General features: G+C 39.6%; 3 protein-coding genes and 1 non-coding gene across 8 annotated transcripts; 1 reads left to right on the forward strand and 3 right to left on the reverse strand.

The window, feature by feature from the left end:
* Positions 1-2,163: 2,163 nt before the first annotated feature.
* Positions 2,164-15,107, reverse strand: chn1 (chimerin 1). Its single transcript, XM_005921479.3, has 8 exons — positions 15,082-15,107; positions 10,152-10,404; positions 8,830-8,914; positions 5,967-6,140; positions 5,167-5,244; positions 4,338-4,475; positions 3,434-3,539; positions 2,164-3,097 (listed from the first exon to the last, which is right to left on the reverse strand). Exons 1-8 carry the CDS (start codon positions 15,090-15,092, stop codon positions 2,926-2,928), a joined length of 1,017 nt encoding a protein of 338 aa, XP_005921541.1. The 5' UTR covers positions 15,093-15,107; the 3' UTR covers positions 2,164-2,925.
* A 2,243-nt stretch (positions 15,108-17,350) lies between these two features.
* On the forward strand, positions 17,351-17,432 carry trnas-cga. Its single transcript has one exon. It is a non-coding gene; the product is annotated as a tRNA-Ser (tRNA).
* An 18,164-nt stretch (positions 17,433-35,596) lies between these two features.
* On the reverse strand, positions 35,597-54,958 carry atf2 (activating transcription factor 2). Of its 4 annotated transcripts, XR_315733.2 has the most exons (13): positions 54,676-54,958; positions 53,906-53,978; positions 52,460-52,556; positions 52,256-52,374; positions 52,039-52,164; positions 51,484-51,662; positions 49,459-49,573; positions 47,575-47,667; positions 44,535-44,765; positions 43,720-43,926; positions 41,420-41,525; positions 39,276-39,498; positions 37,470-37,581 (listed from the first exon to the last, which is right to left on the reverse strand). XR_315733.2 is itself a non-coding variant. In XM_005921473.2 (12 exons), the coding sequence occupies exons 2-12, from the start codon at positions 53,951-53,953 to the stop codon at positions 37,358-37,360; spliced, it is 1,545 nt and encodes a 514-aa protein (XP_005921535.1). In that variant the 5' UTR covers positions 53,954-53,978; positions 54,676-54,958; the 3' UTR covers positions 35,597-37,357. The 4 variants fall into 4 exon arrangements, 3 of the variants coding, with proteins under 3 accessions (XP_005921535.1, XP_042076331.1, XP_005921537.1); XM_005921473.2 differs by lacking the exon at positions 39,276-39,498 and having other exon boundaries at positions 35,597-37,581; XM_042220397.1 differs by lacking the exons at positions 39,276-39,498; positions 54,676-54,958 and adding an exon at positions 54,084-54,669 and having other exon boundaries at positions 35,597-37,581.
* An 813-nt stretch (positions 54,959-55,771) lies between these two features.
* atp5mc3a (ATP synthase membrane subunit c locus 3a) lies at positions 55,772-58,353 on the reverse strand. Of its 2 annotated transcripts, none has more exons than XM_005921476.2 (5): positions 58,248-58,353; positions 57,951-58,047; positions 57,120-57,194; positions 56,449-56,639; positions 55,772-56,345 (listed from the first exon to the last, which is right to left on the reverse strand). In XM_005921476.2, the coding sequence occupies exons 2-5, from the start codon at positions 57,987-57,989 to the stop codon at positions 56,231-56,233; spliced, it is 420 nt and encodes a 139-aa protein (XP_005921538.1). In that variant the 5' UTR covers positions 57,990-58,047; positions 58,248-58,353; the 3' UTR covers positions 55,772-56,230. The 2 variants fall into 2 exon arrangements, with proteins under 2 accessions (XP_005921538.1, XP_005921539.1); XM_005921477.2 differs by having other exon boundaries at positions 58,160-58,254.
* Between the last annotated feature and the right edge of the window lie 13,736 nt (positions 58,354-72,089).

Consider the following 72,089-nt stretch of genomic DNA (forward strand, 5'->3'; position numbering starts at 1 on the left):
AATGGCTGATAATGGTGGGGGGGCACTAAACGGTTGGATGAAAATCCAATTTTGCCACACAATCACCGGAGACAAGTCTGAATTTAGCTTACATTAACTCAATGTGATGTGGCCACAACACCGGAGTGATTAAATGTCAAGCAGTGATTGCTTCTCAAATGCTTAGTGGTGAAATTTGAGGCACAAAGACCTAAATGGAGGGAAAGGCTGGAAATGAAGCTGCAGACAACATAGAAAACAATACTACAGTCTGAACGTTCACGTGTCCAAGGCTAGAGGGAAAACACTATTTAAAATCACGTGGAATAAACACGCTATCCAAACAACTTAAATTTATTCTCTGGGCCTCAGTAGTATGAAACCCTGGTCATGTAATGAGCCACTGGTGACGTGCATGACTGGTTCTTGGAAATTGCATGGAAGGACATAACCTGTGGGTAATTAAACTCAAAATCCACAAATTTCATGTGACATTGTTTGCACATATTTCCAGTAATTAACAACCTCCCCAGAGTGCAGTGGTGCTGCCGCAGGTAATGTGGGTTTGGTTTTAATTCCTCAGTGAATCTGTGTGACTGATGGGATGTTACAGGGATTTCTGTAAAGTCATGTGACACGTGACATGTGCGCTTTTAGGCACAACCCGTCATCATGAATATGCAGAATGAAAGAGTGTCAGGGTCATCACTGCAGCCCCTCCATGTCTAGTATATATTTCCTCTTCTTTATTAAATGCACAAGACTAGCTATTGTATGTTTTCTTACTATGAACAACAAATCTCTTAATAAAAAAACAGCAACGTGTCTGTACTTAATAGTTTTCTTTCCATATCTATAGCACAGCCCCAGTCAAAGATGTAAAAAATGTAAAAAAAAAAATAATATAGGATGAATAAATAATGCATTTTTGTGGGAATTTTCATGCTCTAGTGAGTTTTTACAACAAAGTAACAAAATATAATGTAATGATGAAACATGTCAAATGATGTGTTTTTAAAAATACATATTTTTAAAAAAAAAATGAACAAGAATTCAAGTCTATGGGGAGTTTGTTTTTCTACAAGTACAAAACTTACTAGTAAAATAAAGTTGTGCTTTGTCTTGACAGTGCAGCAACTATAGAAGTAACGTTCCCAGATTGAGGTAGATACTTGGGCCAAATATAACCCACATCTACAGTTGTTCTAAAGGCCATATTAAGCCTTGGCTTACAGTGTTGACTAAGGATGAATGTTGCTGCCCCAACCTGAGCAACAAGTTCACTTTATATGAGCCAGATGTCAGGTGTGCTGTCACATATGTTCCCCATCTGGTCCACATAGCACTTCCTGTATCCCATATCAAAGCTGAGCCACTTCAAGGCACTTCATTTGCTGATGTTGTGCCACAACTACACAAAAATAGATCAAAATATGTAAGCTATGGAGACTGTACAAAAATTAAATTGTTCAGCGATGGACTATGGGGAGAGTCATAAGGAAGTATGGTTGAACAAAGTGATTTCACAGGGAGTACAGGCATTACACCAACATCACTTAAGAAATCAATAGTGTAAGTCACGGTGAAAAATGAAAGTAAATTCATGCTTTTTTTAAAAATCGTCAGTGAAATAAAGGAACTTCTAATGCGAAAAAGTGACAAATGGCTAAAAGAATGCCCAACCCCTGCTGCGGATCTCCTTTGTTCTGCAGGGTGAGAACTCAGACTTCTAGCCCTTTTTCACTAGTACCCACTCGGCTCAGCTCGGCTTGACTCAGTTTTTAGGCTTTTAACTGCTCAGTTAGGGTTCCAAGAGGCTTTAATGACTAGTTGGGACATTTCCCCTGAAAGACAGTATAAAGGCAAAGGTGAGCAGATATGTATGTATGTGGTTTGTAAAATGTTACCCATACGTTTGCCCAGACAGTGGCGGTCCTAGCCTGTTTGGCGCCCTGTGCGAACACTCCCTCTGAGAGAGTATGCATAGTATGCAAATGGCTACCATGATGTCGGGGCAGCATGAGTACAAGTAATTTGTTGGGGTTTTTTGCCAATGCCCGTGATGCCGCCCCCCACCACGATGCCGCCCCGGACAACCGCCCGTGTCGCCCGTATCAAAAAACGCTACTGTGCCCAGATTCTTGTTTTTACAGAGATTTTGTAAGTTAAAAGAATGAAAATCACTTAATTGCATTTTTAACCAGATATTTATTGATTTTGATTTTTTATTATCTCAATTCAGATGACTTATTAAGCACTTAATTTATCAGAGTAAGGTTTAATAAATTAAAGTGACCATGCACAAGTTTTGTACAAAAAACATTACAGTAAAAAAAAGAAGAAAAAAAAAGAATCAAATTCACAAATAATGCTGCTTCTAACACAACAAAAATGTTAAGGTCAGGAAAATCCAGCAGTGTGTACACATTAAGAAGAAAGACTTATTCAAAGAACTGCAGGTGACGTAGAAACATTCGAGGAGATAAAAAAATACAGCATCATAAAAATTACCCCAGTAAAATTAGTAGCTTATTTTTTTTTTTTTTTTTACATCCAACTATATAAAGTTTCACAGAAATAGCTGCACAGCAAGCAGCTGGGAATGTGGACAAAATCTACTGTGTTACAGACAAAAGCAGAAATCACAGCGCTACACATCTTAACACATGCTGGGTTACGACTACAAAGCAAACAAAGACCTTGCACCATGCATGCTGGTCTGTCAGCTTTTCAAAAAAACCCCGACAAAAATGGGGAGACAAAAGGTACGTACAAGTGTAAGGTTCATCATCCACACCCAGTACAGGGGAGGACAGATGTTAGGTTAGCACTAGTCCATACACAAGGCATTAAAAAAAAGCATCAATCAGTGTAATAAAAAAAGTCATTCAAGTCTTTACACAAAAAATGATTAGAGGGCTGTTCTATAAAAGTCCTACTTTTTGTTTAGAAGAGTACATCCTCTTTTTTAATGAGCACCTCCACCACCTGTCTCTGATAGCGGATGTCATTCAGCGCTGTTATGGCGTCCGTGTTGGGTGCACGCATGAGGGTGGGCCCGAAAATGATGGCAAGGTTTTCTGCGTTCATCAAGTTGAATTTCTCATTTTGTGTCACCCTGCAACGTTTATCAAAGTTAGAAGAATACTACATGCACCCTCGCAAAGGAACAGTTTCAGCAACCGCATGCAAAGATAACATGTAAGATACACACAGTCTAATATAAAATCATATTTATACATAACACATTTAACTCTTTACATGTTAAATTTTTTTTCTACTTTCTGATAAGAAATAAAGGCAAAGGAGAGGCTGATGTTTGAAAAATGCCAATAACGTTTTAGACATTTAGTCTACCCCTCCCGCAGCAGAAGCATTACACCCTTCACTAACCCCTCTTAATTATTTTTTTTACGGTTCTTTGGCTCTTGCAGAATTACCTTGGATTACTCACCTTTTTAAGTGAGCCATGAGGTACTTTAGAGTTTCAGCGTGTGGTGGTGGTAGGAGAGCAAGAGCCTCGCGGAAAGCTTCCAGCTTCTTCTCTGCGTCTGTGAGCTCTGCAAAAGACAAAGGAGCACGCCATTAGTGTAGCTAGAGCAGGCAGTCACAAATTACCGGAGGTACTTCCGGTGAAGTAAAAGTAAAACCCATTAGTTTCCATTAGGAAATCTGGTGGGGGGGGGCAAATGAACACTTAGTGCTCTTGACTGTATGCTTGTTGAAAGCAGCTGTACATTTTCATAGTGCTCATCGCTGTGCTGCAATGAAATAACATTGCAGCTCATACTACATTTGAATATATATTAAAAAATAGGGGGAAGAAAACATCAGCTGCAGCTACAGAACTCATATTGTACAATTATTCCAGATCAGGGATGTCAAGCTCATTTTACACTATGGGCGACATACATAAAACTAATACTAAATTTATTCGCTTTGGTGCAGTATCCATGGCCATGGGAGAGGTCTTTATTGGTAGGAGAAGCTGCAAAACTTGCATAAATACAGTTAAAATGTCCAAAATGTATACACTCCTTTGCATTTTCCAAAGCCAACCCAAATTGGAGTCTCCAGCAGGCTGATTCTGGGCCCCTGAGCCTTATGTTTGACACCCCTGTTGTACTTTTCACTACATTGAGTCCAGTACTCTTCAGCTCACATCTGGTACATTATATCCAGTAAAACATTTTCTGCAAAGTAAAAGATGAATAAATGCAGGTAATGTCTTCTGATGTGACTCATTTCGTGATCAAATGAAGGAAACAGCATAGAGCTTAACGACAACTGTTTGCCAGCAAAAATCAAACTGAGTGAAACAGGTGTGTTTCTGACTAATTTGTCTGGTTGTGACGTACTTGCAGCCTCGATGAACCTGGGGTAAGCGTCGAATGAGATGACAGGAACAGGCAAATCCCTGAGGTACAGTTTCAATGCACCCGTGATGATATTGATGTCTTCATAGGCATTCACTGAGATGTCTGTCTTCTCGCCATCTGTGAAGACGAGTGATGGAAAGGGGGAGACAAGGAGAAGAAAGTGAGAGTTTTCTCACTAAATATGGCTCACATCAACAATCTCACATCACAGAGTAAATTCGGGAATAAAGACAGCCATGGAGAAAAAGAAAAAAAAAGCAGTCTTGCTCAGTATTTTTGCAAAGTAGCTGCTATCATCTGCCTGGCCTGTTTTATTCTGACTTTCTCTGGGTTGCGCATGCTTTTCAGAGCAGGCCATGGCCTACTTGTGCTGGCAGACTGAACATCACAGTGCTGTGAGCTGGAATGACACTCTGTCATGGATGATCTCCCACATGCGGATCTGGCTAAGAGTTTAGCCCACTGCTGCAGGGTTTTTCTTGCAGTTAAAATTCACACTGCACCGGGCCAAGACATTTTTATTCTTACTAAGTCCACTACTGAATCCCAACACAGCAAGGATCTTTTTTTTTTTTCATGGCTGTCTTTAAGGCAGGGAGAGTGCCTGGTCTGTAGCCTCCTGAGGCTGTCCTTCTCTGTCCACACACAGTGAAATATCAGGATTGGATCTTAACTACCAAAGCAGCACTAACCTTTCACAAATATGTCATTTTATAATAAAAAGTGTTGTGCATGAGTCTCATAAACATAGGCAGGCACAAAGTGTAATTTGTGAGTTGAAAGTTGTACAAAAACATGTAAAACACACCTTTGTCAAACCTGGACTTGACCTCTTCCACTGATTCGCTGAATCCAGATATTCTGTAGAGGCCTTCTGACTTCAGTCCTTGAGGAGCAAACAGAAAATAAACAACCTTTCAGTCACTGTAAGGGTTGTCACGAGTAATGGAGAAAAATTCAGCCACATAGAATTCCATGGCTAATTTAGGAAATGCCATTAAACGGTCTTAAATATGCATAAGAAATTGAGGATAAAATGTCCACAGTGTCACACAGTGGAACAACATGGGCAGATGCAAATACTTTTCTGCATCACTGAGCAAAATAATAAAGACATAAATCAAACTTAGCTACAGACATATATTAGAGGGCAGACAATGAGGGAACCAACGAGTTTCCTACATAGTTGAATGATTTAACTGAAATGCAATCAACTAAGGCAGCAGGAAACAGAGTAATGTATTCCTCATTAAACATCTGCAATTACCAGCAGTCCCATCACTCCTCTCAAGCCCCTTCCCATTATCCACCCCGACAAAAAACAAAACAAAAACCATTAACTCAGTCAGTAATTGAATCAGATTTTTAACACTTCAACCTAAGTACTATATATTGCAGATCGCTTACTGTAAATTTAAAGGGAAGCTGTTTTACAGCGAGAAACAGAATCCTTGAACCTGAGAGCTGTCAGTTAATCAGTGTGTAGGATTACAGCTGTGGACTAACAAAAACAGCATTTATTGAGCCTGTCTTGTTATTTTCAGCTCTACTGCGTATATTTGAATCAGACAGAACACACTGAAGTTCACGAGCTCACGTTAGACTAACCTCTGGACTCGATCTCTCTTATGCACATGTCCACCACCATGGGTCGGGCTGTATTGCAAGCTTTAACTAGCGTGCTGAGGTCACAGCTGTAAACTTTCCGGATGTGTCTCAGGTCGGGTTTGCAGTTGTTTGGTACCAGAGATGAGCACTGCTTGTGGGTGTTCAAACCACAATCTACAGACACAGAAAGAGGCACGCAAATGGTTAAGTTCAGGCATATCTGTAGCATTAAAGTCACCATGAAAAAGGCAATATAGCGTAATGAATGACTGCTTCTAGTTTGTTTTTATACCCAAAGCCTTTACACAGCGCTCAGCCCTGAGTTCATTTTGATTTGGCTCGCTGGTTTCATGTGTTTTTTGGCTTGCAAAGCAGTGTTAATCCCCTTGATCAATATCTGCCCCTGAAATGTCACAGGACCACTGGAGAGCTTTGGAGAGCTCTTTCTCTGCTACGCATGGCATTGGGCTCACCTTCGCTAAAGTCACCGCTCGAGGGGAGCTTGTTTAGTAGAAATGTATTAGCAATAAAAAAGGACAAACAGGACATTGACCATCCACAGAAATTTCATGTTAAAATACTCCTTTTAAAAATAGTTAGAAGAAATTGATACACCAATTTGAGGAAATATCTTTTTTTAGCCAAATTTTTCCTACTTCAGACATCGACTGGCCCTCAGTGGGTGTTTAAATAGCCAGCCCAGCAGCACATTAGTCAAGATGATAGCATACTCAACACGATGTTTTGCCATCAGTCACAAGACCCGAGGCACAGCTGTTTCAGGGCAGGATTCACCTTGTAGGGAACAGAGGTGCCCGTGGAGAGCAGATGCAGACACTGCAGCGCTGCTTTGTAACAGAGACGCATGTTGGGAATTAGACGAACACTGAAAAAGCTGTGGCCCGGAGGAGGGACAGTCAGCACTGCTGTGTGCTCTATTCTTTTCCAAATCCAAGCTCACACACAATGGCTGTGGAAGCAGCAATTGAGGCGCTGCGGGCTATAGAAGACCTAGTTTCCCAGACTAAAATGGGGCAGCTCTTCGAGCTCTTAGATCTTCAGAGCCGTCTTCAAGTTCTATTAAAGGTTTTTTGACAATTGCCATGTGTTTTTTTTTCTTTATTTCACAAATGTGACATCTTTTGAATCTCTCAAAAGAACTGCTATGTTTTAATTTTAAATTTAAAAAAAAGCTTCTTCTGAAAGCTACATGTCTGGAAGACCTCAGATGATATTTTGATTAATATGGGCCCCTTGAGAAATTCACACTGCCTGAATTTATATGCATTGATGCTGAAATGTAATTACCTTAAGAGATGATTCTCTTAAGGACATGAGACAGGCACTATAATCGCAGAGGGGGCCTGTCATCAGACACAAGGCTGCTGAGTTCCTATTGTCCATGCGAGCTCAACGGTAGCCCTGGGTCCCAGGTGGGGTGGGTGACGAGGAGCCCAGGGGACACTGGGAAACAGGGGATGATGCTTTGGTGCACCGTCACCTCTGTCTCTGTTGCTAAGGTAATGAAGCTGCTGCTCAGTGTTTTAGAAGAGTTTCATTGGTGGCTGGGAGCTCATTTCTAATCAGCACATTATCAACATGTCTAATCAGCAGAGTTACCAGTCGAAACCGGTCTCTTTCTGACTGGAAGTGAAAACAAGAAGCATTACAAGTGTTTGTTAAAGGGACTGTTTTTTCTCCCCCTACCAAGTATTTAAGTTAAATAGGGGTTGAGCTGTGTGACCTAGCTCTTAGGTTGAAGCCGGCTGAATATTAATGTGTGTGGAAACAGTGCTCCTTCCCCACACTCCCATCTCTACTCCTCATTAAAGAGACATGCCAGCTTTGTTTTCCTTCACGGGCATGATGGGATGAGGCTGGGGGGTGTACTCTGATGAGGAAATGTGGCACAACAAACACAAGCAGAGGCTGGCTTTCTGGCACCCGGCCAAAAGCAGTTCACAAAAAGAAAAGGGGGTGGGAGAACATTTTTTTTTTTTGGTATGCAAATTCGAGCATCGTGTGAGACTTTGCTGCCCTAGATTCTGGGATCTGAGGTTGAGTCTGAAGGAATGGCAATGTATTAAAGTCGATAAAGGTTGGCTCCAAACATATGTGCCTTTATTTGGATTGTTGTTCAAAACCAGCGCATTAATAATTAATATCAGAGCTCTCGCAGATTTATGTGACACACTTTGTTTCATCAATAAAACATCAAAGACAGGCATCAGACCATATTATAGTACTATTTCGGGATGGGAGAACAAATGCTTACAATGAAATGGGAATCTCGTGTTTGAGTATGTAAACACACTGCAACCATTTCCCTCACAGTAGCAGAGCTGAATGTGTGGATGTTATTTGTCACATAAAGACTGAAAATGCTTGTAGACTATTGGTGAATATTCTTAAAATGAGCCCATAATTCATAGAAAATAGACACAGAAATCTTCCACGAAAGCAACGAGAACTGTACTGTGCGCTTTCAGGCCTACGAGACTGCAAATGTTCTTTAAAATCTTTTGGTTTTGGTCAGGCTGATGAGAGAATGTGAAGACGCACTGAGGATTGTGGAGTTATGTGGAGTTATTATATTATTTAAGACTTTAGAGCAAAAAATAAGGAAGTAGATCAGAAAAAAGAAGCTTTTTACTTCATGTAACATATCTGTTACATCACAGTCATAAAGACCCCATTTCATTCTGTTACACAATTAATAATCCTTAAACTACTCAATAATCCAGCTCCAGATGCACTGAAAGCCAAGTAACCCATTTACAGCGACGCCCCACCACCAACGCAACGAAAGAAAGCTGTAAAGTAATCAAGGGGTTTATGTAATGCGACTGAGAACAAGTCATACCTGTACATTTGACCCCCTGAGCCATCAGTCCCCACATGAAGTTGGCACAGTGCTCGCACCAGTGAGGTCCCCGAAAGGTATGGACCTACAACAGAGAGGAGGACAGTGACAGATATTAGCGATGAAGTGCAATGACGAGATAGAAGGAAACAGTGGGTAGTTGCAGTGATTTCTCCAGGAGACCAGTGGGTGCTGCCACCTAAAATGACACAGTGGAGGAGGATTGTTGTTTAAACAGGCCCTCAAAATGACAATGCTTTGGCGGGTGCAGCCGTGACACTGAGTGGCAGAGGCTTTGCCATCATGGCGCAGCATGTTGTGACACCTCACAAGAGAAAAGGTGCGAGCTGTCAGGAAATAGTCTATGGAAAGACAACTTCTTGTGTAGCAGAGGAAGCCCCACGCTCCAGGAGCTAACGACAGCCTCGCCAATCAGGGAGGCCTCTGGGAAAAAGAGCAAACCACAGCTCTCCCGGCATTTTTGCATTTAGCCATTAGCAATCTTAGATAAAAAGGCTTTTGTGTAGTATTGTTAGACTGTTAGATGTGTAGAAGTGTGGAGGCAATCGTGCTATAAAATATCCAAAAACTGTAAACACAAAACACTGACATCAATCGACTGGAGTGATGTCATCCTTAGCCATGATTGCATGTTACCATACCACATCGTACTCTCAAAAGTACAATCTAATGTGGACCTTTTAATTAATTGAACACAGTAAATGTAAATGTCTGCCCAATTTAAACTGGAAAGTCTGACATTAGAAGACACAAAGTGCACGTTTCACTCATTATACTTCAAAATATTCTCTTGATTTTGATTTCGCGCGCATAGCTTTCTCCTTTATGGCTGCAGAGGCTTCAAATTCTCTAAAGGTCGAAATGTAACATTCAGCAAAACAAGAGAACAAAGCAGCAGAGAGAGATGAGTGAGCATCAGCAGTTTAAAAGCCTTGACAGTAATATATCGCTCACTGTTCTCCATCCCATTAACCAGCCAAACTAGGAGAGTGAGCCTGAGCCAAACGGGGATACTGTCCGCCACTTTTTCTGCTCTCTATTGGCCTAATCTCTCCATCTGGTGCTCAAACTAACAGCAGTGGTTCACAGACCACCCAACAGATTTTCTTTTGATTAGGGCTCACTGGACAGACCAAAACAGCTCTGTTTTTCATCCCCAGTCTCCCTGTCAGTAACCCACACCCCTCCCCTTCGATCTCCCACAAGGGAGGCTCGAGCAGCAGCCCTGTGGCCACACATGATGAAATTAAACCAAGAGATGCAACAGCTGACAAGCGTTCTTTAAGTTGACTCATGCTCACCTTAAAGTTGTGGGCTTTCTCAGATCTGGAGGGCCAGTCGCTCTCCTTCAGTGAAGCTCTGCGAACCAGTGAGGTGAGCTGCGAATAGGCGAACAGTTTAAGTGGCTGCCAAAAAGTGGCTGAAGGTTTTTGTGGCCCCATCCTCATCCCCAGGGCTGCGGCCAGAATATCCTCCTGATTGGCCTCACGCTTGGCCTTTTGCACCAGAGGCTTCTCTTCCTGGCAAACCTCATAGGACTCTCTAGATGGCATTCTGGAGCAAAAAAAGGATGAAAAAAAAAAAACACAACCCCAGGAAAAAAAAATGGGAATAAACTCCTTGATGTTCAAAGAAGATATACGTTAAATAATACTACTTTCATTTTGCCAATTAAAAAGAGACATGGCCTTTTTAAATGATATAAACAAGTCTTTAGATCATTCAAAAGAGTCCAAAAGAAAAAAAAACAAAATAAACAACAACTGTGGTCCCTTTTGAATCTCCTCACAGCAGTGAGAGTAGATGAAGTGGAGACTCTGTGATAGGAGTGCCAGCTTTTATACAAAAGAGGTGCAGCCTTGGGTGCTCATGTGGTTCTCTGGGAACATGTATGCAGATGAGCTGAGTGGCTGTGGCTAATCCTCTCCTCCCTGTGCAGAGCTGATATTCTCCCTGGAACAGAGACAGCGCACTGTTGTGTATGGATGCTGTCAGTGAGGGCAAAGAGAGGGGGAGGAGTATGGGGGTGGACCCTATAGTAGTCAGAGCAGATTAAAGGAATCCCACCAGCCAATCGCAGCACGGATGCACCAGCTTTATAGTAGCCAGTACCCCGCCCCCACACCACCATCAGATATCCAAGCAGGGGAGACTGGGTAGGACGAAATGGGAGTGGGATGATAATGAGCAATGAATGAGTCATGCATCAGGAGTGGGCTACAGCCTGGAGAACTTGCGACAGCAGTGGGCCGTTAGAGAGGGGAGCTATTTTCAAAATCGTGTTGCTACAGAAACCGATCACGACACAAAAGCTTCAACCGTTCAACCAAAATAGGGCATCACTGTTATCGATGCATGCTATGACAGGAAGTGATGCGCAAAAGTTTTAGACAAATTCATTTTCGGATGGAAAGCTTTTCAACGAAACTTTTTTTTTAAAGTAGTATAAATAAAGCACTTCTTGAAAAATATTCTGCCTCAGTGAACTCTGTTTATACCACACACCAACCATAATGAAAAGGGACTGAAATTTCAACCCTGGCATTAGTGTGCACCATAGCGGAAGATGTGCTTTGTGTACATTTTAATGCTGCATTTCCTACATTAGATGAATACCCTTGAATTACCATTAGCTAAGCTATATATACTCTAAAAATAAACAAAAACAATACAAACATGACCCAGAAGATATCACTGCAATTGAAATAGCATAGTAACAACAGTAGCAACACTATCATATTTTGTATCACACATCTATATTCACCGTTACCAGCTTATTCCACCCCCTTACATTATGATAAAATATACAATAAAGAATTAAACAACATGTGTCTGTGCCAGGCGTGGGGGATCCAGCTGGGAGGATTTTCTTTCTTTGCTGTCTTTGTCTGACTGTTCATTTCCTTGAGGTATACACTGATGTAAGCTTGTTGTCTGCATAGAAATGAAGTATTAAATATAGCATCGTGGTGGCAATGTGAGAGAAAGGATGTGCAACCTACCTCGGTAACTCACACTGCAAGTCAAGTGCGATTATGCTCCCACGTCTCAGAATCTAATTCAGACTCGGCTGTTAAAGGGTAACATTCGCACCTTTTCCAGCTGCAGAGGAAGTGACTATACAGACTGTAGACTTCAGGAATCAATGACTGTTAAAGGCTCTTGCTGCTCCCATCTCATTGCAGAGGTATCAAAATCAGAGCATGAGCAGCAGAGGGGAGCAGGAAAGAGGCTTTGAAGATCGGCGTACTTATGTAGAATGGCATCCCAAACAGTGGTGTCTGACAGGGACAGGCTCACAACATGAAACAGAGGGCTTCCAGTGTGGCTACCCTCTCTCATGCTCAGTGAAAGTCTCTGCTCAGGAGGGTACCTGAGAGAGGATAGATAAAAGACAGTAAGAGCCTTTTATATGCACCACTTCATCCTCTCAGACCCCTAGCCCTTCAGAGGTTTTGCAGCGTAATTGCATTGCCTGCTGTTGAGTGCAGAATGAACGTCTGACATCCAGGATGTGGTTTACTTTGAACAAAGCTCTAATTGACACTGATTGATTTGCTTGTTTCCCAGACATGCCCAGAAATGGGACCCCTGAGAATGGATGCATGGATATCCTCAGTATCCTCCGTGCTGTCCATCTGTGGCCAGCCTAGGCCAGAGTGCTAGGCTTCTCCACATTCGAGGTTTAAAGTGTTACTCAATCTTTCTAGATTAACAGTTTTATTCTGATTTGCCCCAGAAACTAGCAAAATCTCAAAGCCTTCACATTCTTTTTTTAAACTTAATTTCCTCACTCACTCCCTCCCACTCCTATTTGATCCATTAAGCTGTTGGTGTCGCTAAGTACTTCTGTGAGGTAAGAAAGTCGTTACGTAAGGAAAGTTTCCTCTAATGCACTGCTGACCCAACAAAACACGACGACCCATTAAGTGGACAATGGCAAGATCTGAATGTGAACTCTCACGGCTATGATTTCTTTTCTAGTCATTTGGACACTTTCATATGTTTGAAATAAATAAGGTACAGCTGCAATAATCCATCATTCAAAATCAAAGCGAATGTCAAAACACACAAAAAAGCAGAACAACCATTTACTTATATAACACCAAAAGGCTTTGAATTAATGCTGATCTACAAACCTCAATCTCAGGGAAATGTGATGATGTTATGTAATTCGAAGGTTGAAGAAGCTGGGGTGTTTTAATACAGTTAGATCCATAATTTGTTGAACAAAGGCACAGTTTTTGTATTTTTGCCTCTGTTCAACACCACGGTGGATTTTAACATTTAATTAGTGGGGTTTTACATACGTTTTAAATTAACTGTTTAGGAATTGCAGTCATTTTCATGCATACAGCCTCATCTTCAGAAGCTCAAAATTAATTGGACAATTGACTGACAAGCTGTTTCATGACCTAGTCAGGCCTGTTCCTGTGATATTTCATGACAAATGAGGAAGGCATAATATCTGAAGTCGATTCAAAGTGTTGAATTTTCATTTTGATGTGTTTCAGCCCAAAGATATCACTGTCAAAGTCTATAAGCCAGACACACCTTTATGAATGGTTTTACAACAAGCTGTAAAACCACTGGTTACACTCAAGAACATAAAAATAAGATTAGATTTTACCAGAAAACATATAAAACAGCAACATGCTCCTGAAAAAAAGACATATGAAACCAAGATTAACTTTCATACCAGAATGATGGAAAGAGAAAAATTATGGGGAAGGAAAGAAACAGCTTGTGATTTGAAGCATAACACATTATCTGCCAAAGAGGCAAAGTTATGGTATGGGCATGCCGGCACAATCGGGTCATTAGAGTTAACTGATAATGTGAGCGTTGATAGAAGTATCAGGACGAATTCTGAAGTTTGCAAGGCTGTGCAGATTCAGCCAAATGTTCCAAAACTGAATAAATGGCACCTCACAGTCCAATCAGTTACTGAAAACAACTCTGAATGCAGAGAGACCCACACTTAGCCACTGGAGGCTGCAGCAAAGCCCTGACAGAGCATCTCAAGGAGGAAAAATAACACTTGGTATGCCAATTTTAGACTTCATTCTATACCTCATGCGAGTTTAAAAACAACCCCTCTATTTGCAATTATGTTAGTTTGCAATTCCTAAACTGTAAATCCAACTTTTCTGTAGAGCCTCTTGAATTAAAGCTGAAAATCTCCAGTTCTATTACATCTTAACTGTTTGATATAAAATCCACTGCAGTTGTGTACAGAGGCAAAACTACAAAACTGTGCCTTTGCCCAACAAATTATGGATTTACCTGTAAAATCTTAGAGTACAGGCCACTAATATCAGAACTAGGAACAGAAAACTTTCTGCAGAATTAAATGTGTGGCACAACAAGAAAGAAATTCATTGTCAGTAGTCTTGTTACTTAAGCACTGTGTAGCTATCTACAGTAAATGCATAAAATAGTGTCATGGTGGAGAAAGATTTTCACAATGTGAATCAGAAGTACCGAAAGACTGTGCATGGCTAAAGCTTCACTGCCAGGAAATACCACATATGCATAAGATGCAGCACAAATGCATGCCTTTTTTTTTTGTGCTGGGCCTGCAAGAAACCCAGAACAAATTACACTGGCACAAATAGATTACCTGCATGTGGCTGGAACAGTCTGTGCTGTGACACTGATTTATGGTAGGCTGCTATCACATTTTGCTATTCACACTGCAAGGTCAAAACATACATGTGGCAAGCTTTAAGTGCACAGAAACAACAGTATAGAGTGGGTTACAGCATCTGTGCAATTGTCTACTTGGCTGTAATTTTACAATTTATTTATTTATTTTTTAAATAGGAATCAATTTTTGCCGCGATTTAAAGGAAATTCTAGATTACAAAGGAAATCACTCCTGATGGATGCAGGAGCTCTGAGAGTAGAAGTGCAGGCTGAAAATGTCAGATACGGTGCTGAATGTCATGGTCACTCTGCTTCAGTGGCGTGGAAGAAAATCAGTGATCACACTTCTGCCGCACACAGGGACCTAACGCCAGAATAAAAACATCTTCTGTTCTGCTCTATGTTTACCTGAACTGAAAGTTATATTAAACTGTAATATCAATAGAACAAAATTAAACACATAGCACTTTATGTTAATTTATTATCAGTAGTGGGTGTCCCACAGCCAATCTAAACTCACAGCTACCGGCAGTCATCAGCAAATACTGTCATCAATCCTGTCTGGAGAAACAATTTGCTTACCTCAAACTCATCTACCCAGGAATCACCTTCTGTTACAGAGAGCGCCTGGTTATTACATAGGAATGAGAAATGATTGTGAAGAATAATTAAAAGGCTTGAATCGTCCTTTATCTCTTTGTGAGGTTCTGCTGAGAGACGCCCCCACTGCCCCTGCAACATCAGTGTGAGTATGTGTTTAGAGCATGATGAATGAGTCATTGTGCTTCAGCTATTTTGGCAACAGAGTGATGATGATGGTACTAGATGAGTTAGTTAATGCCTCAAATATTCGGTGAGCTTTCAAGTGTCTTAAAAGAGAAATCCTGTGCCAGTGGAAAATCTTTAAAAAAAGAGTCATCTTCATCTACTTTTCCATCAACAAAGGATTTCATCAGTTAAAGCTTTTGGATAATTTTGTTTCTTCTTTTTAAAAAGAAAGAAGTTAGTTTCAAAATGTAAAGCTTGATAACACCCTTCGCTGTAAAATCAGAGTAGCAGGTTTGCTTACTGTTTCCTGCACAAACAATTTCCTACACCAAATTACAACACTGTGTTATACGTAAGATTCACGTTGCTAAATGCTTTTTTGCCATTTCACTGTTATTTTAGGCTTCTGGTTGTGCACAGTTAATTGCCACAAAATGTAATTGCCTGTTTTTATCCCTAAACGGATTTAAGTCTTGCTTAAATTCTGATATGAATCTGATGATCTGGTTGGATTTTCCCCACACAACCATCTCTTTTAAAGATGGTCTGAAAAAAAGAAAGGGCCTCAGTTGCGGGTCATATTATAAAGAGTTACCAAGAGAAAATATCCAGAATCAGAATCAGAATCAGAAAGGGGTTTATTGCCAAATGTTGAGCAGGTTTACAACATTAGGAAATTGCTGCGGTGCTTCAGTGCAAACATAGTGAGCAGCAGTCCAGGGAAAAATTCCCTTGTTGGAGTCATAGGTCAGAGGAGAATGGCCACACTGTTTCGGGATGATAGGAAGGCAATGGAAACTCAAATAATCACTCATTACAACAAAAATTTGCAGAAAAGCATCTCTGAAGATACAACACATCAAAACTTGGAGCAGGCGGCCTACAGCAGCAGAAGAGCACATCAGGTGCCTCTTCTGTCAGGTAAGAACAGGAAACTGAGGATACAAATGACACAGGCTCTCTTAAATCCTCTTGGCACACTTTGTCTCCCATAGTAACAAGATGACATTGTTTAAGTGGCAGAGCCCTCTTGAGTAATGTTGTTGACTAAGTCCATCACTTTGTGACCAGAGTGCAACCACCTTCTGTTGGCTGCTTCAGCAGAATAACACATCATGTCTCAAAGCTCACAAAGTTGAAGATATGCAATGAAGAATTTAGTTAAAGCAAAAGTGGGTCAACCTCAGTATTAGAAAGTGTAACCAATGATGTGCATGTTATTCTCTCCTTTATATTGTGTTCTTAAAACCCAAATACAATTGTTCAACAGTATTACACTAAAGGTACTAAATGCCTGCTGAACTGTATGGATGAATGCCTTTTAGTGAGAGTGCCCATTGTGTAACATCTGAAGTAGGACATGGCATGCTGGTCTCATAATCACAGACTATGGTGCAGCTATATATTTTTCACAGTTATATAACTGTACTTTACTCCTCCGCCTCACTGGACAGGGGAAGGATAGAACTCTGTGCAGTTCCCTGATTTCATGATTAGTTCGCTCAGGTTTGGTTATATCAGGAACAGAAAGCAAACCTGGAGATGTAAAACGAATCAGGGTTTATAATAACATCCAACATCATGGTATATCCTCCGGTTATGCCAGTTGCCGTGAAGGTATTTTGATATTGTTTGCATTTATGGCTGAATGAAGTGAAGAGTACTTAGAAAGGCCCCGACTACAGCATTAGAAAGCTTCAACATTCAGTCCAAATTTCTAGAAAAAGAAAATTATATTCAAATAGAAGAATCTGAGTATTGTTTTGATAATAGTAAAATAAAAAATCCAAGCATTTAGAGAAAATATTGTTATCTATTAGTAATTCAGTATATACAAGTAAAAACACAAAAATACAAAGACACAAACTTCTAGTAATAAATCAGAGAAAACCAGTTACTTTAATTTAAATGTAGAATTTTTCAGTTATCAGCTGATTTTAATCCAACACAACTCAGGTAAGTAAAAAGTCAAGGCTCCACAGAGGTGTCTGAAATCTTAATTCCTTCCCATTTCCACTGCTTGCGAAGATAATTCATATTGTATGAATATGATTTATGATAAATCATAAACATATGTGCTGTAGTCGCGGTGGCCGAGAGGTTAAGGCGTTGGACTCGAAATCCAATGGGGTTTCCCCGCACAGGTTCAAACCCTGTTCGTGACGATAAAGCTTTACTGAATTTCCCGGAGGAACCTACCTGAAAGATTAATAAAGTCCTATCTATATACTTTAAGGTGTGGTTTGGTTGTGATTGGCAAGTCTTTTCCTTATGAATGTGCTACGTTCTTGGTTTCTTACTCAGAGCCACCGCTCCTTCAGCCGCAGGCTCTAAAACAGCTGATTACAAAGAAATGGTTAATGTCCATTTAGATACAGTCCCTCTGTGCTGAACTTAAAGTGACATGCGGAGGAGTTTGACTGGCCTGCATAGAGCCTTACCTCAACTCAATCCAGCACTTAAGTGGTAAACCAGTTGTAAACATTCATTTTCTTAGTAAGTGTTGAGAGGCATGGACACAAACCATGTCTGTCACACTAGATGAGTGAAGTGTATCTTTAAATAACAATAGAGCCAATAACAGTATGAAGTTTCCCAAAGGTCAACAAGCAGGTGCTCTGTAACATACAAAAACGTGATTCCTTACCAGCTTCACACCCATGAAAACTATCAGTTCTGTTCACAGACAGTGTGCACTGGAAACCATGTGTGTGCTGCTCTTGTAGCTTGTTTTCCAGTGTTTGGGGACAGGTGGCCCCGAGTCAGTTTTTGGCAGCAGGTCTTGACTTTCTGATCAGTAATCTGCTCACTGTCTGCTCTGGCTGGAGGACACAAACCTGTGGAGTGTTGACCATATTGCATCTTATTAGGTTTCACTTTCTGAGGAAGAACAACATCTGTTTGGAGCGTTAGGTTCCCATGAGAGCAGCGTTTCTGAGCCGGTGGACTTCTTTTATCCACCACTGGTTGTCTTACCAGCTGAAATGATCAGACTAGTCCCATGAGTAGGCACTGTTAATAGATATTTCAGAGGTGTTGAGGTATGAATAATTAGATTAGCATCCTTTATACTACATTACAGGGAAAACATGTTGCAATCGTAGCAGCATAGACAGTTCATAATGCTGTATGATATGTTATAAGGTAGAGAAGATTAAAGAAAAAAACCACTATAATTATCCACTCCGCTATTATCAACATATTAACAGGCTTGTGGTGATGCTGACATACTATAATGCAGGTTCATCATCATAATTATTCACTCATGAAGATATAGTCATATGAGAAAGAACATTTCCACAGGACTCTCTGTAATCCGGTGGAAAAATAAGCCCACTCTGTGATTCGGTAGCTTGTAGAACCTCCTGTGGCAGCAATAACTTGAAGTAATTGTTTTTGTTATCATTTAATCAGTCTTTCATATCATTGAGCAGGAATTTGGACAATTTATGCACAAGTCTATTAATGTCCAGAGACAAGATTTCAATCAGGTTGAAATGAGGTTGTGGACTTTGGGCCACTGCAACACAATGATTGTTTTCTTCTTGAACCATCCTGTAAATTTACACTGGTGTTTGGTATTATTAGCCTGCTGCATGACCCAGTTTCAGCCAAGCTTTAGCTGACAGACCTGTAGTCTCACATTTGACCTTTAGAATGGTCTTCATACATTTGATTGGCAACATCTGGCTGATTTATACCATCTAAATTCCTTTGAAAGCACCAGGGGTGTACAGGACTGCGCAGAGTCCTGTGAAAATTTGGTTTTTACACAGCTGTATAATCAGATTTCCTGGTAGCGTAATATTTACTAGTCAGAAAACGCTAAAGTGTGTGAACCAGAAACACCTAGGGCTTGCTTACCTTATCTGCCTGAGATCATAAAAAGTGATTATTTCACTGTAGCACGGATTCTCACTACTGAAATCAGAGCAGTTCATCTTGAAATAAAGAAACTAATTAAGAACTTACTTATATAAAAAAAAATAGCTCAGTTTGTTAAATTAAAATAAATAAATCAACCCCTGTATTTTTCATCAGTTTCCAATTTTCACATCCATGTGAAAATGAACAAAGCTACTAAAATCATGAAATAAAAACAACATTTCAAACAAGCATGTGACTTGTCTAGTGATCATTTTTAGATTTTAATTCAAATTAGACCAGCTGGGATGCTTGATGTTTTGCCATAATCTGTTTTAATGAATATAGTACTATATTTTGTAAAATATTTAAACAAAAAACAATATTAAAATGGCAAAAGTGAGTGGAGGAAGGATCAAGAAATTAGACAACCAGTCACTTTATGTGCTGAGCAATCAGCTTTGAGAATTTTTTCTTAAAGCTAAACATGGGCTACTGTGTGATCCAGTTTGCAGTTACAGGGAATTATCCGTTATTAAGAATGTTGTTAGCTGTGGTACAAAAGTTATACTAACTGCAATTCTCCTTATGCTGCAACATTGTAGTATCATGGCAGCTGGCAAAGGCAAGATGATTGACATTGATTGCCGCATAAACAAGCCAACTGATAGATATATGTATTTATATCCATCCAAAACAAGGCATTTGGCTTGAGGCAGTTTTCAAATCAGCAGGCCATGAATATCAAATCATTCAGAATTACGCAGAAGAGAGCGACTGGCGGACATCTGGTCGACTGGTGCTTGTGCTCTGCTGCCTGCTTGTTAGCATATCAGAGAGAGAGAGAGAGAGAAATGCATCTTTCAGCCAGAGACAGAAAATAGCACGTAGCATATGTTTCCAAAGAAGAACAGATCATTTAAACAGAGATTATTGTTTTATTTGAACATTTCAGAAAAGTGCCTTCAGTTTACATAACCTCCAGAAGAACACATGCATGAGCCAGTTTTAGACAGAGCTCCTCTTTGTTTTTAACTGATGAAGTTGAAAACAAACCACCCCAACCGCTCCACTCTGAGCCACCGCCACTGTTATCCAACCTTGTTTATGAGTCCCCTGTGCTGCGAGAATACGTAACGCACACTGCAGGAGAAAGGGAGGGTTTGCTACAGAATTTTTTCAACTGGAAAGATCGCCCTGAACCATCTTCCATCCTCTGAATTTATTTCAAGACAATGTGAAATTGTCACTTTCTACGTAAGTGAAGCAAGGACAATTGCGCTCATTGTCGACATGCTGCCTTGCTTGCCGTCGGCTGGTTGCCTGCATGTTTTCAGAGGAATGCATTATCCTGAAGAGGCCTGTCTCTTTGAGTTCATTTACCATCCCCTGTATTCATCAAAAGATGAAGCTCAAACTCAAAATGGAAGAAAGATTTCATATAAATAAGCAAATATTATGCACTTTGTACATAAATTAAGAAAGAGGCAGATACAGATAAAGAAAAGGTGGATTGTACAGTTATCTTTTTTTTTTTTCATTACAAAAATCCAATTTTTTACTTTCATTTTCATGATAGGTATCTTAAAAATGTGTCTAAGGTCCAGCCAGAATCCTAAGTATTTAAAACAAAATCAATAGTTTCAGTTTTACGACTATGAAGAGAATGAAGGCTACTTTTAGGTGACCTTATGAATATCATAGACTTAATTTTACTGAAATTTAAAACAAGCTCATGCTTGATAAGAGATTTTTGAAATGTATCAAAACCAGACGAGATTTGCAATGTTCAGTTTAAACAACAAGCGAGTGGAATATATAATAGTGTCATCTGCATAAATACACATATTACAGTTTTGGCTGGTAGAGATAATATTGTTTGTACACAAGGTGAAAAAAAAAAAACAGATCCAAGAATGGTTCCCTGTGGAACGCCTGTTAAAATGACCTGAACCCTCCTCTACATGAAACCATTTAGAGAACTCTTAATCTAAGAGTGAGTCAATCTATTGACTGAGAATATATTGATGCCATGAATCGAATGTTTCTGATAGATCAGTGATCCACCTAAAGCTGATAATCTTTAAGCGTTTCAGTAATATTACTGAGTAGACATGATGCAGCTGTTGTGGTACTGTGACATGCTCTACTAATATACATTTTTACTTTACATCAAAAAGTAACTTTCTGTCACAATATCCCATAAATAACTTAGTTTAGCCTTAGCTTCTCATATGCAGCCCTACATTTCAGATTGACAAGACAACACCAAAAGGTCATCTAGGTAGCCATTCTTGAGTTTACTGTTAAATTATATGATCAGTATTAGCTGATAGATTTATTTTTGCAGTGAAGTTTTAACTGACTTTTAAATCCTGATTTTTTCTTTTCTTTCCTCTTTTTTGTGTTTCTTTTAAGCTTGACAAACTAACGTTTAGGAGAAAAAAAATGACACATTATTCCTCTCACAGTGTTGGCTGACTTTAGGAAATGTTACGCATATTTTTTTTTATTAATGACTTTTTTCTTTTCTAAAAGTACATATAACCCATCCATGATGGCTAAAAAAGTCAAGGTTCAAACTCGTGGCCTTATAAACAGTATCCAATAATGACAATGACATGAACAAACACTGAATCTCAACAGGCACAAGTCAAGATAGCAAACCACATAAAGCAGAAACCCGTTTTGTCTCCTGAGCTGACATACGAATGGTTTCCCCGTTGGGAAACCACCGATGTGGAAACAATTTTTCATTTTGATTATCGGGTTCTCTTTTTGTGCTCCTTCTGCCAAGCATCTCCACAAGTCTGACACTGATGCTATTCAGATCATTTCTAAGAAGCTCAGAATTGATTATAAATGGATCAAATGACAAATGCAGGGTGCTAAAAAATATTGTTTTGCATGCAAAATAAATATACATTTTCCTGGCACTGTAAGAACTCCACCATGTAACGACACAGTCAGCTACTGCACACAATGCACAGCTCATTGAGCTGGCTATCTTTACAGGGGCTGGCTTATGATGTGGATAGAATGATGGTGGTTAACATCAACCTAATTCCCCTGTTATTACTTCTCTTTCCAGAGAAAAGATGAGAAGTACAATTTAAGACCTGACCCAACATAAAAAAGCATTCGGTTTGTTTGCAGCGTGACAAAAATGTAATAAAAAGCTCAACGTGTCATTAAAATGTCTGCATCGATCAATATCTGTCAGGCTTACATCTACCAGAACTGCAGGTTTACACAGGGACCAGCCAGAGTGTGTCATGATTACAGGAACAGCTGCTGACACGAACCTGCAATATTAAGTCATTATATTGATATTAAACAAATCTTACTATAGTGTTGAGAATTATCAGGGTAGGGTTCATTTTACATAGAAATAGGGGAAAGATGGCAGTGTCTTTTACTCGCTTTACCTTTCTTTTTTTTCCCCAAATACATATATTACAAATGCCAAAAACAGAACATGATCCAATGACATTTAGTTTCTTTGAAGACATACATCTCAGTCAGTGGCATAACTCCCCTGAAATAATTAAAGCTAAACAATTTACATTGTACATACGAGTTTTAAAAAAAGTGAAAAATTTTATGGTAATTTGGGTAAACTAACCCATTGGCAAATCTTATTTTATCAGAATTTCACAGCTCATAGAAAGAATAATATGTGTGTATTTCTGCATCTCTGGGCATGTAAACAGGATGAAAGTTATCATCCATGAAAGGTTAGAATAAGAGATCTTTTTGATATTAGACAAAGATGATATCTGACTTCAAAGCAGTTTAAAAATTCCTGAAAGGCTGTCTTAAAGCACAAGCAGTAATTAGCCATCACTTCATTTAATGGGGGAATGTTAAAACAGTGATTAGCCTGTCTTTGTTGACTTGATTAATTCATTCGCTGGCGTGAAAGCAAGCAGCTGCAAGTCTGCTAATCAGTGGCAACAATCATCACAACACTGTAATCTTAATGACTATCTGAGTGAGGAAAAGATAATATTTAGCAAAGAACTATCGATCATCTTTTTTTTTTTAGACAAAATCATATCAAATCTACATATATATTTTTACATTTAAACGTGTAAAATTGTGACTAAATACATTTTCCACTTGCCAGTAACATGTCTAAGTGTTGTGCCAAGAATGGCTTCGATGCTCTTTATACATCACGTGTTCTGACATCGATGAGTATTCAAACCTCACAAGCAAATCAACACTGAACTGAGTGAAGCAAATAAAAATGAAAGGATTAGAAAAAAATCAGGATGACTCATACTGCAACTAATGAAGCGACTGGAGCTTTAAATTCATGTACGCTGATTCCTGAGAGTTACTCGAAAGGCTTCAAAGGATTAAAGGACAGATGTCTTATGGTTTTAAAGAGATATCATGTGATGATGCCATGTAAAACAAAGGGACGTCCTTTGTTTTACATGGCATCATCGTTTTGCAGATGAGGTTTTCACATAAACTATTGTTCACTAAGTAAAAAGCAAGGTACGGTTCTTAGGAATAAAATACATTTTTATGAGCAGTTCTTTTGTCTCTCCTTCTTCGCTTTGACTTACATAACAATGTTGTGACACTATGTCAAAGAAAATAATGTTCATACCTACATCCAAATCTTTAAAATTATTTCTACAAAACCGATCAGACAGAATTTTTACCCTAGATAAGTGACATTAACTTAGTAATCAAATCATTCTTCAGTATGGCAACTTTTTTTTGTTGTGCATAAATTATAGTTTCCTATTTTTTGTAGCACAAAAAGAACAAATGACAACGTTAGCATACATACAAAATACATACATGCATAAATGTAGCCACTGTAACATTACCCACAGGATTGCTGTGTTTGAAAAGGATAAATCCTCAACTTTTACATCATAACATTTTGGGGCCAGAAGGGACCATATTTAGATGAGAGGGGGGGAATGTGGAAGGTTTTCTTAATCTTTGGCAACATTGCACAGACATGCACATCTCTTACACTCTTACAATGAATCTAACAACAAGTAAGCCAAATATTGCGTATAACTTGCCTCAAAGGACTCAGCAACAACACAGTCAGCAGGTCCACTTCAGTGACATGAATTAGTACCCATGAAGCCTAGCAGATAGCTTAACGCTCACCTTTCACTCAGCATGGCCAAGAACACATACAATATAATACAATACAATAAAAAACGGTGATCCACTGACCAATTGTGCCAGATATTAAATTATTAAAAACAGTTTTTTGTACTAGTCTGAAAACGTGCTTATATCTGCTCAAAGGGGCTGGCATTTTTAACATGGCAGTTTATGGTGACTGACTCACTTTTCTAGTTAGTCTCTAGTGGCCATTAGAGGAACTACAGTTTTTGAAACTTCAAAGGTTATACTTGGAAATGATTTTAATTGCCTTAAATTTATGTGAGCAAAGTCCCGATACTGTGTGCTTTGGTTCACTAAAACAAGTGACTCAATTAGATTTCCTAACAATTAACTTAATGTTCAAGACATTGTTCAGCTTCTCACTGCTCATGATTATATTATTATTTTACATCTTTGGTTTGGTCTTGTTCAATGATTGCAGTCTTGTTCAGCGCGATACTTTTTAAATAAGACAGCTTTGGCTTTTTTAAAGATCCAGTACAAATGCAGCATATTTCAAATCTGCCCACATATATAGAGGCTAAAATACACTTGATTTAGAACATTTACACAACTTTAGCTCATTTAACTTCTACGCTCCAACAGGTCACTGAAATTACACTTAGTAAAAACAGATTTTGATCTTTCTAAATGCAAGTTGGCATTCCACAGCAGGTAAACCTCAACCTTAAATAATAACAATTATAAATGGCTGAAATGTTAAAAGACTGAAGTCAACATTGGCCTGTGCACTGACAAGTATTTTATACTGACAGAGTGCATGTGCATAAAATGACCAAAACCATCAAAGCCTCTCATTTTTTTACTTTCCTAACTTATCTGTGGCTCTCACTGTAACCCCTCATGTTTTCTTTGTTTGTGATTCAACTAAATCATGTCACAAATATACGATTTCACTTCAGAAATAATTTATTGCAAAGTGATTTCACATTGCAAACCTTGCTGTGTCCATATTAAAATAAATTTTGTGCCAAGTATTTATTGCAGTTGAACACTTGTGTGTATGTAAAAAAAATTCAACATATATTACTGTAATGACTGTCATACTTTGCAATGTGCTTATTATAGCAAGTACAGACATAAGCTTAATAAGCTTTATTTAGCTACTCTACATTGGGATTTGGATGTGGGCACGATTTTTAAGTATGTTTTCAGATAATATTAAAAATGAAAAAAAGGTAAAATATTGGTAAATTGATATGCTTATCAATTAACACAACTGCTTTTGTATAAAAGTGACAGTATATCTCCTGAAATCCTGACTGCTCTTCAAAGAGCTCAGTGTTTGGATTCACAGCACTGCACAACAAATCCAAAGTGATTTCTGTTGCCTCTGTAGGTCTGTCACGCAGACACAATCCTCGTTTCATCTTGATAGTTCGGTTTATGAGCACGAGAAGTGCTGTATGTGCGTTATCACAACCAGTAAACACGTGACCTCGCAGTCCCTGGTGTCATCTGATAAGCCAAAGTAATCAAGCTCCCCCTCATGAGATGCCCTCATTAGCTTAAACATTTGATAGCTGAATCTTGGGTTAGCAGCCTCTTCTCCTATAATCCCATTAGCTTCATCAAGCTCAGGCCTTACTGGTGGAGGAAATGGCTGCCAAATTGTGTGCATCTGGAACATATTTTCAGAGTCCACATAAGGATTTCTGAAATTCACATCTGGGCAAAGCTGTTTTAAAGCCATTTAGCAGATTTATGGAAATCCCATTAAAGTGTAACTGACTGAAGTCAGTGCTGTTGAAATTGGAAGATACAATGTTGTGACAAAAATTGCCTGGGCTCATTTTTGAAAACGACGTCCTATGAATAAATTGTAGAAGCACAACTGTAAAAAAGAGAAAGAGAGAGTTTGAAAAGACAGATGCCTGATGACCTCACTCCTTGTGGCCATTGATGGAAACGAGTTAACAACTTCATGAAATACATTAGGATAAAAAAAATAAAGCAGCACAATGCATCCTGGTTGCTGTAAAGCAGAGTGACAGCAGGAAATAGGTGCTTTGCATATTGTCTTCCCTAATGGGAAATTCTCACTTACCTGCAAGGTCATTTTCACACATGACTGCTTCATAGATTTAAAGGGCATTGTAAGGCAGATATTTAGAAATCATACTAAATATTTGTTTTTGATATCTAGAATAAATTTGTATTTTCACTGAAAAATGCAAAGCAGAAAAGAAAAACAGCTTGTTGGGGGATGTGGGATGCTGCAATGAAAACAACAGCAGCCGATCTTTAACAGATCTTTCTCAGAGCTGTGTCTTTTATGACATTCACTTTGAATTAACTCCATATGATGCCCAAACAATTAGCTAAATTAATATTTAATTAAGCCTCATATTTAATTACGATTAAATATGAGACTGCATCTGCACCAACACTGTAACCGCGATAAAGCCAGTGCACCCATGTTTAGCAGTTGTAATACTTACAGTGTTTGCCACCTTACTTTGAGGAGAATGAATGCTAATGGAAGCACAGCTGAAGCTGCTGGGTATGTCAGTCCTCCATGAGGGACCCTGATGGTACAGTATTTGCCAAAATCATCAGTCTATCCTGTGTTTTAAACTATTTCAGTTTAAAATATATATTTTTTTAAAATGTGCCAGAGAGCGATGGGCGTATGGCAAATAACCATGTCTATAAATCTGATGAAGGAAAAGCTTAAAAAGCTTAAACTTGTGACAGACACACATCAGCATTGCCAGGCCCAGACCTATCCTGCTGGCATAGCTTAAAGGATGTGTAAGTACAATGTGAAAAATTCTTACAAACAACATGACACATAAATATAAATGCAACATTCATTAGCTATATAAATGTAACAGTAAGGTGTGTTATTTCTATAGCGCCAAATCACAATAACAGTGATTTATATATTTTAAGGTAAAAACCCAACAATAATACAGAGAAGCTCCAACAATCAGATGATCCCCCTAAAAGCAAGTGCTCGGCGACAGGGGGAAGGAGAAACTCCCTTTCAACAGGATGAAACCTGAGGCAGAACCAGGCTCAGGGAGCAGGGAGAGACGGCCAACTGCCATGACTGGCTGGGAGAGAGGGGAGGAAGACAGGGCAAAGACACAGAGACGCAGAGATTAATACTAACCAATGATTAAATTCAGAGTGATGTTTAAACACACAGTGAGTGAAAGAAGGTGAGTGAAATAGAAACAGTGCATCATGGGGAAGCCCCCAAGCAGCCTAGACCTATTGCAACGTAACTAAGGGAGGTTCGGGGTCATCTGATCTAATCCTAACTATATGCTTTATCAAAAAGAAAAGTTTTAAGCCTAATCTTAAAAGCAGATAAGATGATCTGTCTCCTTAATCCAAACTGGGAGCTAGTTCCATAGAAGAGGGGCCTGAAAGCTGAAGGCTCTACCCCCCATTCTACTTTTTTCCTAAATATCCTTGGAACCACAAGCAAGCAAGGAGTCTAAAGAAATAGGCACCAAATACACTGCAATCAGGAGATGACATTGTTTCATACAGTAAGTCATGAAACTGCATTAAAAACAGTCTGCCAACAGCAGTGGGAAACAGTAACAACAATGTTAATTGCTTAACCCACAATCAGCAACAGTTTCTGTAATAATTTTAAATAGTTTTTGCAAGAAAAAAGTTCAGTATGGCTTCTAAATACAAATATTCTCAATTTTTTCCTTCTACAACTATTCAAATCTTAACATTTTGTGTACTGAATAGAAAAGTGACTTCAAAAAACAAAAAGTGTATCAAGGATGAGACTCACATAGGAAATATCCCGTATGTGTTAGAAAAAGCTTGTGGGAAATTTTGTTTTCATGCATTTTTGGCAGAAATGTGTTTAAAGGCCGACAATCCAATGTAACAAAAAAAGGAATCTATCACAATAACCGCCGACCACAACAATGTGCCAGGAGAGCCAGCTCAATAAAACTCAGCGTCCAATATGGCCCGCCATGAAATGATCGACGGTGTAATGAAGAAGCTAATGAGGGGGATCAAGATCGCTGCAGAGCCAATAAATCAACACAACTGTGCCTACAATGATACAGGAGCAATCAGTAATGCTGGTCAGTGCGCAGGGAGCAGAGGGAGGACGGGGGCTGGGGAACGGAGAGGGGAGGCAGACATGGGGGTTGACACTTTAATGCAAGTCAATGTCTAGAATATCCTGGTTTTATTTGTCTTTTAGAAAAGCATAGCTTCAGTGTGAGCACCTAATGGGGAAATCATTCAGTAAAAACTTCCTGTCTAAATATATATAAATGTGATAATCACTACAATTATATTTTTGATGGCACTTTTCCAGGTAAAGACTGTCCTTGGATCCTGTCTGAAAAATCAATACGGCTCTGCTCTGATCAGCACACTGTGAGGAAGATTCCCAAGCGTAAGCAAGTTGAAGCAGAAGGTCAATCAACACTTCAGTCCAGACGCATCTGCAGGGAGGCACTTAAACAGCACCTTTTTGAAATCATTTAAAAATCATTAGTCCTCGTGCTGAAATCAGAGGACAGTCCGCCTCTGTTTCAGTCAATACTGATCAATTATTAATTGCAAATATTTACAGAGTGGGACTGAAAGAAAACTTTTTTCTTCCTCACAACAAATCAACCAAGGTTGGCATGTTTCTGTAGTTAGAGTACGTTGTAGCTAACACATACCAGAGCTGCTGGTCAAACCATAGCCACAAGGGTGACCAGGAAACTATTTTCACCCCAAAATCAATACACATTAGGCACTGTAGTGCAGTGATTCTCAGACTAGGGGTCTTGACCTTTCTACAGAGATAACTAGAGAGCAGCTCATTTTGGGAGGAGGGAATACAAAACAACTATATGTATATATAAGAAACATAAAATCTCAAGCCTGAATTCACTCACAATAAAAAAAAATAGTGAAAAGGTTCCACCAAAAATCATTAAGGGCAATAAATGCCGCCAGCAGACATCAAAAAGCCAATCACATGATCACAACTCATTGCATTTAGGTATGTAGACACGGTCAAGATGACCTGCTAATATTCAAACTGAGATTCGAAACGGTGACCAGGGGTGATGTAAGTGACTTTGAATGTGCTCTTACCTGCTGGGATTTTCCCACACAACCATCTCTAGGGTTTACAGAGAAAGATTTTAAAAAGAGAAAATGTCCAGTGCGCGGCATGTTTCTAGGTGAAAATGGTTTGTTGATACGTGGGGTCAAAGGAGAATGGCCAGAGTGCTTCGAGCTACTTTGAGCTGATAGGAAGGCAACAGCAGCTCAGATAAACTCATTATAACCAAGCTATGCTTGAAAGACCAAATCTCTCCCTTTTTGACCACAGTGTGTGCTCAAATGGCTTCCACAGTCACCAGATCAGACAGTGAGCACAAGGTCCATGCAGGTACCCACAATTGCAGAGTATTTACATTGTAAATACTATTATATTATATTTTATTTGTTATTTACTGTGCTAAGTGCCTTCCTTTTACTTTATATCTTATACTTTTACTACGGTTATTTATTACTATGCTGCTTCTTGTTTTATTGCTGCTGGCCTCTGTAAGCTACCAAACAAATTTCGTTGTATAACTACAATAACAATAAAGTTCTTCTTATCTTATCTTAAAATGTGTCTATATAGTAACAGTGAGCGTGTACCCTGGGCAGTGGACATCAAGCAGACCTGTATAACAGGAATGACTATTCATCTGTGGGACCTCCAGCTGTCTTTACTCACAAAATCAAGCGATAAAGGGTAAAACCTGCATTACTTTTAATGCCCAGAAGAAGAAAACTGTGTTTGTCAAAAGAGTTAAGATTGTTTAGAACTCTATTGGAAAACAGTCCTCCCTTGTTTCATCACCTCAGTAAACACAATGGATTAGTTTATGGGCGCCGTCAGCAATTATAATTCCTACTAAATGCTTAACTTTGCACATCAGTAAATAATTCCTTTGGTTTCGCATACAGAGCTGCTCCACACTCAGTATGTCTGGTTCTTAAAAACTAAGATGACGACACCAAAAACGCTCAACCTGAGGCTTCATGGCCGCACTAATAGCTGGAGATGTCCCTTTACAGTCTTTCTGCGTATAAACTATTAATGGAAATCTATCTTATGAGAAGCTGTGTAAATGTTATTAGAGTTCAAATATTGGATTTTATGCTACTTTATATTAACTGTCAGTTGTTAAAGTTTTTATAGTTTCATTTTTAAAGTTCTTTTTTGTTTTTGAGTTTCAATTAGTTTAAAGTGTTTTTTTTCTCTGTTTAGTTTTTATTGTTTAAAAATGTTTAGTTTTAGTCAGTTTGTATTCATGTCAGTCTTAGTTTTAGTCCTTTGACATAGAGGACATGTGCTGGAGGCAATATTTGGGAAAAATCAGTACATGTATTAAATAAAAACAAAGGCCTTCTTTAAAGCATTTGACTCTTAGTCTTATAGACATCCAGAGTCTCAATAAACATGCTCATCAAAGCCTCAGGCAGGTTCTTCGATCTAATACATTTACTTTTATTTCAGTTCACTAACACCCCTTTTCACATCAAGTTTTGACAGTTTAGTTGTTCTGTTTAGTTATCATGTATTGCTACCACTGTAACCCTATATATTTGACAGAAAATAGGGGAATGCATAATATCCCCCCTTTAAATAAATACTTCAAATGCATGACCAAACAGGTACATGTACACTGAAGTATTAAGGCAGGGAAATAGTACTTTGAGCAAAGACTAGATGCTGATTAAAGAAGACAACCTTCAGCTCTGTGTGAGTTTTTCCAGCGTGCACAGCCTTTGTGCCAACACAGCTGAGAGTGGACCTGACCAACATTAAATATTCATAACAAAATAGGCAAAATCATATGCAAGGCAGGATTTAGTATAGGCTAAGTACTGCATATACAGTGTTAAGCCTACTACTGTGAATAGACCTTCATGCATAATAATGCCAGTAAAGGCTAATGGTGGAGGGGCATCCTGGTGCCTGCAGACGCACCATGGAGAGCCAGGTGCCCAGGGGAGGGATTGGCAGAGTCGAGCTCACTCAACACACATGCAAATGCCTGTTGGGGATTTCCCTCCACTGTGCACTTAGTGATAGCCATGCAGATATACCCCTATAATGCTGTTACATAGATGAACATCCCTGGTGACAGACCCTGATGCCATGCCCAGTTGCCCTCCATTCAAGAGCAAAAGCAAACACACACTCAGTCTGAAAACATGCAGAGGTTGCCAACTGAAAATAATGAGAAGATATCAGTATTTGCAGAAATAACATATTAAATCTGATCAAGACTTTAATTAAATGATCCAGACCATGTGTGGAAGAAGTATTTAATTCAATGCATTTAAATGACAATAGAGTCTGTCTTTGCTGGGCGCTGCAGGCAGCTTGTATTGTGTCCCATATTTGATTTGGGACCCAACCAGTGTATTTACATAATCTGAATTAAATGTAAATCAAGCCGTTTCATCTGCCTGCATCAGTCTCCCTGGATTTGAGGGGTTAAAAAGCGTGTGCTCAAAAACAGCACCTCTCAGCATGGTGGGTGGGGGTGATCCCCATTGTTGAGAAATCTGGAGTTAAAGGCCTGGAGCCTCTTCATTTCAGCTTCCTCTGCATTTTTAAAAATCTAGCCCAGATGCCCCCTTGAAGGAAAAGGGCCATCCAGTTTGTATTTGTGATACAATTCACGTAAATGAGGCAGTTTGGCCTTAATCCTTGCCTAATTAAGTGCCAGTCTGCTGAGGCAGACTGCTAAGGGCCAAAGCGCAATACCTGTCGAATTATGGGAACAGCTGGAGATCAGCAGATCAGCACCACATTATTATCCTGCTCATTTATCGAGAGCCTAAAACAGGGGGACTCTCAACTCCAGTTGGCCGTCTTTATTTCTGTTGCTTTTCTTTCCCAATTAGGCTAATAATTTCCTGGAATCTGATGCTGGGCAAACAAGAAATTTTGTGGATTATTCACCCAAAAAGCTGTAAGACTAACTGTCTGTAAGCTTTTCTTCCCGCTGCAGCAGCCAGAAAATGGCGATACCTCTGAAACATTCTGCATTAATTAATAAAAAACCTCATCAAATTAGCATTAAAATAATTATGGAATGAATAATGAATAACACCGAGCTGTTTGCCAAGGGGAATTTAATTAAACAATCAAAATTCTGTGTGTGGTGAAACAGTTCACGGTGATGCTCTGCTTTTCTTCAGTGCTTTGATTTACTGTCGAATATGCAGGAGGTGCTCTAAGATTATACACTTCCAGCTTTGTAAAAATATACTGAAGGATCCAGGAAAAGTGTTATAAGCCAGTGCTGTGACCTACATAGTAGAATTTACAATTCTCCCTCTGTGATCAGCAGCTAATCAAGGCTGCCCTAGTTAGGCAATGTTACTGAGCGCCAGAGTGCAGGCAGTGTTGGCGGGCAAAATTCTGCAAAAGTCTCCTGTACATGAAAAAACCGTTATCATATAAAGCAAACAGTCTGTTGTTCACCACGTGTTCTAAAGAATTAATTAAAAAAACATGAACATGTGTTTATTTTAATGTGGGGGTTGATCTCCCTTAATTTAGAAAACTGTGCTGCTCTTCAGCGGTTCCCTTTAACAATTATTTATGTATGTTTTACCATTAGTGGTAGTCCTACATACAAAGTAAGTCTCTTCTATTGCGTTTGGATGTAACGCCACCTGCTGGCCACTTTGAGCTGGTGCTGGTGAATTAATAAGTCTCATCATAGCCAGTGTAATGGAGCAGTGAGGTATGTAATTAAAGCCTCTAGTTCAACTGCATTTTACAGTAACTTTCTAATAGTTCAATGACTTTTGTGTTTGCATGTAGTTTAAGCAATTTATTAACTTTTTAGTCACTTTGTTTTGTTCGCCAATGTGCTTTGATTGTATAAATTTCTTGTGTTTGCTATTTATTCCTGCTGCCTTACTATTTATATTTTTCTCCTGCACACATAACTTTGTTGTACGTGTAAAATTACAATAAAGAGATATTCTATTCTTTTTTCCTACCTACTGAAACTGCACACAATTCTTGGCCATTGCTATTTAAATTTAACTGAACCCTGCAAAAATGTTTCATTCCTCTGAATTTTATCCTTCTTAAAATTCTCAGGTGGGTTGTTTTGAATCAGGGCCTCAATCTTTGAGGAGCTGAAAATCGCCACAAAGATCATCAGCTCATCCATGACTATTTGGGTGTCTTTTAGTCTCAAGAGTTGATTGATGGTATTTAACGTTTAGCATATTCAAGGGATAAATGTAGATCGGATATTTTGTTGTGTAAACAAGCTGATACATTTTACAGTGAACTGAGTGTGGGACTGTTCTGGAGTACTGAGTATCTGTACAAGTAATAAGTGTTCTGGGAATTTTTGGTTGGCTTCTTGGGCTTTTTTTTTTTTTTTTTTGTTGGGGTTTTTTTTTTTTTTATTAAAAGTTGACATGAACAGCGGTGCAGTAGTTAACACAATGCTTCTCCGCAAGAAGGTCCTAGGTTTGAATCCACTCTGGGACATTTCTGTATGGAGCTTGCATGTTCTCTCTCGGTTCTTCCCACACTCCAAAGACATGCATTGGTTTAGTTTATTGCTTATTCTAAATTGGCCATATGTATGAATATTGTCTCAATCCATGCTTTACCCCGGTTACTGTCCCTCCTAAGATAAGTGAAAGAAAATGACAATAGCAGTCAAACTGATACTTTACCAAGGAAAGAAAATGAAAATGAAGCATCACAAGTACAATGTTAATTTACTTCATGGTGTTCGATACCTATACAACTATCAGACTGATAGTTGATCTTTAACTAGTGTTAGATATTAACACTCAGATATCTTGGTCCGTATTGACATGATAGCGTCACAAAGTTGCTGCACATTAGTCAGCTGCGCATCTTCTGTTCCACCATGTTACATCTCAGGCCTAGGGGTAACCTGAGCAAGTGCAAATGCTATGCAGCCATTTATCAACTTCAGCAGTGAGCTATGTCAAAATAACAAACAAAAGATCTCTAAAAGGTCCTTAATCTTCCCTGCTCCAAAATAAAAATCAAACAAAAGACAATTTGCTACCTAAACTCCAAAAATAAGAGAAAACAGGTTTTAACAGAAAAGGTTTCTCACTCCTGAAAGGCTGCTGCAGTGTTCAGTATATACAGTGAACTATTTACAAAGGGTCTCATCTAGGACTCATAACACCAGACACACACCTTAAAGTGTGGGACTAAGGTTTTCACACAGAAACACTGGCTGTTTGTCGGGTGGTTGAGGTGGTTAGGAGTTGGCTGCCCAACCAATTATCCAATCTGGGAACAGGAATGAGTTCAAGCCAGCCACTCAGCAGGCACCAGATCTTTGGTCATAACAACCACATCCTAAAGATGCTCCATTGGACTGAGATTTGATGACTGTGGACATCACCAGCTTGAGATGGTTTGAGCTTTGGGACTTATCCTGCTTAAAGCAGCCATGGATGGGTCATAATATGGTGTAAAGGCAAATACAGCCATGGACTCGTGTAACTGTCAGTGTTTACAGCTTGAACACTTGTTCTTAGTCGGATTAACTTTTATCAGTGTGGTATGGAGCAACCTGCCCCTTTTCTTTGTGGCAAAATATATCCCAAAAAATAAAGAAAAATCACATTTGAATGGAAGGAGGAGGAGGACTTGCTGTGGAAGTGCTGCAAGTGAAGGATGTTGAAGCTGGACTCTAATCCTGCTTCCTGGAGGTTTTATGGCTCAGCACTGATGATGTCAATAAATTCTGCTCAAAGATACTGATTCTTGTGAAAGTACTATCAGCTAAACTCCACACAATAGGGGTGTTAGTGTTCCTAATTAACTGTCATTACTGTGAAAGGGAGATTTTGAAGTTGGGTACAGTTTTCACAGTCATGATTCTGTAAAGTTTAGTGGTTGCGAAGTTCTTTCATTTACTCATAGAGTAAAACATCTGCTAACCTGACCTGAACAAGAACATTAGATTTAAAAAAACACAAGAAACTACAGGGGTGGTGGTAAAATGTTTGAGCATGTATTGTTTAGTCACATATATATATTTTTTTTGCACGGACTCTGGATCACAAATACACCTGCAGATCTTCCACAAGGTGGCAGTCTACACCACAGTAAATGTTCGAGCTTATCACAGCTCTACACTGTGGTTTCATATCTGGGTTTGTCACATACCAAATTACAGATTCGTATAAGAAGCATATTAACGGAGTTTAATCCCACCTGTGCTTAATTCATGTGACATCACAGGCAAATTAATCAGAAGCAGAGATCGACTTTAAAGAGATATTAAAAGGTTTATTACAACAACTTATCAATTCAAATTTTATACAGAACTTTCACGTTACAAGTACACTTTCAACACAGTATCACACCCCTTTTTTTTAATTTTAGCAATTAAGCCAAAAAGTAAAACAAGTAACCAAAGTTTTCACAACTCAAGTTGTAATAACTCGTTTAATTATATTTATCTGAGACATTATCAAATAAACAGTTAAATTCTCGCAGAGAATTATTATCTCATGCAGATAGCACATAACAGTAAAATCATACTTTAGGAAAACAATGAGTTAGCTTCTTGTAAAACTACACAGTAGTAAGCCAGTACAGACTAAGAGAAAAAGGCAAACTGACTTCATGGTGTAATTTGACTTCTTACAATTATTTGAATGAAATGCTCACAATTCTTACAGACTTGTAGTAGTTTAATATACATGATGTGATTCCAGTTCACATCTCAATGCTTTCGTTTTACATGACGACCTATTGGAAGAAAAAAATGCATATCCTAATAAGACTGTTAAGGTCAGTTTTTAAACTGCTTACAAAGTTAATGTAATCAAAAGGGCTCAGCTACTGAATCCGGACAATCCTATAAAAACAAAGTACATAATACCAAGAAAGATCACGTACAACGTATCGTTGATGTTATTTACAATGTTTTCTAAAAATGTCACCTAGAATTGCAACCATGAAAACAGCCTAATGTCATTACGTGCTCCGCATTAGACGCTAAAGCCATTAAGAGTCACTTATAAAGCAGAGACAGTATACAAAGCAGGAGATCTCCTCTACTGAGACCCTTAAAATCGGAAATTACGGCAATCAACTCAAACTAATCTGCATTAAAAATGTACTCAAGTCATTTATACAAAAACATTAATGGCACTGAATGAAGTCAACATCACCATGATTGAGTAATGGAAAATAAGGTACTGCAATCCTACAATCACTGCTTCAGGAACAATCAGACTACAGGTGGAATGTTAATGAAATAACACACGTTTCCTAATCGGCTCACCTCCAGAAGACTACCCTACAGGCAGAGGCGAGCTCACACATTCAAATTGCACAACTACAGCTGACCTCACTCACAGAAAATCAGTCAAAGTTCAAATCTGATTCAGACATTTACGTTTGTGTGATGCGACAGCACTTTAATCTACTTCTAAAGGAAAACAAAAACAGAGCTGCCTGTACTTAATGTACGGACTGTCTTTAAAGTAAACCCGTCATATCTCTCAAATATGTGCAAAATGGAACAAAGTAAAGGTACTTTTAAATAAAAAGTGTCAGTTCTACTTCATTGTAAAGATAGTGCTTACAAAACGTCGTGAAGACGAAACAAGAAAACAAACTGCAAAATGAGCCACGGCACGCTTTGGTACGGTCGCTAACGATTCGCTGATCAACCGCTGAAGCTGATCGCCTTTAAATTAAAAAGAAAAAAAACCCATAAGATTAATAAATAAGTCACACAAATACAAAAAAACTCCAAACACTTAAGAACCACGTGTTTTACATCTTACACCTAAAGTGCCTATTCTTTTGTCTTCATCGGTTCCAGAGAAAACATTGCATTTTTAAAAGCATTGCCTATAAATTACAAAATGGACAAAACATAAAAGAAATCAGGAATAAATTAAAAACAGTACGGTCCGAACTGAAGCTCAGAGAGAATCCCTTTGCTCTGCTCGTCAGAGAGACTGTAGAGGCAACGGCACTCCGGCGATGACGCTCGGGCACAGTTTGGGACGATCAACTCCCTGAAGGCTGAGACTGGTTGGCGCCCCTCCGCGTTTGGCTCTCCTCTGTGCTCTGATTTGACGCGGTGGCGGCAGCGCCGGACGGGGCGGAGACGGCCGGGGTCGTGGAGGAGGAGCTGACCCCGTTGGAGGTGCTGACGGAGCTGTGCTGAATGGCCTCGCTCTGGGGGCTGCTCGGGACGGACATCTCCTCGCAGCTCTCATCTTTGTCGGTAACTGCAACGACGTCAGAAAAAAAAAAAACCAGAAAAAAAGGGGGTTTGAGGAGCAGCCGTTTTTATTTTACCGGATACTCTTCAGAAGGCTTGGGCTAGCTGTGTCACACAGGCCTAATCAGATGTAAAACAGCTATTTGCATGTAGCGTATGCAAACTGTTTCATTAATCCCCATAATGCTACTTCTGCACCCCTTCCTTTAATTAAAGCTCCAATGTCAATTTAAACCCACATCATAAGGGTACATTACATTCTGGGGCATGTGGCTGTGTTTCCCATCCCTAACTGCATTCTCATTTGTTTTTTGTTACCTTGCCAACTACTGCAGCGACAGATGATTACAGCACCTGATTTTAATGATGCTCACACTGGAGAGTAGGCAAGACTTGGAGTCGAAATGCCACCAGCTGTTAGGCAGTTGCATTGAATTAATTGGATCCTGATGGAAAAAAAAAAGACTCCACTCTCATGCTCTGTTTCATAAAGGAATAAGGAGCACAATGATAATTAATATTGCTAATGATATGAAGTCACTTGTGATGGCACTTTGTAATTAATGGCTGGGTTTCGTACTCGGGAACGTAAAATAGAAATTCCGTAGCAGGAAGACGCAATTAAAGAGCGATACAAATGTCTCCACATTAGAGGTTTCATCTGCCTTCTTGGCTGGACTTTGACCGCGTGATTTAGTGCGAGCGAATGTCAAAGAGCCATAAACTCCCTCGCTGCTTTACTGCGCAGAAGGTCAGCCTCGGAATAAATCAGCTTGGTGGTTTTTGTTTCATGTTCAAGTGAGCATTATTGCTCCTAACAACGGCAAGTGCTGGCTGCCCGATATTTCATAATGCTCTAAAATTCTGGTTCCCTGGACCGACAGGAGCTTCTTTCCGCTCTCTTGGTTCCTGAAGTGGGGTTCACTGTAGACAGATGGACAGCTTAGTGTGCCAAGTGAAAGCATGGCCTGGTTTGTTTGTGGGGCAGTCTGGGTAATTTCCTCCCACCTGCCATGTCTACGCTTGGGCAGGACGATGAAGGGTATTACAGGTTCTGGAGGGCCAGTGTGGCCTTATGGGGTATGTAACACTGAGAAAACGGAGCGCTTTACATGACTCACTCACAATTAAATAACGTGCTTTACTAATTAGCAAAATAGTTTATTTCAGTGATTCTCAACTGGGGTGCTCAAGCCCCAGGGGGTAATTCTGTTGGTGTCGGGGAATAAATGGAGGACTGTGGAGTAATCTGAAATAAACACAAATTAAAAGAAAATTACCTCTTTGTTAATGCTGCAGTTTTAAGTGTGAGAATGGCAGTTAGCAAGCGAGGAGAGATGTTCGCTATTAGTCGTGGATGGATGGACCGAAATATCTCAGCAGCACTTAGTAAACAGTTCAGTTTTAATACAAAAGCAGCTGCGAGAGAGAGCTAAAACCATCACAGGTTAAAGTTAGTAAATGTGACTGTCAAACACATGAAAAAGGAAACAAAAATAACAAAAATAAAACTTCTTCAATTCAGGTTAGTTTACTTCTGTTTGTGGGTTTCAACTCATCCATTTAGTTAAAACTACCACAGGAGGAAATAAAGTAACGGCTCTAGTCAGTCAAATATTGAAGAAAATTTGTTCAAATGAACATATCTAGGTCTTTAGCAGTGTATCATTAAGTATCACTATGTGATATATAGAGACTAACCACTTTATTAGGTACAACTTGGTAGTATAGCGTTGGACCCCAGTTTGTCTTCAGAACTGCCTTGATGATTCAAGGCATAGATGCAATAAGGTGCTGGAAGAAATTTTGTGCTATACTGACATGACTGTACTCATCTGAAACTGGTTTCTTGGAAACCAGTTTCAGATGATCTCAGCTCTGAGACGTGGTTCACGGTAGAAGCAGTCATCAGAAGTTGTGTACCCTGTAATCATAAAGAGACAGACATAATCAGTGACCATGCTTGTGTAGGTTGTAGTGTTTAAACAATCCTTACTTGATGCTAAGGGGCCCAGTGCGCCAAGAAAACATCCCTTACACCATTACACCAACAACCTAAACCTTTGATACAAGGCAGTATGGATCTATGCTGTCATCTTGTCTACACCATGTTCTGACCCTACCATCTGAATTTATGAATGAATGGAGACTCATCAGACCAGCCAGCATTTTTCCAATCTTCTATTTTTCAATTTTGGTGAGCTGACAGGAGTGGTCTTCTGCTTCAAGGTTCAAAGTCATCAGAGATGCTCTTCTGCATAATTTAGTTATAAGATATGCAGAAGAGCTTTAGCTTTGGCATCAACGAAGGATTTTTGCCAGAGAACTGCCGCTCACTTCAGATTATTCTCTGTAAACCCTAGAGGTGGTTGTGTGTGAAAATCCCAGTAAGATTGGCAGTTTCTAAAATAGTCAAACCAGCCTGTCTTGCATCAGCAAAGTAAATCCCCTTTCTCCCACATTCTGATACTCAGTTTGAACTTGAGCAGGTCATTTTGACCATGTCTACATGCACTGAGTTGCTGCTGTGTGATTGGCTGAAGAGACGGTTGCGCTAACAAGCTAATAAAGTGGCTGTTGAGTGTAATTTTGTGTTGATGTTTTGTCCCACAACTAATGAAAAACTAGTTTAAATGAACACAAGGGTGTTATTTTTTTAAGGTGGATATCAAAAACTATTGGGAATCTTTGTATTCTGCCATTCAATCAGAGTTCACCTTACTTCCTTTCACCCTCATAATAGTTGGCATTCCTTCTAGGATTTTTGAAACTCAAACACACCTGTTAGCATGAACCAAATTAATAAACTGTGGTATTAGAATAAAGTTCTATTTTTCCATAAAGTGTAACAAATGTGTTTGCTGACACCCTCAGCAACCATGTGAGAAAGATGACCCACTTTATCTGTGGATTCTGCTAAAAATGTCTGCACCAAATGAGACTTGGCTATGACAGCCCACTCTAGCCTGGAAACCATCAGTCCCATAATGCACATGACATGCGTCTGTGGGATGGTTAGCAATAAGAGATGCATAATGAACAGTGGAGCTTGGTGGCCACCCCACAATGCGAATGGTCTGCAGCACTGTCAAGCTTGCTGCTTTAATAGACTCATTTCAGTGGCAATCATTGTCAATACAAGTCAGCAGAGGTGTTCAGAGCAGTGGAGAAGTGACTTGGAGCCCATTTGCTCTGGCTGCATGCTGGCTCATCTGTGAAGGAAGGTGAGTTATGACCAAAAAATCAGACTGACAGAGCCCCGGTCTGGGGAAACAAAGAAAAATAGGTGATATGTTTCTAAATGAGACTTTGTGATGATGCTGTACAGTCCGGGCTGACAACAGCAATTTGAATAAATAAATAGGCTACAAATGGCACACTCTTCTTGCTTATTCAAATATCCACTAAAACGATTATTGTAAGCTAAAGATGTTCAAACAACAAATAAATGAATGCTTACATAAAAAGCATCCTTATCATCCTTTATAATTCAGTTCCTGGCACCTTTTTTTCTCCTGAACATCCGTCCAGACGCACTCAGCAGACATTTAACTTCATCTAACAAATGTTTATGTTGGTATCAAATGAGGAGGAAGTGCGAATACCACCTGTGGCCTCTTCACGGGAATGGGACAACAACGCCAGTGAGAATTTGTCTCATACACCAGCACCCATAAATATCCAAACTTTTGCAAAGTTTGTCAACAACTAACAGAAGAAAGGAAGCCAATATGTCAACGGCTCTTTTTTGTTTGGCCACACGTCCTTCTAGTGGTTAGCCGGAGCTCATTTTTAGACACGTTTCTCCAGAAGCCTCGGGCTGAGAATAATGGAGCATTACTCACTGTGATAGCCAGATTTCTTCTGCATGACGGTTACAGGGCAATCTTTATGAGCCAGAAGAAGCTGCTTCAGCCGAGCCACTTCGTTCCTCAGGTCGGTGACTTCAGTCTTGAGGAGTGAGGAGACACACAAGAGCGATCAGTGAAATGGCCACCGGAGCAAACAGCATGCCAGATATATAAACGACAGGTGCACACAGATCAAATCCTACGAAATGATTTTCCAAACTAGATAAAAGGTTAGCTGGTAATTGTGTAAATGCAAATATTATGATTATTATTTTTATTCCTGTTGTAAGCAATGAGCTAAATTGGGTAAATATGAGTTCCAGGTTTAGCAAAGCTACACAATATGCTACAGTGGGAATGTTACTGCAAAAGAATGAACCCCAAAATCTGCATATATACACTATAATAAATTCACATATGCATGAAGACACACCAAAAGCAACTTGAATGTGGCTGTGTGCCCTCTCTATATGAAAAACTCTATCGCTAATGAATTATTACTGGAAATGCAGAGTTGAATTTTAAAGACCTCGCCCACACGACCAGTCAAACTTCTAAAGACTCAGATGAGAACCGGTGAACACAGGGGGAAGGTAACAATACAACAAATGAATTCAGAATCAAGTATGCACTTTTTCATTTATGTATTTCCTGCACAATAATTATGAGCCTTCACTGGCTAGCGACCAGCGCATTTGTCAGAGGTGAGCTGTTCGGATTGTCAGAGCAACTTTGTAGATGTTGCTGAGATTTACGCTCTCGCGTCGTTACAGCTCCCGAGGGAGGTGAGGATTTCTGCATGTCGTAAAAGAGAGCCACATTACGTTGAAGGTGACTTTAACTGGATTTAGAGCGGCCAGGGGCCCACAGAACACCCAATGGCAGATTTAAGCTCGGGCTCTTCTCCTTTAAAGGACTATGGGTGGCTTAATCTATTAGTCTAAAAGCAGCCAATTTATTTGATTCCATCTGTTTAGTCTAGCTGGTTTTGGCAGGGTTGAGCTATTGTAAGACAGATTTAAACACAGCTGGAAGGAGCGTATGTATCACATCCAGCCAACACTGTATTCAGTGTGCTTCCACCATGACCGATTTCATTTACAGGCAATAGAAAACAGGCACTATTTTCAAACGTGCCCACTAGTTCACGACAGAGACAAACATGTGCCAAAAATTCCAGCTCCAGTAACGCCAAACTGCGTCATTTTATGACATTGTATTTTAAACGGTTACTAAAATGGACTTTTGAGAGTGAAAAACTTATCTGGAACTTTGTGATTTAATCGAAATCGAGCAAATGGGCCTTCGGTGATGCTGGAAGCTCTGTGAGCTGCCTGGTCTGACACCTCATTAAAAAGCCAGTTAAGGATGATGTTAAAATAATTGTGCATCATTAGAGGCAGTTTTGCTGATCAGCTGGGCCATGTCAGCATGGGTTTAAAAAAAAGAAAGCAGCACCGCTGATTAATGCCCTCGTATGAAGCGTCCTTTCTTCTCAGCCACATGTTGTTCCGGTTTTTTTTGCAGTTAACAGATAAAACTCTTTGATTTCATAACCTTATTCACTCACCTATCCTTTCCTTTTCATCTGCCTTTATTTAAATAAAATCCTAAGTAGCGCCGCCTGACAAGTGCTGATAACTTCTTTTTGAACCAGACGATATTAACAACGTGAACCCATTTATTTTGCGCTGCTGTGTATTCCCTCCTCCACCCTGCACATCTTACTCTGCTTTCATAGAAAAATAAGACAGTGAGCAAATAAACACCACATCTCATTTAATTGTCTGGAACACCGATGTGCCGCACCCCCGGCTCACACTTATCAACAGAGACAGCAGATACATGAACTGTTTCGAACTTGTCAGCATCAGATCCTAATTGCTTCCAGCGAAATGAAGGTTCAAAAAGACACCTTTCCCTAGGAGATTTTTGAGGCCATTCAGTAAACTGCTGAGACAGAAGCGAAGACACGCTTGTGTGCGGCTGACATCTGGAGGATACATCTTTATTGACAGGGACACATCGATGTAAAGGGCTCACACACCGCTGCTGTCACACGGCAGCTCTTCTTAATCGGCTTTAATGACTTCATCACCGCAGAAGGGAAAAGTCTGTGTACGGACGCATACGCTAACATCGTACAATGACAAACAGACACCACAGAGTACGAACACGTACATACACAAAATGACACACTAATAGATCTCAGCGCACAACAAAGAGAGACAAAAGAGTGGTTTGTTTTGGGTCTTTTTTACATGCAGCAGATGAAAGAAATACGTAAAAAGCACCTGTAGGCGTGCGTTCATGGAGGTGAGGTCCTCAGCCTTCTTCTCGAGAGACTGGACCCACACCTTCCTCTTCTGCCTACAGCGAGAAGCTGCGGCCCTGTTCCGCTCCAGGAATTTACGCCTCTTCTCGTCGGGGTCTTCGCTCGTTGTTCTGCGCCGCCGACCCCCTGTGCTTGGTGGGTTTGGTGCAGGGGGCACCGGGGAAGCCTGTACAACAACAACAACAATACTAATAATGGAAAGTATAATTGGAAGTGGTCCTGCTACTGAGTGACCACTTTGCCATCACTCTTTGCCATTAAACACAACAGGAAAGGGAGATTATTCGTTTATATTCTGCCCAACTCTGTTTGAACAGCTGATTGTTGTGTCTGGTGGACACACTACACAATGACTTTTATAATGTTTATTTAGCACTAATTAGAAATGTCAATACAAACAGCTAATATTTGCATTGATATTTATGATGTATAATTGTATTGATACTTTATCTGCAAACAGCTAATATCAGTCGATATAATGGCCCTGCTGATGTACTGGCTTAAATTAAAAATAAATTGTTTATACAGGTAATCGCACACAATATTAAGATTTACCCTCACTCTCACTGTACCTGTTACCTGTATGAACTTCTGCAACATTTTAAAACCAAAGGACACTGCAGCCGTGATTAAATACTTTAATAAGCAACAAAAATGGATGATCTCTTTGCATTAGTCTACATTCAAATATAGCTGAAGATTTAAGACACACAAGAGTAGCTTCTTATATGAAATATTAATAAAACAATAAACTGTGAAGATATAAGTACTTACAGGTGTCTCTGTGGTGGAGGTGGCTGGCTGCTGCAGAGAATGTGGAGAAGGTGCCTCGGTTGTGGGCAGGTGAGGAGCCGGAGTAAGGATTGCGGTCGGGGCTGGAGTTGGGGTTGGAGTCGGGACAGGAGAAGCAGGGGCAGCGGTGTGTGTTACAGCGCTGCTTTGGATTTCACCACCATCTCCATTGGTTACCTGAGGAAGCTGCTGGCTTAATGTGGCTTTCAATTTCTGGAAACAGAATTTGGCAAAGCAGGTTAATAAAAACGAGCACTGGTTAGTACAAGAAGGAAAACATTATGTAAAAAGCAAGTGATGTAAAAAAGGAGGCCATATGGTCTGCTAAAGTGCACATTAAAAGGTGTGGCCATTAAAAAGTTGTATTTCTGAAAAATTCACTGTCTATCACAGTGTGATGTACAACAGAGCACAAAAACTACGGATTGTATACTTTTACTTTTACTGGGGAAAATGAAAGGTTACTCATGTGGACCAAAATTTTTATTCTACAACATATCAATAAACTAACTAAAATCTCTCATTTACAAAAGCATCCTGATATTTTGTCTTTGTAGACTTACAGGGTAGGTTCTCGTTCTTAAATGTGGCTGTATGCTAAGATGTTTTATAGTACAGGGTTATAGTTGGACACTTGGACCCTAGTCTCAGTTCTTATGTAATCTGGAACAAGTTTCCTTTCTTCTCAGCTTGCAGCTGTAATAATCTATACTATAACTAACCAGTCTGTCTGTCTGCACTGCTCACAAACCTCCCTCCACAGTCCCGCTGCACTATGCTGCCTCCACCGTGCGTCACTGTAGAGGCGTTGTTAGTCAGGTGACGGTGGCTTTAGAAATTTCCCTGATCTATACTTCACAATTTCAGGTCTACAGACAGTTTCTATGATTTCATGGCTTGGACATGAGCTGTGATACATTTCAAAGATCAACTTCAGGAAACAGGACTGGATCATGAAAAAAGATCTGAATACTTTCTAAGAACACTGCAGTAAGCTAATACAACACATAAAAACATTGAAATGTTATTTATCTTAAAAATAGCCATATTTGAACTAGTGGAATACTGTGTCAAGTTACAGCACAGACCTCAACTTGCTAAGCATGTGGTCAGGAAACATTTGGGCTTAGTGTCAATTGATGATATGAAGTAGCTACAATATTTCTATTGCTTGCTGTAAAGGTAGCTAACACATAAGCCAAGGTCTACAGCAGTATCAATGAACTTACTGGACCAGTGATTTCATGTTGGACCCATACATTGAGTGTATGTACAAACTGCATGAGTAGTAAAATAGGTAAAACAATGTAGTAAATAAGTAGTAATTAATATGGAATAATATAGTGAAACAGGGTATTAAAATGAATAACATAAAGAGGAAAATTACTGTGAAAGGGTTTCAGAATGTTTATGACATCTTTAGAGCTATGCTTAAAATGTACTTGCATCCTAAGCTTTTCATTTCCCGCATTCTTAAATTTATTTTGCACATGTTGAAACGTGATCTGGATAAAACTATTAATAAAGGAGTCTTTTAACACTACCTCTAACCATGTTACACACAAACAATCCCTGCAATTCACAGGTCAATTCCTCTAGCATCAAAGACGCAAACAAACAAGGTGAAAGTGAATGAGCCTTTGGAAGCAATAACAGAGTGAGAGGGAATGCATTTACATGAGAAAACAGAGGACCACATTATTCTAGCAACTACCTTTGCCAGACCAATCTATCTACCAAATTAGTTTATCGTGTAATACCCTTCCAGAAGCTCTTCTGGCAGAAACAAGATATTATTCTCTTGGAATGGCCCACAGAAAGAGGGAAAAGCCAGTCAGATTCATATTTCATCTCTGCCATGGAAACCTCATCAGTGTAATAACCCTCCATCTCATGGGTGTTATTCAACCATCTGCTACTATATTACTTATCTTTATTTTGCAACTAATTAACAGCATAATCTTCTAAATTCAGCAAGTTAATTATCATTATTGTGGTCTTTGCAGCATCATCAGTCCTTGTAAAGTGCCGTCTCCGCGCCCCCCGAGAGCTAGGTGGGGGCGGGGAGCGGGCAGGTTGAGCTGGGGGTCTGTTTTCTTGACGCAGGCTCATTAGGTGTTTGCTGATGAGCTGAGTGCGGTGGGAGGCGCCGCGAGTAAGAGGGGGGATGCAGGTCAGGCAGGATTCTGCTGAACAAAAGGTTCCATGCAGGGTGAGGCCGACTTAATGTGCCTCGCTGAGCGTGTGCCAGGATGCCCCCAGCTGGCTCTCGCAGGTAGCCCCCCTCTGGTTGGCCCTTGTGACGGCGTGCTGAGCTCAACGCTGTCTCTGCGTTTGTCATCTCCATACCCCATGATCCCCGACAACTCCCTGCCCCTCCCTTTACTCCTTCCTCTTCCTCCTTCTCACGAGTCAGGATCAATCCTACCCTCCCAACACACACAAACACACACACCTCCTCTCTGCAGTTTAGCTGCTAATTTCCAAAGGCGGAGCATGCTGCGAACACTTACAGGTTCTGTGATCCGTGCTTCATCACATTGCCACTGATTTCCCACATAACACTTTGTATCTCTGCCCTTCAACTATCACTGTTAATACAGGACAACAAGACTGCTGCGACCATGTTCTCCCTACAGAGAGATATCTGAAGCATTTTTGGTTTTTTGTAGATAGATTATGTTAAATTAGCGGGGCAGGCACAAGTGTTTTTATTCTGTTCCTGATTAATTCGCAAATTATTTTCTCAAATAATTGATTAATCATTTATTTATGTAACAAAATACTGAGTAAATCAGCCAATGGACACACTGCACATGGAATAATAAATCATCTGCACCATTTTTTTGATACCACAAACCCAGTTCTGCTCATCACTTATGAAGAAAGCAACCTTATTGTCTTATTGTTACTCATTAGACTCTCTCATTACCTTGACTGTTATCACCTCTCTCAAATGGGGAATAACAGCTTCGGTGTGGAAACAACATTTGATGTAAATTAAAGAAGAGATAATAAATACCAGCTTTGCTTCTGACTGGGCCGGCTGAGGCTGTGGCGAGGGAGGTCCTGGGATTCCAGGGACGTTAGGCACTACGGTGACAGGTCTGACAAGCTGACAGCAGACACACAGACACAAATCAGCACAGAGAAAATTAGTCTTCGGCAGTAAAAAGGCACCCAGTGCTCCCCCCACAACGTAAACATACACACACATACACACACAGCCATGGCAGGCTCTCAGAGTTTCCTCATATCTCAGCCTCATTAGGTTGGATGGCCTGTTATTTTGTGGAGGCAGCGCCACATGGAGATGCAGTGTGCACGCTAATGAACCTCTGCCTGCCTGCGTGAGAGCATATGGACAGGGAAGCTGAAGAGAGGATGGAGAGACATGAGTCAGAAGGCCAGACTTGGGCCTCCTCTCACAGCCGCTGACAATGAGACAGAGGGAGATGGGAAGAGCTGGGGGGAGGGGGTTTGATCGAGTGAAAGGGAGGCCCACTGGTGGCTCATGTTCTCCATCTACTTTTGCCCTCCTTTACTTGTCAAAGGCTTTCCATATCCCCACAGACCAGGAAGACAGAGGTTTTCCCTGCTGTGCCTCTATCAGGAGATAATCGACTGCTGCTCAGTGTTCCACATAGATAATCAGGACTACAGTGAACAATAAGACAGGCAACCACATGGGAGAGTTCAAGAAATACCAACAAGGCCTTCATTTACAACATATTTCTAGATGACACGCAGCCGCGCTGTTCGCAAAATAAACGAGTGGCATCATCTATGGCTTCCACTTTAAATTACGGGCGCTGATTTTGATTGTACAAGAAAAAACAGGAGTAAAACGTGCTGGACAGAAGCCCGCTGCACCTCATCCAAATCCTGTGTCTCTGCCACAAGTGAACTCTAAAGTCCATTATTTCAGTCAGCCTCTCCAGCTTTACACTGACTGCCAAATCTGAGGTGCCAACTTTGTAAACAGTCCCTCTGTCCAACTACAGCAAAAAAACCCCAAACAAACAAAAACAACAAACAAAAAAGAGGTTAATTTAATGTATCGCAATAGCTCAATATCAATGCCATCCGAGAGGGATTTGAATTGTAATCACTCGCGTTGCTGTCCATTAATGTTTGAAAGCAACAGTGGAATTCCTGTGTTTTCACGTTAAATGGAAAACAACATTTCACATGTAAACTGGTGATCAGTCGAGCATGAAATCAATCGACTCATTTGGTGAAAACAAATGCTTTCGTTCATTAGTTAATTCCTTCTTTTCCATGGAAACAGCAGTTGGCGACTGACAACCGGGCACATTACATCTGCCGCAGAAGCTCAAAAGCTGCACAACAGCTACTAAATAAACTTCACAACAAGATTATTTCAGTAATAAATAGCTCTGACTCCTCTATTTGTCCTGTAAATAATGGGTGCTGCGCGTTGATCCGTTTAATCAAATAAACACCAAAATATTCAGCTTCTACACAAAAGTGTTTTCACACATGAACTCCAGAAAATGTCGGGATAAACACCGTTTAAAAATTACTTTTTTAAATACAGCATACGGCATAAGATAATTTCCTTCAGCTGCATTCTCACTCCTTGAAATACTCTGTGTAGTTTCGGTGGGGGAGGTGCCTAACTGGAGCATGCAGGTAACAGGTACTAGACGACTACCTGCTAGCTGTGAATTCACAGAAATATTACCTGTGCTTCTCACATCAACACAAGACTTTGTATCACAGAGCTGGCAGGTTAAGGGTAAAGACTGGCTAACATTCACATTCACAAAAGCACCTCTGCCAGACGATATCAGGAAAAGTTCTGCCCCGTGCATGTGTGAAAGTAGCATAAAAGCACAATGAAACACAATGCTGACAGAATATTACTGGGCATAAAACTTACAGGAATTGTAGTTGGAATATGTACACTTGAGCTTGTAATAGATGCAGGTATAGCAACTGGCATGGTCTGGCCATTAGGCAGCTGTAAGAGCACAGGGAAGGTACCAGACACTGGGCTGAAAGAGGAAAGAGGAAATCACAGTGAGGCAAACAGTAAGCTTTGTGATTAACACAAAATGGAATATGTCACAAAATTAAAGACAGGAGCGACTACAAATATACGACATGATGTCATATTCAGGCAAACTGATGGAAATTAAGGTGTAATCAAGACAAAAAACAAACAAACAAACAAACAGAAAAAGCACCCGTAAGAAAAAGAGTCAAACAATATCTTCAAAAGATCCAGTGTTACTGCTATATTATGACCTAATAAATGACATCAGTATTGCCCAGATATTGACTTCTGGTAACAAGTTGATTTCACTGTCAAGAAAACACACAGGGCTTCACTAAATCATCTGTGTCAGGATTTCAAATATTACAGAATATCTACTATTAAAGGGAAAGGCCTCTTGAAGCCTTACTGTGAGTACGACAAGCATTTAGCACCTGACCGTCACTGACCATCTATGCCAGCGAAAAAATCCTGTTTTAGCATTAAGTTTGTGACTGAAAGGTGTTTCCCTTTTAGAGAGAGAAATCTGAGAGGAGAGTATTTCAATGAATTATATAAACATGACTTATTGTGGTTTGTGGCATACACTATTTAACCCTGAAATAAGCATGCCCTTTTCAGTGCCTGACATAGCAAGGATAGTTGTGTATAGGAGAGTTAATTTAGGATAAATTGGCTTGGGGTGGGTCACTCAAAGCTTTGGGTGCAGGTGTCAAAGTTTTGGCTTTCTCCTGCACATCTTCACTGAGAGCTTAAAGGTTCAGTGTCAAAGGCTGTGACTGAGACTCTGACTTTATTTATCTCCAAAGTTGGGAAATTACCTTGTTATAGCTCTCAAAGACTCAATAAAGTTCAATCAAATGAAGCTCGGAAAGTTTAGAATTTCCACAAAAAAGGGAGCTCAGTTAAAAAGGAAATACAAAAAAAAAATGATGAGCTCACAAAATTAAAGATGACACAATAAAGAGCTCAAATCTAAAATGAATGCAAATGAATCAGACTTCATCCTTTTTTCAGAACATATTAAATCTCCTTCAGCCATCTTTCTTTTATCTGACTTTCTAAGCTGCTTCTGGAAAGAAACTCATAAAGTGCAAAGCCCACAACCTACAGCTCCTACTGTGTGCCTGTGACTCCCACTGCTCTTGGTACATCACACTGGTCATTATTAAAATGAAATAGCTGCATCTGTGTTCAAAGATGAACAACATGAACACTGTTAGCAGATCACCTGCAGAACTTTCCGTGCTAATTTGCCCTGCTTAGTAAATCATGTGCACAATAATGAAAGTAATGAAGGTGCTGCTATGTCAATTTCATCTGCTGGAGGAAAAGCTGCAGTGTGGGTTTTTATAAACTGATTAACTAAAAAAAATTTGTCTTTCAAGAGACAAAAGAGGTTGCATGGACTAACATGTGAGACATCGGCAGGAAGAAAACCATTCCACTCAGTATAATTGTGAGTGCAGTTAGCATTTTGCGACCGACTGAATGAAGTTTTCTTTGGTTAGCCTTGTGAAAAATAAATAAATAAATAATTCTAACTAGGTTTTGATTTTGGCTCTCTGCCAAAGACAATAATCAGAGGATACTGGAGGAAAATAAAGCACAAGACTTGCTGTGACGGTGATGATTATGTGAAAACCCCGTTCATGTTTTTTTCTCTAAGTCTCAGATTTTTCATCGATATTTGTATATTTGAGCAACACTGATTTTGTTCTTCAAAGACGGAACTTAGAGCCAAAAGAAAATGTTCCTGCAGAATGCAAATAAATCCCAAAACAAATAAGCACATGCCTCATGAAATATGAGCTCACCATGGCAAAACTGCACAAAAATGATTTGGAAAAGGAAACGATGATTTAATAGAACTAGGATCTTAAGAAACGGACACATTTGGTTACTTACACTATAGGCCTATTAGTAGATGGGACTTGGGTAATAACAGAGCTAGATGTTGGCGATGGGAGAGCTTGCTGTATTACAACATTAGCGTCTGAGGTTGCTAGGAGTACATTGGGAACTTGGAGGGATGCAGGATGGACTATAGTGGATGTTGGCAGTGAGGCTGGCTGCAAAGATAAATCCTGGAAACATCATAGAAGATCTTAGCTGAATGAAGTGTTTAACTGACACCAGATTACTTGAATGTTTCCTATAATAAGATGCTGTTACTCTTTCCTCAACATCAGGAATAAATAATATGAGCAATCAAGTAAAAGGTATTTGTCTGAATCCAACTAATATTTGTGTAGTACTGCTAATCTTTTCAGTTTTAGTGTATTAACAACAGAATAAGACAAGTTAAGAGTTCAAAATTAAATTATATTAAGCAGAAAGTCCCAATGCTTCACAAAGCGGATTTGCAAATTTCTGATCGCAGGAGTAGAGAACGCCCTTCATTAGAGCGTTGTAAATGCTCTATGGTTAGAAAAAATGCCAGAGGCAGCTTAAAGTGCCTACCTTGTCATCATTTGTAGTAGACTCAGGATGAGGCAGAGGGCTATCTCGATGTGTCTCTATCACTGTGGGCTCCTCAATTTTGTTGCGGATGATAGGTGTCGCAAGAGGTGACAAATCCAGGGGTAGCTGTGGAACAACAACAAGCCCAAAATGATCACAAGAATGAACACAGAAAAGGCTCAGATGATCTGCGTACACATTTAACAGCGAGAACCACCTTTTTAATTTCATCTTCAGTGGCTTTTTTGAAGTCATGGTCAAAAGGACTGGCGAGTTCATTGAAGAGCCCGACCTCCTCGCAGTTCTTCAGGAAGCGAGTAGGCGTTGGGGTTTGGTCTGCAAGGGAGGAAACTCTTGAGCACAGAGATGGAAATGTAAAGCATCCATCACCTCTGAATATTCCATCTAACAGAGCACTCACCTGCAATGATAACAGTGTCATTCCGAGCAGGGCCAAACTTCAGGGTCATCTCATGTTTGTGTTTGTGGACAGCCAAGTGGTCTTCATTTGTGAATCTCTATGCAAGGTTTCAAAAAATACAGCAAGTGTGACTGATGTGACTGAAATAAGTCTCACTTAAACCTTAAAATTTTAATTCTGACCAATAATTTAGTCTTCTACGTCATGGCTGGATTCTAGCTTGACAGCTTTACGGCCTTTAATGTGTGGCTGTCGAAACTCATTATAAGCTTTAACTGCGAAAGCTGTTATATAATTGTGCCCAACCCGTTTATTTTTATGAGTATTGACTAAACAACAGAAACAAATCCTGCTGACCAAAACCACGAGCAACTGAGCAGCAACAAAGCAACTCTAATGTTACTATGAAAGCAGACCTGACTAAGTAAAATGGACTCTAACAAACACTGGACATTGGACTTCATAAGGTTAATAGCACGATCTACGTATGTACTTATCAGACAACTCACTGAGTACAGCAAATACACATCTAACACCTGTGACACACTAGACATGCCCTCAGAACTGTGAAAAGGATCTCAGGACTCTGAAGACCCATTCATATACATTAAGTCAAATTAAGCATCTCCAGATATTAGATGAGCAGTAAGTAAATAAATTAAGAAGCTTATTTTGATCTATTTAGTCACGTTAATTTTGCTTTGATGAGCCAAAATACTTTATTTTTCTAATGAGTATTTGTTTGTTTCCTATGCAGACAAGAGTGAATAATTACAAAGAAAAACTAAATTTGAAAAATGCAGATTATCATTGCTTATTGGTCAAATTGTCATTTAAATCACTGGCAATGGTATTTGCATACATTTCACAAGTGGAGCATCTTTTTTTAGATGACAGGTTGTGAGTCTTTTAGGAAAATTTCAATACTTTTTGAATTCAGTTCATCTGAATTTTATGTATTTTAGCACAAAAATGAATTAGTTAAGTGTAAATTTTGACCAAAACCTACACTTTAGTGGGTTTTAGATCATATAATACATAGAGTATGTCAAAATTACTTTAAAAAAATCACAACAAAAAACAGAGCACCTGATTACCAGCTAGGCATTGTGCTTAAGTTCCTTAGAGCCCCAAATCAATGTATATGAGTAGGTGTTGGGATGTGTACCCTATTGTTAATGTTTCCAGTATTGTTATGATGGGATAGGTTTTAAACTTAGTTATTTAAAACCATTTCTGCTTAAGTTTATAATGTGCTCATATGGCACTTTTAAAAAAAAATGTTTGGGTCTATATACTACGTCAATGAAAAAGTGACCAGTTTGCAATGTATATATCTATGTATATCAATGTATATATATATTTTTGGGGGGATGTGGAAATGTGGATCCAGGCATGTTCATCTGTACCGTGAGATTTATGAAACACCTGTGATCAAAAACTTACCTGTCCACACCCAGGAGCAGTACATAGGAAAGGTTTATCATCACTCATATTAAGGAATTCCTGTTACCTCTCCCTGAAATAACAATAAATAAATGAATAAATAAATGAATAAATAAACAAACAAACAAACAAACAAACAAACAAAAGATATATATATATATGTAAATAAATATCACACCTGCAGATATGCAATGATGTATATTTCAAGAGCTGACGGTATACAAATAGGGCTATAGCAAATAAAAATTAGTGAGAATAAATGTAGCTCATAAATGTGTAAATACAGGGTGGTTGGAGGATGCAGTGGTTAGAAAGCAGAGCTGGAAATTTGGACAAAGCCTATGGATGCAGGGCGGCTGCTTTGGTTGTTTACACTCGTTGTCATCATAAAGAGGATTATCGCTTCACTTGTTTTGGCACAACAAGCGACTGAGCCACGCATCCAGGGCTACCATCATCTGACAGCTTCTGTGCTGTAAATATAGCAGCTCATTTTTAACAGACATCACACACATGAACATCTCACTATTACGTTACTACATATGTAGCGCTCATCTCTTCCAGTCGCTTCCACGGAATAGCCTGAGCCCTGCGTTAACATACTAGCGTCGCCATATTAGGAGCTAAATATCACTGTAAACAAAGGAGATGTCAGCGTTTGTTTCGAGGCTGTCTCGTCGTAACGGAGCACGAGTACCTCACGGTCCCAGTAATTATGTCTTTTACCGCAGCTTTTTACCCATTCGCTATCAGTTTATGTGGTCACTTACCCCCTCAGCCACAACCCTCGATTTCCAAAATCCCACGGTCGTACTAAAGCATCGCGAGAACAGCTATGACTCTTCCGTAAACGTCACATTCGGACCGACGAGCCACATACACTTTGCTCTTGTTGTCATTGACCTTCAAGTAGTTTTGGAAAAGAATTAGGAGCAGACATGTTTTAAGGCATATAAAATATCCTTGCTAACAAAAGTCATATTTCTGATGTTTCTCCTTCCAGAAATTTACTGATTTAGTTTTCAGTGTTTTCTGGAGGCTCCAACTTAATCCCTTTTATTATTTTTTATACATAAAACAATCTCTAATCATTTTGTTATTTTCATTACTATTATTTTTAATGTTGTAACCTTCCAAGATTTTTTTTAAGCGTTAAAAAAGTAACACAGCCGATATGTTATCTGACCAGAATCCTTTTGTCACTGCTGATGCTCAAGACTTTCAAGGTTTTAAACATGATTTTAGGCAATCTGTGAAAGGCTCCGGTCCCCCATGACCTGTTTTGGATGTGATGTATAATATATGTATACTATATGTATATATTATGATGTGTATATATATATATATATATATATATATATGTTTATATATATATATATATATATTATATATGTGTATATATATATATATTATATATATATATATTATATATAATATATATATATATATATTAATATATATATACATACATACATACATATATATTATACATAATACATACACACACAATATAGATCACCATTTTATATTGTTATACATTTGGATCTATGCTGATCATTTTTCATGACAAGTGACAAATATTACCTTATCATAGTAAAGGATTGTAGAGCAACAGTTTGTGTGAGCCAAATCTTAAACTGAGATATTTAAAGATTACCCTTAACAATGAATGTTAAGCATTTCTACTTGATAAGTGACTTAATGATTATCAACTCTGGCATTTTTTTAAGACTGATTTTACCTCTTCAAATTTAAGCTCAGCCGGTGAAAGCAGCCAACAATAAAGGTGTAATGACTACAATCTGTCAGCTTTTGAAACCGGGGGCTTTCATCACAAGTCAAAAAATTCAAAACCCATTACTTAGCTCAATTAAAATCAGCTAGATTTATTCAGTGGCATTTACAAAAGCAAGCACTCACTTGCTGTCTGAATACAATATTACTTAAGTGCAGCTGAACCAAAAAGTCATTAAGGTGGACCCCAAAAAGCTTGCATGTTATAGTCTATGAAAACAAGGCTGAGTAATGGCAAGTCTAAGCACCTGCTTCACAGAAAAGATGACATTCATGAAGGCCAAGTGCTTTCTGTTGTGTTAGCATTTATAATCCAGACATAAAAGTTACTGCCATTGTTAAATAGTCAAACACATGTATTTTAATCACGTAATTTCTTACATTTGTACAATACATGTCTTGGCTTTTTTGACAGTGTCTAAAAGACTTGAAAATGTACATTTCCCATGACACCAACACGGAACAATTTTGGTAGCCACAATAAAATATGTAGTCACATCTGTAATGAAAATTTTGTCTGACAGCAGAGTTTTACATAGCGAACAGGATAAGGAAAGCCACCATCAAACAGAATAGTCCCATGGCTTCAGACAGGGCGAATCCCAGGATAGCATATGAAAACAGCTGCTGCTTCAGAGATGGGTTCCTGCAAAGAAAGGAAGAAAATAAGCAATCAGCACATTTACAGAACACACAAGGAATCAATTAGCGTTATAGTGAAGAATAAAGACACTGAAATTAAAACAAACCTAGCATAGCCAATGATGAGACTACCAAACACTGTCCCAATTCCAGCACCAGATCCAGCTACTCCGACTGTGGCGGCTCCAGCACCAATGAACTTGGCGGCAGTGTCAATGTCCCTGCTGATAGCGCTTGTCTGGAAGCCTCTCAGTGTAGCCTGGCTCAGGGGGCTCTGGGGCAGCAGAGCAACACTGCTCTGTAACAAGAGAAGAGGCACTGTAAACACTGTCCTTTCGCTGCCCGCCTCAATGTAAACATCAGCTGACATTTAAAACAGTGTGGCAACAGATGACAGGAGTAATATAGGAGGCACAGTCTGAAATTTAGGGAAATTTTAAGCAGTTCTGTCACACCATTAATCAAAAAAATTGCCATTTTACTGGCAAGTTTTAAACGTAAAGATAAACTACAGAGCAGAAATCCACACATAAAGGTTGAACTATTTATTGCATGTGTGTTTTAACTTTTATTTTATTTATTTTAAAACTTTGATCTGTTGCTTTCAGACACTGCAGACTTGCATAGCTGGTCTTTATCTTTTATGGTAAGCACACGGAGTTTACGTATTATGAAATGTGCTATACAAAATTGACAGTGGTAATTTAGGTAATAATTTCCAACACTGCACTGTTAAGAAGGGCTGTAGAAGTTGCAGAAAGCCTGCATTTCTTCTTACCTCTGATTTGACATCAGGCCTGGACAGCACAGAGGCAGACAGAGGTCGGTAAAGAACCCGGGAACCAGCACGGACCTGCAACAACAACACCAAAATCACGAATAATGAGTCCAGATAAACAATGTATGCTCAGTATCATACAACACATGTGCTTTAACAGTGGCAACTATTCCCCATTTGTGGGTATGTTTGAAGGTGGATGACTCCTTGAATGTCACAGTGTAATTCATTGCAATGTGTGACCTGTGGCGCTTAGTGATGACTGCAGGTAGTATTAAAAGTTTACTGTTGAGCAATGATGTTGGCATATTACAATAAAAATCCAGTGCAAGTTAGCTAACACCCATTTGTGTTGTCATTCAAACTGGTTAGCCTCCAAAACCAGTATCATGACCTTGGATAAAGACACTCCAGGATATATGTACGTGCAAGCTGGCAGCCCACACGGAAAATGTAACCATTTCTGTATTGTTTGCAAAGTGCGAGGTCTTGTGCCCTCTGCGCCTTGTTCTGCTAATAGAAGGCCTAAATGACCTTAGCTAGCGGCCATAATGGGAGTTACGTGCTAAAGGCTAACGCAGGATTATAGATGCATTATTATTAACAATTTAAAAAATCGCATGCGTAAATTTCATGAACATTGCACCCATTCTGCTGCCATTAAAAAAGGAATGTGAATTACTGGTTTAGCATTAGCCGGCTAAGCTCCCGGCCTAGTCTGATACCCTTGCAGGAAAGCTGTAGTCAAGTTCAACCAGAGGCCCACCGGCTTTATTAGCGATATTAAGATAAGTCCGACTCAAAGAAACACACAGACGAGGAGAAACTCACCACAGCCGGCGTGGAGACGAACTTAGCGCAGGCGTACATTTTATAGTTTAGGTAGTTTTAACCGGTTCGGTCAAATCTGGTTGAATCCCGGGTTTCTCTATGGAGGGAAGATCGGAGAGAATTAAGGTCAAACGGGTGTAAAAATGCCCAGTAGGGAAAATAACAGCATTCAAAAGTGCATTCACATCCGTTCTGTATGCTATCCTCACTTGCGCACTGCAATGCGAAGCTTAAAGAGAGGATGAAAAGGGATTTATAAGGATACGCTTCTCATTCAAACTGCCATTACACACTTACCGACTGCAGAGGTCGAACCACAGTGGAAGAGTGCGCATGCGCGATGGGGTGTTCGTAAGATGCCCGGATGGTGACTGGGCAGGTCGTTTCAATTAAACTTTATTGAAAATCAGCCGGGAAGAAACTTTATCAATAAATGTTTAAGTACGTTTTTTTTAAATTTTAATGTGAGAAAAAAAGTTCAGATGGACATTTAAAAATGTTTTGTACTATTGGAAATGGCCAGTTCTACTACATTCAATGTTAAGAAATCAGATTTTTTTAAAGTTAAAAAAAACCCCAATTACATTTATCTGCTTTTCCAATTCTTTCTTATCACCAATCACTGAGTCTGAAGCATTACTTGATACTTTTCTATGTTTTTTAAACAGGTTTAGAAGAAGGATGTATTTCATTACTGAACAAAATCATGTAACTAATTAACTCCAATAATTAAGTGGCAATGCTAAGTTTTTGAGTAGGGATACTTAACATCAATTTATCCACTCTTAAATATTTATGTGTACCCACACACATCCTCAGTCCTGCTGTGAAAATGAGTGGTATTTTTTTAAGTGCAGATACATGATTAGTTTCTCTTTCTCTCGTGTAATATATTTGAATTTAACACGGCCAACACTGTGAGACCATTTTTCAGGTAGAGGTAGAATTCAACCCCACATTTCAGCATTAGTTTTTCTCTCATAACAAAACCTGCCCGCTGCTGTCCACCTCTATCACCTGTTGTGGTGTGAATTTAACACTCTGTCCAGGGGGACTGATGACTAGGGCCTATCTATGCTCCTCACAGGCTGATGTTGGAGCTGCAGGCTACCAGCACCAGGCAGATTTGTAATCGTGATGAATGACTCCACAGCAGCTGGTCTGTGATGGAAAGGTAATGAGCATGGGGAGCATGCCTTTGCTGCAAGCTGGCTTAAAGGAAGGAAAGTCCCACTGGCTCCTCAGATATGATCTTTTCAGTTTTACAATGAACATGAAACCACAGATTTCTGACCTCATAACCATTGAGTGGGATCAGTCAGTAGATCATATATGTACCAGAAACACAGAGGAAGACAGTGATAGATTTTATGCATTGAGAAACACATAACAGCTGCATGCTACTCCATTCTATTGTACTGTGTTGACTCTGTTCTGGTATAATTCGTTTTATTCTGTTATGTACTATTCCCTTCAGATCTACAATTGTACTGCTGTTTATTCTAACCCATTCAGTTTTATTTTGTTCTGTTCTATACTGTTGTATACACTTCTTTTTAATGATATTCTGTTCTTAAATGTTCCATTCTGTTCTATTTTATATCTTTATATCTTTGTATTTGATCAGAATCTGTGACCTATGTTTATTTGAACTTTACATTGCAGAATTGAAAGGTGTTTGGAAGCTTGCATTACAGACCAGAGCCAAGCATCTATGTCGCCACAGTGGATCTGCCACACCTCACTCTATCCCCAGCATCATCCACCTGTCACACCAATCTCCTTCTGCATGTCCTCCTTCATTACATCTCTAAACCTTCTCTGTGGTCTTCCTCTTGTTCTCCTGCCTAGCAGCTTCATCTTCAACACCCTTTGTACAAAGTATCCACTATCCCTCCTCTGCACATCATTTCCCCCTCTCCTCTCTAACTTTGTCTCGTAACTGCTCAACCTGAGCTTTTCCTCTGATATACTAATTTCTAATTTTTTTCCATGTTGGTCAATCCCAATGTAAATGCTAATATCTTTAACTCTTACACCTCCAACTTGCCCTCCTGTCTTTTTCTCATTTCCGCTATCTCCAACCTGCACACTGATTGGCAATATCTCAAATTACAAACTTGTTATCTTGTTATTGAACCATTGTATGGTGAGTACAGCCTGAAACATGTACAGATTTTATAACGAAGAACAAGGTCATTCTCATTGAGGTCCAGCAGAGGGAGCAATAGGGTCTGATGTGATCAGAGCCTTTGTTGCTGGGGTCATGGTAACAGCACAAAAGAGGAGAGGCACCAACCCATTCCACAGTGACACTGTTATAAATTTCCTAGTGAATTAGTCATTAATTGTGACATAGCAACACTCCTGTGGGTAAAATACTTTTTATATATTTTTCTGATTCTATGTCTGGTTTGGACTAGAGCTCTTGCACAAAAGACAAATAGAGAGCTTTCTTGGCAAAATTACCATCTGACAGATTCAATTTACCCCGTTGCAACTGAATTGTGTTAATGCACAATGTAGAATGACAGAACACACTTTATGTCCAAGTGCTGCGCAGCAACTTATAGGTCAGAGCTAACCGTATGATAAAACATGAAGATTTACAATATATTAATTGCAAGACGGCACACATCAAAGTGGCCGTTAACTACCTGAGGTCAATGTCATACTGTCTAATTAACCGGGCAGCGGCTGTGTGGTCCTACATGGCTGTGGAGGGTGGAGAGAGCAGCCGATCCCACCCCCCTCCCCCCGACACCCTTTACCCACCTTTTACTTCCTCCCATTCAGAGGCACGCACGCACTCGCTGTCTGAGTTCTTGCATAGAACACTCTGAGACATTCCATTTGCATGCCCGCCCCATCAAGCTGGATGCACTCAGACTGGTAATAAAAGGCATTGACCCCCTTAACCTTTATGAATTACAATTTGTGCCTGCAGCACGTCCTGTCAGAGGCCTCAGAAAAGCAGGCACCTCAGCCGGGGTGTGTGCGTGTTGTTTTGCAGTTGTTAAGGAGAGGGGAAAAGGTTTTTACAGCTCCTCGTCGGAGCTTCTGACAAGCAGGGAGGAGGCGGTCTGACAGCAGAAGCAAGGTAGGGAGGGACTGCAGCGCTGCTGATGGCTCCATGCTAATCTCTATCGCTGGATCCTGCACTAAACTACTGAGGCTCCTTTCTTTGTCAAGAACAGGGAAACACAGCCTGCAGGGCGACAGTTCACTTGTGTTCTGCTCCTGGTGTTTTTACTCATATGTAAACCTTTTAAAATCTGTCTGTGGAGAGAAAAAAGCAGTAAATTGTAGGATGGGAACACTTGTTGAATGGTTTAGATCACATAAACACATGTTCAATCTAACAAAGAGTTTCTTAACTTATTACTTACTTGTCTGCTTTAAGCTTACAAAAATATATGGGTTTTAAACTGGAAGTGGGTTAAAACAAGCAATCTGCAGACCTTTAATGATGAAAAATCAATAGTACATTTCTCAATGTTTTCGGTTTTTATGCTGAGACTGTGATTGTACCAATTAGCTATCTGAGAATAATTCATTCAGTATTTTTATTTGTTTGTGTAGCCAAAATGTAAATTAAAGGGAACCAAGTATATAGCCCTATGTGTTCATCAACACATCAGTCTGATAAGCCTGTTTTATTCTTTCTGTGCCAATTAATAGTTAGCAGCAAGGTTCTCGAGTACTGAACAGGGCAGGTTTTAATGAAATCAAATACAGCATGAAATGAGGAGCTGGGGGGCTTGGTGGGTTGCAAAGTGGGTGACAGATGCAGCCGTGTTTTTATGCTCACCGTACACCCCTGTCACATGGCGCAACTGTGCATGTGCAGTTATGCACCTCTCAATTTTTCTAACCTGTATTGGCTTATGGTGATCTGCTTTTTATGAATGCACCTGGCCAGTACTTATAAAGGTTGGATGCTGTCTATCCTTGTGCTTCACGTTTTATTGCTAGCTGTGGAAATTGTGTTCGTCACTGTTCTCTGTATGCTGTTGCTAAATGGTCATCTCTGTACATCCATAGACTTTCCCACTGGTTGACTTTTATCTACAAATCTCTCCTTGGGCTGGTTCCTTCTTATCTCTGTGTGTTTATATGTGTAAAAGCCGCAACCAACATAGCCTATGCTCTAGGGATGGGAATCAAGAACCGGTTCCTAGTAGTCCAATTCCTTGGAATCATTAGTCTGCCTACCTATCGATCCTGCTAATCATTTTTTGCACTTGCAGTATTATCAGCTGATTACAGTTTGTGTGTCAGAGGAGGAAAATAGTGATGGAGTCTAGAGTGTGGATATGGACATTTATTTTATTGCACAAAAGGACGAGAAGAATGGAAGTGGAAAACTGCATCAAGGACAGAAACAACTGCATTATGGGTGCTAACGAAACTTCGGTTCTTTACAAGCATCTGCCAAGACAGCATGCTAACGCTAAGCTAGCCAAGAACCATGAGTAAAAGCTGAGTGAATCCAGCAGCCAGATCCTTAACTTCAACAGGTGACAAGCAGATGAGCAGTCAGGCTGCAGCCTTCCTTTCTACCTGTTCACATTTCTAAAGTAGAATTACTATGGCAATTGCTTTTTTGTGCTGGGGTTCATCTTTGCTTTGTGTGGTCAACTTTGTTTTCTACTAAGAGAAAGATCTTAGCTAAGTGTGTCCCCATTAGGGATTTGTGTTGGTTTGGGGTTCTAGCCTCAAGTTTATATTGTTAAATGGTGACTATGATTATGACTGTGTTTCAGAACATTTTACAGAGTAACATTAAAGTAATGTAACGAGTAGTATAACAAATTACTTTTTCATTGCTTTGCTTTTAAGAAAAGGGTTCTGTGTAACAATGACTTTTTGAATAACGACCACAATACTCCAACAAAACAAAGAAGGGAAATACCTCAACAAATATGCAGAAACATTTCACCTCCAACGTGCATTTAATTTGCATGAATGCTGCTTAGCAATGGTGGTGACTCTCAAAACAAAGCCAATGACGACCCAATAACAATAGATAAGAGAATCGACAAGTGATATTGTATCCCATCCCTACTGCACTCTCACAACATCATACAAATGCTTGTCCCGAGAATCAGAACAGAACAAACAAGAGTTGATATAGCAACAAAACAATTTAGGCACATAAACCAATCGTTTTTGCTAAAATATTATTCGAATTCAAAGAAATATAAACACAAAGTCCTTAAAGAAATAAGTGCCTATAACTTCAGTTTTTTTCTAGTACTAACACAAAATTAGGTAGCTCTGGTGCTTGTAGTTTTGCTTCACAAATGAAAAAAATCCTGAGTGAAAGAAACTATTCTGGCTAAATGTATTCATGCAGTTTGGTCTATAATTATCAAACCACTTTCACATTTTCGAATGCTAAGAGCCAATATGTAGCAGGAAAAGTGGTCTCAGTTTATTAATCATTATATGTTCACGAGAAAAAATTTCCAAGCCCAGCAAAGCTAAAAAATGTGACTGCTCCATTTCTCGTGGGTGGCACACTTGGTAATTACTGCACTGATGATCATACGCTATCATAACACTTGCAGTTTTAGTCCCTAAGCAAACTGGAGAACAGGTGTGAAATCAGGTGGCGACTGAATCCAGGTCACAGCTCTGCAGAGCCGCAGGTTGTGAAAAATTTTAAGAAACTGGCAGTTCTTTAACTCGTGTGGAAAGATTCTGAGAATCATATTCAGCGAGAGTACAGACAGCCTTCAAGCAGCGGCTCCAATAATCCAGAGCTGGAGTATGCAGGCAGTTTCCTGATACAGCTGAAAATCATCCCACAGAAATGAAGCAAGCATTCTTTATCTCGAAAAGATTTAAAGGACATTCACAGAAATCAATTTTTCTGCGAATCCATAATAACACTCATGTTTGTGCTGCTGCTGAGCAGAGCAGTTGGACGTGGTCTGGGAAATGCTGAAGGCTGCAGTATCATTAGTCTTCATCCTGACTTTTTAGCTAAGTCTGTAACACCCCTGCATCCACTGCATGCCCTGTTCTTACGAGCATTCCAGTGAACAGGGTGATTTTATTAAATTATTCCTTAGCAGAAGTACTCTATTGGCCAATATTGGCTGGATTTTAAATAAAGTTTAAAAACTGACATTTTGTTTTTCACAAAACACCAGCTTGAACCGAGCTTTAATCCCCTTTCCTCTCTCTGTTTAACATCAGGAAATTCAGTCAGCGACTGCGTGAACAGGAGCGTGGCTGACAGGGGCAGCCGTGCGATGATTGGTTTACGGATCTCTGCTTTCTGTAGTGACTTCAAGGTCACTAAGATTTACAATCAAATGGCTTATGACACTTTAGTAAAAACCAGCCAAAGCTGATGACAGGAAAAGAAACGAAGGCGATGGCGTTGGAGGAATCTGCTTGACCTCACAGTGTGGTCCATGACTGGATGTGCTGCCGTCTGTTTTTATTACAACAACCAACACAGATATGCACGTGAGCAGACAGAAGGTTGTTAAGGACGGCATATGGAGAATGAATTTGATAGACAGACACTATATGGTGCACACTGTATAGTAGATTATAAGAAAGGTGTATTTCAAGCTCGAGGAAAACTGCAGTTTCAGTCTACTACACAAAAGAGCAATTAAATATGATTTAAAGGCCAATCTGTAATGACAGTGTGCTGCCCCCTATTGAGATATTACTGCCCTACTACTTATAGTTTTAGACGGTGATTTAGTGTAGTGTTTTGTCTAGCTCGGTTTATTTTAGTCATCACTCTGAAATTTAATGGCTGGGTGTTGATTTAAAGTGCATTTAACTGCTAAATGTGTCTTTACCTGAGTGTGGCGATGCTTTGACAAAGCTTTGTACTCCTCATGAACAAAACAAGTCTCTATTTTAAAATAATGATGGGTTTATGATATGCAACTGACAAGCAGCCCTTTAACTAATGTGAATATTACCTCCAAATGACTAAACAATAAGTGGATGGGAGTTTTGTTTCAATCATCAGCAAAATTAGTGGATATGAGACTTATAATATGTTCGGCATAAACCGAAATTCCAGGCGTGTTTACTTAGCACTGACATGGAACGCTGTTGATTTTTTATGGGAGGCATATGGCTGCTTTTTATTGTGCTCAATTAAATTGCTTTAAACTAGGATCAACTTTTTGGTGCGGCAATTCATTCGACAACGTCTCCTTACTTAGAGGCATTTACCGTGCGGCTGCTGCAAACGCCGCCCGCACAGTTCTCACATACTGTGGTGTCAAGTATGAGGTTGTCACAGCAATATTTACTGAAAGAGCCCTTCCTGCTTTTAATGGCCTGACCTACATCCCAGTTCAGAGAGCTAATAAAGGGCAGTCTGGTGTAGGTCCTGGTGCTGCACAATGTCACTCACAGATGCCCAACTCAGCAAGATCCGGAATGCTCAATTAGTTGCTTTTATAGGCCTCATTAATATGCATTAACTCTTTTTCCAGTGTACGTGCACAGCCAAACAGTTGCTCCTGGCCACATATTAACTAGGTAACAGCTTTTTAAAACCCTTTTGAAAACATGTTACATTGTTGCACTATGAAAAGATATTATGGAGATCTAAAAAAAAAAAAAAAGGAGGGGGGTTAGCCTAAACATGACTAAGTAAAATATCCTAATACATTGGTGGAAGCGTGTTTATGAATTTTAGCTATTTTATTATAATTCACTAGTTTTTGGCTCTTCCTAATTTTCCAATACTAGATCTGACTCTTACCATAAACACTGATAATATACAACAGCTATTTAAAGACTAGTTGAAAACAATACAAAACACTACACAGCAGCTATAAGGAGCTTGATCTTTACATTTACATAGAATCCCAGCTCAGAGCCCCAGACAACAGATAGCTCATCACAGAACCCCACACAATCTGGTACCACTCCTCCCACACAATAAACCGATGTGGCACACAGCAAGCTGAATCAATCATGGCACTTTATTATCCTGTCACTAGTCTGCTTCCTGCAAGTGTGTTTACCCTGTCCATGGCCCTGCGATTGTGGCTGTTCAGTGTACATTAAGACAGACATAATTGAGATTGTGGGCGGCCGAAAGTACGGGGCTCAACCTGTTGTCGTTAATCTGTCATTTTGTCGAGAGTCACAGCAGCGGTGACCTATAGAAGGCTCCGTCTTGGAGGCACTGCTGATGGTGCTTTGTTGTTCATGGCAGAGGGCCTCACCTATTTTAACTTTATTGGTTTGCCACCAACGGAGAGCCCAAAGAAAGTGTGATCTATTGCCCAACCTCTGGCTTCAATTTCTCTGCTCTCGTCCTATCCATGCTCAGTACTTTATGTTCGCAGTAACTCTCTTAAAACTCATCACCTCTACATTACATAAAGGTATTCATGATTTGAGTTATTAAGGGTCAGACCTGTTTGATGAAAAATAAGTTGAAAAACGCAAAGGAGGAACAGTCACGGCCCATGTAATGAAAGCTTAATGCTGCTCTGTAATATACTAAATTATTACAGGCAATCAATTTGAATTAATTGGTAACCCTTCAGATAGCTGCAGCCTCCCTTTAAATTCGATTACTGATGGTTCTGCTGAAAATTTGCCTTCACTTTGTATAAATTAGAGCTCTGGAAAAGCATTTACAATATAACAAGATATAAATGAATGCAATCGTACCGTTGGAAAAGGTACTTTTTACAATCACACACCATATTAGAAATAATAGCTGAATCTTGCCTCAGCGGACTGTTATTAATTACCTGGCAAATAGAACCTGTCTGTTTTCAACCTGAGCTATAGCGGCGGCGAGAGATCACCAAAGAAAATTAAACAGCAATCAAACTACATTTCTTTCATCATAATTCTGATTGTCAGGATCACCTTCCCCGAGATGGCTCATAGCATAACAAATCCTAGTTTTTATTAAGTGGCTCAATTTGCTGCCGTTCATATTTCATATTTATGCTGCATTACAACAGTGTCATACGTGTATCCTCTGTTCTTGTTATTTCTGGTATGCAGTGTGATTTAATAGATAAGGAAAGAGGGGAATGTTGCCATGAAACTGGATCTAATTGATAGTTTGAGATGATGTAGCATATAAGCAGCAGTATCTGGCTTCTTCTGAGCAAAACAGCACAATATTTTTACGCCACACCTACACAGAAACAGCAGCTGCAACACGGAGCCCCTGGAAGGCTTTTTTTTTTAAATCACATCATGCATTGCTCTTAACCAACCATGATTTTTTTTTACACTGCAAAAATTCACAAAGCAATTGGTTAAAACCTCAGAGAGGATGTAAGTATCTGGCTCGGTGTCTTCACAATGTTGCTTCTTTTATAGCGGGGGGTTATATCAGCCTGGAGACCCATAAGTTATGAAATGTCAGGATCCTATGCATTCTAATTGAGTGTGGAACAGTTAATGGCTGTGGAAATTCAGCCGCTTGACGTCTTATTCCCCTGTGCGCCGTTTCGCAGCCGAGCCCATGAGCCTCAATTAAATGACAAAATGGGCCCATTCTTGAAAATAACAACAATAAAAACACAAGCCTATAAGGCAATAATATCAGGTCTCACCTTGAATCAACAATGGCCACAGCTTGCAAATGGCTAAGAGCTGAAAGAGGAGGTCTTTACGAGATCATTTTAGCAGGAATATGGCGCTTGAGAGGTCTTTATTTATTAGTTAATCTACTGCTGATTATTTTCTGGATAAATCAATTAACTGTCTGGCTCATAAAATTTCAGACCATGGTACAAAAAGCCTAAAATCAGCATCTTTACATGTTCCTGTTGCATCTCAATAACAGTCCTCAAGCTGGAAATACTGAATGATGGAATGATTGGCCTTTCTTGATTATTAGATCAGTTACAGATCAAACAGACAGCTGATTCAGTGCACTACCACAATACTGTGCACCTAAACTACAAGAATAAAAAAATGATCTTAAACTTCAGGCTGACGTGCAGCAGGTAAAACTCAGCCTGTCCTCGGTACCCACAGGATTTCTTTTTTTTATAAGTTTTTCCTCTAAGTCAGGCCTACTTTTTCCACCAAACTAGATCATGTCCCAAAACGTACCCCTCCCCAAAACTAAGCTACATACTGTATGTGCTACTGAATAAAACAACACAAAAAATCTGAATCAATACTGCCTAAACCTTTTCCCATTTTCAGCAGATGTCTGCAATCTATAAATACACATGGAGCATGTCCTATTAAATCCCGTGATATGGTGAGGGTCTAAATATTGACCCAGTCCTGATTGGAGTAGATTTTTTTCACGCCCTTGCTTATTGTTTTTATAACTCTTTGACTTTAACCCCTTTACTGCTTCGCTGATTTCATGCAACAAACAATAGCTTTTCAATAATTCAATTTATAGCTCGCCATAAATAGAATTCAAAGGACAGTGCTGTTGCAAATGAACACAGACGATGCTCTTGGCTCCGGCAACACCCTGCGTGCCAGAGGAAGGAGAATATTTATTTTACGGTTCCCTCACATTCCCATTAAAACCAGGAAGCTACATTTCCAAGCATGTGGTGTAAATGTAATATACAGAGTTGAAAGAGACAGATGGTAGTGGGGAAATCTCACATGGCAACACCTTGCAATGGTACCAGTGCAGCTAGTGCCAATGAAGAAATCCTCCCCAAACCATCCAAGGCCAGATTAGATCCATTAATACATGTTCATGTGCATCTATCATGTTCCTGCTCACATACATGTCCGTGTGGGCTGTCTGATCCTGGCTGAATCATTAATGTAAATGCCAAAACAGTGAGAGGTGATGTCTGGGAAAGGATCTAAGACACAAGCACAGAAATGAATTACCATCCTATTTATTTATCCAGGCCTTTCTGTCAATCACAGCAATAATCAGAACTAACTCATTCAGATTTTGAGAAAATGGAGGATGCATTCCGTCCAATTTTCAATTTGGAAGTGGCAACTATGGCCATGATGAATGTCTGAATAGTCCATCTTCTTCCTCTCATTTCTCCTAACCTTTCCTGACAGCTTAGATATTGCCTACCTGGTAATTTGCTCTACAATAATTGTTACTGTGAGATTTTCCCCCAGCTTTTAACAAGGATTCTTAACACCCTCTGTAGGTGACAAAATGCAATTACAAACACAAGTGCCCCATCGTGACTGGTCATCAGCAGCTGCCACCTCCATTCTCCAGTCCCAACTGGTTCCATTAATGAAGGAGAAAAAAAACCCCCAAAAGACATGCAGGCAGAGTCGGCAAACATTTGCTGGGAATAAAACTTTAATTAAAAGATATGAAGCTGCTTTATTGATTAACAACATCAGTGATTAAAATGAGCGCCTGACATTTTTTTCCACCCTGGCTACTTTGTTTCCTCTCAGAGATCATTTATTGTTGCACGGTCCTCTTTATTGATAAGTGTGTTTGATGAATGCAGATGCGGCAGTTAGGAGAGCGGGCTCGCTGATGGAGCGATCATATTGTGCGAAACACCAGGCTCAGGCAAGAACAGCTGTTGCAGCTCCATCCACTGGGACGCCATGTTTCACCACCACCCCGAGTGCACATGCAGGCATGCTGCTGTAAAGCTGCAACCAAACGCATTCACAGCGCCCTAACAACTCTATGAATTTTATGACACATCACCAGCACTCTCTCGTCTCTGTCCGGCACTAAAGCCTTAATTATTGGACTAATTGCTACGGCTATATTCATCTCTCTCTGTAATCCTTTGGTGATTACATTTTGTGTTCAATACAGGCTTATCCTTTAATTAAAAGGATTATTAACCTTTAAAATGGAGACATGTGGGATTAAACCCTCAAACGCTGGTGTCAAAAGCTTTTTCTGTTTCTGTTTTTTAAAGTGAGCCGAGAATGGGATGCATCATATCAATCATAATCAGGAGACTACAGGGCTGATCAGATGTCTCATGGCTCCACTACATGTTAGCCTTTTCAAGGAGCTGACTTACAACAGCTATAAGCCATCATCTATATCTTCTTCCAATTAAAGTCCACAAAATGCTGACACATTACACCTGGCGGGTGAGCAATCAGTGTGAATAGATGGATAATGATAGAGATCTGACCACAGAGGATCTAATCGTGGTGAGAACAAGGCGAAAGGGTGAACGAGTCAATGGTAAAAAACTCATTAGAATACAGACAGTGAGATATTTGCCTCGGTAAGCTTCAGAGTCCTGAGCAAGCAAGAGTTCAAAGTTCAAAGTCAGCCTAAGTGGAGCCTGATTGAAAATCATTGGAAATCTTGGACAAATACGAGTACGCCTCAGACAGTGAAAGTGGTGCATCGGTTTGGTCGGGTTTGGATGACACCTCATTGATCAACACACAGCCCTCTTCATGAACACCTGTGTGAGAAACTGTAAGGAGGAACACATGCTCTGATTAGTGTATGAATACATGAATATAAAAGATGCTCTGTTGATAATGTCGGTGTCACGGCTGCTGCTTTGGTCACCCGATACGGCATCATTTTGTCTCATCGATACCCGCCTACATCAATAATGCGGCTGAACTATTTGGCACCAACGAGGCAAACGTGAACCACGACACTGAACCCCTCCTCGGCTGAGTCAAGCAGTTAGAATCAAGTGCTGTTTGCCCATGCCAAAGCCACGCTGCATTATCCAGAGCAAGTCTTCATTTGAATGTCCTAATTAGTTAATTAGTTGGTGGTTAAGGATGATATGAGCATCTCATCAATCTCTCTATCTCTAAAAATAAACACCCTGGGACGGCAGTGGTGAGTCATTAGAATGCTGATGACTGTGGGAAGTGTCTGTGAGGAGGAGAGGTCTGCTTGTGACACTCCATATTTCCACAAACCACCCGGCAACATAAAGAAGACTGAGGAGCTATTGCTGTGAGCATTGTATGGATGGCAAGTCAAGCATGACTTAATGAGTTTAGAGAAACTCTGAGGAGCTCAATTACAGTTTTTTCATGCGTAACTTTTGGGATCCATTTACTTGTTTATCATCGATGAAGGGAAATGAAAATTAGGCATGAGAAGAGAAAAAAGATTAAAACAAGTTTATTTTAAGAAAGCACCTGTTATGCCTTCAACTTCAGCTAGAAAGCAGCTTTTTTCAAAGTGACTGTTTCCGCCCTTTGTTTTCATAAAGTCCTTTTGAACAATTACTTTTGGCAAAGTAACAGCAGCCGTATGAAAAGAGAGTTAAGTTTGTTCTTCATTTCTGCAGCAGCATATATGAAAGAAAGAGGGTAGGGGAGGAGGAAAGAATAGGTTAAAAATAGTTAGCATATGGCAGCGTATGATTGAGTTTCCAGGGCTGTGAAAATTCACTCTAATTATTCAACAGTATCCCTCTGTCATCCTTCCCTATATGCACCCCTTTGCATGGAAGTACAAGTGACTTCAACTAATATACATAATTCTGCTACTTAATTGGCACAGATCGGGTGAAAGTGGGCTAGGAAAAATCCTTAGAGACTAATAGGGGCACATATCATTGGCTCCATCAGAACAGTAGTCCCATAGGTGATAGAAGTCAGCAAATATTTCATGAGCTGCAATATCAAAGTACCTCACCTCTGGAGTCCTGCGCGCTATCCTGCAACGAACACCTCTGAAACAGTTGTGCTGTCAGGTGTATTTATAGCAGGCGGCCCGATGACTGATGCTAATGCCATAGAAATTATGCAGTGCTCTATTGCTGTCATAACAATATGTTATGCTTAAACAGTAAGGTTAACTAAACTAGTCATTTAAGTTATAAGTGGGCGACTGGCGCATGTTTGCATGCACAGATATGGATTATGCCAAGTGCTCTGCTGACTCCAGCTGCTTTTCATAGACATTATGCTGGATTTAGCCTCATGTTGACTTAAATAATTTTGTGATGGATGGAAAAAAAATTGAGGATTACATTAAACTGTCGCTGGGAAAAAGTTAAAGGTTGCTCCTGTGCATAAAGTGGACAAGACCCATACAAAGGCGCATACAAAGAAGCAGACAGACAGCAATAATGAAGAGGCTCACTAGAAGGAGTGCAAAGAAATGTAAAATGTACTTAAAGATACAACATCAAAAACAAAGGCATTAAAATCCTAATGCAAGAAAATCTATGTACCATGATCATCCTATAG

This window comes from Haplochromis burtoni, unplaced genomic scaffold (genome assembly GCF_018398535.1).
Source record: "Haplochromis burtoni strain Fernald_Lab_line unplaced genomic scaffold, NCSU_Asbu1 Contig_48, whole genome shotgun sequence".
Classification (NCBI taxonomy): Eukaryota; Metazoa; Chordata; class Actinopteri; order Cichliformes; family Cichlidae; genus Haplochromis; species Haplochromis burtoni.

Bases quoted from the DNA above. Each gene is read 5' to 3' on its own strand.
- chn1 (XM_005921479.3), bottom strand. The intron at 4,476-5,166 runs GTGTGTTTTACA...TCGTCTTCACAG, and splicing joins CAAGTCCAGGTTTGACAAAG to ATGGCGAGAAGACAGACATC. The intron at 3,540-4,337 runs GTACGTCACAAC...TGTCTTTTGCAG, and splicing joins CAGGTTCATCGAGGCTGCAA to AGCTCACAGACGCAGAGAAG.
- atf2 (XM_005921473.2), bottom strand. From the start codon at position 53,953: ATGAGTGATGATAAACCTTTCCTATGTACTGCTCCTGGGTGTGGACAG. The intron at 52,165-52,255 runs GTGGTTCTCGCT...GTTGTTCCACAG, and splicing joins CTGAAGATGAAATTAAAAAG to CTACCCCTGGATTTGTCACC. The intron at 49,574-51,483 runs GTAAGTAACCAA...TTCCTCTTTCAG, and splicing joins TCTACTAATAGGCCTATAGT to CCCAGTGTCTGGTACCTTCC.
- atp5mc3a (XM_005921476.2), bottom strand. From the start codon at position 57,989: ATGTACGCCTGCGCTAAGTTCGTCTCCACGCCGGCTGTG. The intron at 56,640-57,119 runs GTAAGAAGAAAT...CTCTTGTTACAG, and splicing joins GGCCTGATGTCAAATCAGAG to AGCAGTGTTGCTCTGCTGCC. The intron at 56,346-56,448 runs GTTTGTTTTAAT...CTTTCTTTGCAG, and splicing joins CTCATCATTGGCTATGCTAG to GAACCCATCTCTGAAGCAGC.